The sequence below is a fragment of the Oreochromis aureus genome, linkage group 12, assembly GCF_013358895.1.
Source record: "Oreochromis aureus strain Israel breed Guangdong linkage group 12, ZZ_aureus, whole genome shotgun sequence".
NCBI classification, from domain to species: Eukaryota; Metazoa; Chordata; class Actinopteri; order Cichliformes; family Cichlidae; genus Oreochromis; species Oreochromis aureus.
The window spans coordinates 19,865,244-19,926,191 of record NC_052953.1 but is presented as its reverse complement, the minus strand read 5'-3'; the positions used below and the strand labels follow the sequence as shown (position 1 = coordinate 19,926,191).

Below are 60,948 nucleotides of genomic sequence, written 5' to 3'. Positions count from 1 at the left end.
AGGTTAGATAAGCACATTTTGCTGCCTGCAGCATCTTTTGCAGCTGGCCAGACTTAAGCCCAAGGGCTGCAGTCACCACAGTCACAGACATATATACAACTCATGTCCTAGTTTTTGGTTGCAGTGCCAGGTGTTTACTTTGGAGCAGGACCACAGATTTCCCAGATGCAATGGGCAGTGGGAAATTACACTAACCTCAGTTTTCTCTGACCACTGGGTACTGATGGCTTTGACAGACTACACCTGCTGAAAACAACTCAGGGGCAAACATGGTTGGATAGATAGATAGATAGATAGATAGATAGATAGATAGATAGATAGATAGATAGATAGATAGATAGATATGGTTAATGATGTTATAAATAGGTTTAACTGCGTTATATTTTAAATGAAGATGGTTGCATAGTGTTCAAATGTTTAAAAAAAAAAAAGGTTTATAAAAGAAGTTATTATCCTTAGCTGGGGGTTTAAACTCGTCATATCCAGTATTACCAAAACTTTTCGTTTCTTTTCTTTAAACATTCCGTTTTATTTGGTTTAAAGGGGGGCCTACCTCTCACTAGCACCGCTCCTGTGATTTCAGAGGAGCCTTGAGAATCAGCAGCCCATAATTCATTTAGTGCAAACAGTACAATGCGTAAGTGCCGTCGCTTTGTCCTCTGTGAGAAGTTGAAACGGGGCAGGGTAAAAAGAAACCCAGCAGGCTGTGCTTTTAAAAGACCGGAGGAGACTATAAAACTGGTTTCATGCCCGCTGCTGTAAAGGATCGGCACGATATGAGCGCAGACAGACGGAGGTAGGCAGAGCACACTCAGGGAAGGGAGGACAGCACGCATTTAACACTCAGAGCATTCATGATTCATTTTTGTAAAGTCGGATCTCTGTCACAGACAAACGTGGGTTTATGGGCTAGTTCACACTCAGCTCTATTACACATACATCGGGGTTTTTTGTGTGTAATCTACACAAGTGTGTGTTTTCTACTTTAGTGAAAAGGATGAGCGTCTTCTCCAGCAGACCCGGCGCAGTTTGACACGTTTCCCGAGCTGGAGTCACTAAGCGGTCTGTTTTCCAAGCGGGGCCTCATTAAAACAGTTCTGCTCTTACTTTTGATGCCACGGAAATGGGATCGCACCAACGAGAGAGCGTGTCTGCGCTTTGCAGGAAAAGTTTGCTTTGGACAGTGCTGATACTCTGGCTGAGCACGCTGGTTAACGGGACCTGGAAGACGGGACTTTACAAAACCTATTCAGTCGGGACGCAGCTGAACAGAGACCAGACAGCAGCCTCCCACAGCTCAGTCTACCAGAAAAGGTAAGGAAAGCACGCACAGCTGTCATATTGCACACAGAATACTTATATTAAGTTTTGTTTTCTATGTTCCTGTCACTGCATGCCTCCACGGATGTACTCCCATCTCCATCCATCTACCGGGCGCTATTGTCTTCCTGACAGTTGGTTTCCCTTTTCCTGTGCTGGCAAGCAGCATGTTTTTACTCTGCTGAGTCCCATCCACACTCTTGTCCCAGCTCACACACCTCTGCTGCCCCTGTGGCGTGTTATGTGCTCTCTATCCATGCAGCGCATTTAGCCTCACACACAAAGCCTGCTCTTTTCAGCATCCCAAGGGTGAAGATTTCAAAAAAAGAGTGTTAAACCTTAAGTTTAAGGAGTGATTGATTATTTGTATGTCTGTAATAAAGTGTAAAAAGGTTTATCTTAAAGGATTACTGACTGAAAAGGGGGATAATAAGGCTTCAGAAAATGATGGATCTTCTGTGTAAGGGCAATCGTGTTGACAAGGGTGTTGAAAGAGAGTCACTAGACTAAACACGAAGGCAGGAGGGCTAACCAGCTCTGCTTTCCTCCTGAACAGAGCCAAGTTTAGTTGGAGACTAGCCACTGATTAATGATGAGAGGACGTTTCCCCATCTTGCAAATATTTATGCTGTCAGCTTGTGTGTGTGGGCTGAACGTGGCTGGAGGCTGAAATCCCTTCTCTCTGATGAGGTCTTCTGGGTGTGTTCAGGTGGTTTTCAGCGCCCCTTCGGTCACTCCACCGCCTCACTTCTCTGCTCAGCTCCTCCTGCCACTCAGAGCCAGAGGTTTGTGGACATGTTTGCTAAACACAAGCAGCTGGGACTCCAGCGCAATCTGAGCTTGTTTTTGAGGAAAAAAAAGCAGAGGGGGGATGAGTTTACAGTCAGTTTGCTGCTGTTAGTGTAAGTGGCCGTGCAGGAAAGGCAGGACTGAAAGAGGGAAAGCTGCTGTTGGCGTGAGTCAACCACCTTGTTCAGAGGTCACCGGGTTTGCGGTGACATGAGAGGAGCTGAAAGTCTCAGTCCACCTGCTGGCTGGCTGGCCTGATCGGTGAAAGCAGCAGTTTATTGGGTGTCAACAAACAGTAAAAGCGGCGGTGTGATTTCAGAGATCAACCTCGATGATGAAAGCAACCTGTCATTAGGGTTCAGGTGCTTAAAAGGAAACGCATACGACTGTTAGTGCACTGGAAAAGGGAAACCTTCACTAATACCAGCACTGTCTTCACACAGTGATTAGCACAATCAAAGGGGATTAACATCTTGTGGGTATTTTCTTTGCTGGTGCAGTCACTCTGTGAAAGAGCTGATAAAGCATTCCTTCACCATCTCTCTTAATGACTGCATAAGCTCAGTAAACTGTGGGGTCACTGAGGGAGATGCTTCTTTAGTCCCTGTCTCGCCCACTTCTTTATCCTCCCTCGGAGGACTTGTCATGGTCTGACAGGCAGTCTGAGCCCTGTGGCAGTCCTCATTCCTCGTCCGTCTTGACCATATCCATGTTCACTTTAAGCATGGGAATGAAGACAACTGAGATTCCAGGAAGCTGCATGGCTTCAAGCAGAATGGCTGTGAAACTTCAAATGATGTATATGCACAGGGAACCATTATTTGGATGGATGTCAAGAGGCAGTCACCAATTGCTCAGCTCCGATAATATCCACTGGCCGTTGATTACATTACTCAATTGAATTTGTTGCCTTTTTCTGTATTACATCACTGTCTTATCTTCAGTTTCTGGACGTGTCACTGGACAAAATATGAGATTCTTAAGACAGGATCTTGAACTCTTTTCTTCACGATTTACAGATTTGTGTAATATCAGTCTTAAAACAAAGAACTAATTGTGGCAGCTCAGCCTCCGCAATGAGAAAAAAAATTGTTGGATTCCTGCTTATCAGATTGAATATTTTCTCATTTCTGTGGTTGCAATCTGAGTTGCTTAGGTTTTTGGACAAAACAAGACATTTATGTCATAACTTTGAGCCGATTTTGCTGTTTCCGATGTCTTAGAGATTAAATACTTAGTATGAGCCTAATACCAGACCCCATATTGCATCCTGTGCACTGCAGGTGAGCAGTCCATAAAGTCAGCATCTCATTCACGGTCAGTGGAGCAGCTCAGCTCGACATGACGGTCCATTCACGCTGAGAGGTCAGGATAAGTGGCGCTATAGGTGTGATATGAGTGAATCCTTCATTTGAGTGGAATTCCTTTTTCACTTCCAGGTTCAAACACTTGAAGATGCCACAGACTGAAAGCTCACAGGTGTCCGCACCTGAAAGCTCAAAGCAGACAAAGATAAATGAGAGTTTTCCTTGTTTATTCCACGCTGCTGTAAAGAGTCACTTAGCCCTGACCTTTAAGGCCTTGCATCGGTGCTTTGATGCTCGCCACTGTCCGCTGCGCATGGAAAGCCCACGGCAGTTTTGAACCTGCAATATGATACCCCAGCAGCCGCAGTGCTCTGAATTAATGTATAACAATTGTTCAAATACAAACTTAATACAACCTGGTTCTTTTGTTTGTCATTGAGTCTGCAGGCCATGACTCTAGAGCTGTAAAGTTTTATAATTTCACCTTGACTTGTTCTTTCTGTTTTCCTCTTTGTCATTGGTTGTGGTGCCATATTTATCTTATGTCTCCTCTCAGTCCCACGGGAGCCACACTGCTTCATAATTGCCGTCTCTGTCCCCACCGGAAGCTTCCTTGGATGACCTCTGCGATAAGTTGACCTTTGTCTCCTCTTTTCTCGTCTCCTTCCCGTCCTCTCCTTTGTCTGGCTATTTGCCACATCTGTCTTTTGTCCTTTGTTCTGCTCGAGTATTTTCCCACAGATAGAAATCCAGAGGAATTCCTTTTGCATTTCAAACATATCTCCGAGCGTTCAGCCCTGCTCCTATGATACGTGAATGAATGGGTGGAGGAAAGGGAGTTACTGTGGTGTTTTTAATCAGAGTCCCATCACCGTTTTGCCCACATCAGCCTACTTGTCTGCTCACACGGCTTAACCCCTACCTTCCTCATCCCGGTGCAGTATGCTGAAGTAGGTGAACCGCCTCACTAGTGTGAACATGGAAAATGTGGACTGCGTAGCGCAAAAGGTGAATTGAGGGCACATGCGGTAACGAGAGCGCAGCATATACGCGAGTTCACAAGCTTTCTGTCAGCATTTGCATACATTTAAGGATTCAGCACTTTTTTTGTTCCCCTCCAATATTTTACTGTCTTGGCGTCGGCAGCGTCGAGGAACAGATGGGCCAAAGCTGTGATTTCTCTTAACGGTTGGCTGTGGCTACATGTGACTGTGAGACATGGTTGATGATTTATTTAGCTTGGGCCCAGCATTCAGAGTGTGCCATGTGTGCTTAGAGACCTGATACTCACCGAGGGCCTGCTTGGTGTTTTTGCCAATGAAACAGCATGGTGCTGGTGGGTTTCACACTTCATAGAACAAGGGTGCCTCCAGTAAGAGGAAGGTGTTGACTACAAAGCATTTGAGATCGAAAGACTAAGTGCACTTAGAGCCTGCGTCCCTTATATGTATAGATAATAACACAGTTATTGTTAGGCCTCCCCAAATCTGCTTGCTGCAGTGGAAGTGTTTGTCTTGCTGCATCGTACTTTTTATATATATGAATCGGCTGCTTTAGTTCTTTCACTCATTTAAGGAAGAAGGGTCGGCATTTCCTCCTCCATAATTGCATAAGAGCAATGCAAAGAGACAGGGAGACCATAAAAATCCAGCGCCCCCTTCCCTCCTCGTACCCCCTGGTGAGACTCTTGTCCGTTCCCAGGTGAAGCCTCTTCTCAGCCTGGGAAACTCAGATGTTTATCTGTCGGGTCTGGCAGATAAGTGGTGGGGAGGAGTTGGGTTTACTACCCCCTCATCCCCTCCCCCTTCCTCCCAGCTCTACCTGACCACAGCTTCTTCAGTGTCTGAAATTTTCCACCAGTGATTAGAGCAATTTTTTCTGGGCCAGGGAAAGCAATCATAGGGTAATCATATAGATCCACCGTCAGTCTTGTAGATGTATGGCTGATGGATACGCTATGATACACGAAGGGTGGGCCTGTGTTTGAATACCATGTGGCAGAAGAATTCCTTTCCTTGCTTTACTTATGATTAATTCAAATAATGTCTTACGTTTTGCAGCGTTCCTTTGCTTTTTCCAGATGCGGTAAATAATGCAAAATCCTTTCAGTGTGCAGGCTTAAATACTTGCTACATGAATGGAAACAATCAAGATCGCTCAATAATAAAAGAGACGTTGTCATGTGATAAGGGAAAGTCGCTGCAGCTGTAGACAAACATTTATCAGCGGTGCTCCCGCGCTCTGGCTCAGGTATGTGTGTGTGGCCACCACGACATGTGGGAACGGTTAATGGGAGCCGGTTCAGGGCTGCTTCGCATCCTCTCCCTTTGGCGGTTTTTCTTTAGTGTAAACTGTCTCTCGTGCACACAAACATATGGTCTCCCATATTGACAAACAGACTTTGGTGGGAACACCCACCCACTCTTGCACACGTTGGCAGCAGAACACAAAAAGTGTAGTTTCATGAGCTCCCTTCCTATGCATCTATTGATAATGTTGTAAACACAGGCTGTAGTAATTGTTTCCGTGCTCCTCTTACAGCCACATGAAGGTAATGAGGATGTCTGTACACATCATTCTTAATAAAACCATTCTGATAATGTGGTCGCTCATCAGCCCGAGAGCGTTCTCTTCACATTAAAGCCAACAGTTGTGCGTTTTTTCCTGTTCTGATATGTAGCAGAGAGAGAAGAAAGCTAAAGGCTTTCTCTAAAATGTTTCTCATAGCGCCTGTGCTATCAAGAACAGATCTGCTCCCTTTAAAAGGGACACCAAGCTCTCGGTGAGGATTAAACTAAACCAATTAGCTCACAGTCTCTTCAGATAAATCACACTTCCTTTAATTTTATACAGTCTCACTGAGAGATTGATAAAATGTCGCATTTTGCTTCTGGAGGTCGAACTCCTCTGAATGTAATAGCTGCGGAGCGTTCTCATCCTCACTGTCAGATCTCAACCTCTGACCTTAACTTAAAAACCTTCATCTTGGTATGAGACTTTGTCTTCCTCTTTATCCCCTCCTGAGGGACTTCCTCTCCTCCAAGGTCCTATACAAATGCATGTGTATTGATAGAGGAGAGACCCCTGTGCAAATACAACCCAGTCCTGCAAACTCTGTGGCTGATTAAAACCGAGTGAACACGGTGAGGAAGTTCCCAAACAAAAGAGTTGAGGGGGGATGGAAGGACTGTGGGCAGACCGCAGTGATTTTAGTGTGACAGCACTCGTTTGAAGGTGTTTTGGAAATTCGTTCTTCTGTGTTTAGTTTAAGAATCAGACTTTACTGAGTCTAAAACTAACAAACTGTTGAGATCCTGCTGTTGTTTTATTCTACATTTCTGACTCTGTTTCTTTCGGCAGGAACTGGTGTCCTCATACGGTCACTAAGACTGTGACCTGCCAGGTGCAGAATGGGACAATCCTCCAGCGGGTGTACCGGACGTGCCCCTGGCCACAGGGATGTGCAGGAGGCAGGTGAGAAGACAGAGACATCTTACCAGTACTGCTACTGTTTCACAGTGCTTTTATGAAACCTTTAAAAAACAAAAATCTTTTTCGTTCATGGGCTGCATACAGCACCGTGTGATCTGAACTGGGTAGAAAGACTCTCATCATGAAATTTATTCAAGACGTGCAAGTTCCTGCTCAAAAATGTTCCAGTTCCCCGGAATATAAACACTTTGGAAAGACATTGAGTGGGTCACATGGCTCTTTAGTGAGCCACGTGTTTACAACTTTAAAAAGAAGAAAATAGTTGACTGCTATCAAAGCATATAGCTTGGTGTAATGTTTGTTTTCTGTTTTTTAATTATACTGGGATTAAAATAGCATAATAATTGTTGTTTGAATGCTGTTTGAATCACTTTCGGGGATTAGCTTTATAACTTGTTACTGGTGTGGATGCTATATTAAAATCATATTAAGTTCAATCATATTTGTGGGCAAGTAAGTTAAAAAAGCTTGCCACTTCAGTGTGGGTATGAGGCTAGCAGTGGTATTCATATAGCTCTCCTATAATTAGCATAGTTCAGGATGCCACGCTGCTGCTCCATATGCTGGCTTTTGATTGAGAAAAACCTAAAAGCTTTCATATAATCTGACACTTACTGATGGGGCACATTGCCTAGAAATTGCTTTTTATCATTTAATTGAGACTGTGTGAATACAAAGTCTGAAAACCTCACGATAATATCTAACCTTACCAGAGAGAAGAGATTTCCTTTCATTTTCCTGTAAAATGTTATGTGCGTGTGTGTGCGTGTGTGCGTGTGTGTGTGTGTGTGTGTGTGTGTGTGCGCCCATGTGCGTAACGGCGTTTGATTTTGTGTTTATCGTTCAGCTACAAGACCGTGGTCAGACCTTCCTATAAACTGGTGTACCGCACTGTGACTTCCCTGGAGTGGAAATGCTGCCCGGGATTCAGCGGCGCTGCTTGTGAAGAAGGTGAGTCAAGACAGAGGACGCAGACACACTTCAGTTATACAACAGCTGACGGAAATGAATCCAACAGAATCGCCATCTTGCACTGAAAAATGATCGCAAGTTCGACTCGTGTCAGTCCCCCCCCCCACTCACCTGCCTCCAGTTTCTTCTCTATGACTCTTTGACTCACCACCATTCACGTCTCTCTGTTTTGCATCGCCGTCTTAAAGCCTGCATTTCCAATATGCTTGTATGAGTGATTTCCATTAGGCTTACATAAGGCTACTTCTGTTCTTTGAATGAAATTAAGAAATAAGATCCCCCACCCTCTTCTGCGTGAGCCAGATCCCACAACTTTATTAATCACTTTTTATGTCTTCATTCCAAGAGTCGCAGCACCACGTAAGGCTTCCTTCTTTACTGCGACTTTGACTTTTATTTTGCAGATTGAACTGAGTCTTTTATCCTCTAAAGCGCCATACAAGAGCTGTTTTCATTTTTAGACCACGGTAGCTGCTCACTCTCTTTCTCTCTCACACACACACACACACACAAACACACACAAACTCTCCTAGTTCATAATGACTTCCCCTGGCACCCGTCCTCAGGTTTCTGCAGTCTGGGGAGAAGGGTGGAGTGGTTTGTTTATGCTGGGACCCAGGACTTGAATGGGTGTAACATAAATTAGTGGACCGTGCAGCACAAAGGGCAATAAATGTTTTTAGTGGTTAATGCGATGGCCTTTTGTAGTGCAGAAAATAGAGGCTGTTTTTCTCTCTTATACTTCGAGACAAAAAAGAAGAATTTCTACCTGAAACTCAGTGAACAGGAAAAATGATTCTTTTAGACTGATTATGGTAAACACTTGATCTTGTCCAATAAAGTGGGTTTAAAATAATCTGTTTAATTTATTTACTCAGTAAATGGCTAATATTCCCACTTGAAGTAATTTGGTGATCACAGTATTCAACAGTGTTGTAATGCAGTACGGTTCCTCCATTCAGAAGTCAGAAAACAACACACTTGACCTCAGTTCAGATGGGAAACAAAGCAGCGGCAGGGCAGTCTTCTTTTGAGGAGCATAGATTAGTAAAGGAACATCGCGATGGTAAACTGCAGGCTCTAGTTTATGTTTTTCTCATTAGGAGAGGAATTTGTGCAGCTATGGGGTATAAGCGGGCTGTAATGTTACTTTATTAATTACATGACAATAACCATGTAATATAATGTTGAAGTAATTTAAGAAGTAGGCAGACAAATTATTTTCTACAGGGAGTTAATAAGTAATGCATTTGTCGAAGTAACTAGAGTAACTAATGACTGCTCCCAGGTGCTTTCGGACCTCCAAGTGGCCTCTAGTCTGCTGTAGTGTGGCTTCGGCTGCTTGCTTGCACTTGCACACACCATCCCTCCTTGGATATCACACTTGTTTCACACCTGCCCTACTGTCAAAGTCAAAAAACACATTCACAGTCAGACAACGCAGACTTTACCCAACAAAGGCAGAGGAACACACAGTGAAACGGGGAGGAAATTATCCAATTAAGTTGTTGCTGGAGGAGATTCCCCTCCGGTTGTCATGGCAGTAGGGGGCTGTCGAGCCGGCGGGGATGTCGGGATTAGCCACTTATCTGAGCCTCGTTCCGGGTGGCTCAGATCACAGGCGGCGCTGAGTGGAAGTGACAGGTCCCATTCACAGGGCCTTTACTCTCCGGCACCATGGATCCTATCCAGGGCCACCAGTGCTTTGTTCTGCTCTTGCCGCGTGAGCAGAACCCCTTGCCAGCACAGAACCTGATACCCCGCTGCCGTCTGCCTCGTCCGCCCGCTTTAAGGAGAAATGCAAGCCTGCCACACGGGCAAAGCTGGTGACCGGATTGTGCTTAAATCTGTTGCCACAGTGTTGCCAAGTGAAGTTAAAGCTGCACTAATAATTCAGCGGGTGCACGTTTCAAATCCAGGCTGTTAATACCTGTGTGCGGCTCTGTTTCCAGATGGCTGTGAGCACTTTTTAACTTTTAGTTGGACTGAGTTGAAAGACTCAGGCTTTAAAAAAACAACTCTAGACAAACATACTACTTTTGATCTTATTTGAGTCCCATAAAGAGCAACCAGGATGTATATACCTTTAAGGATCACTTTTGGAATTTTATTATTTGCTATACATCACTCTTACTCCTCTGCTTGTCTGCTTTTCACAGACTGTGGAAAATGTGTGTGATCCGCTCATTTACTGCCCTGCTTTTAACCTGCTTTTCCCACCAGGCCACCCCAAAAAGCCTCTAGCCATGTCTGACTCCCAAGGACGGTCTGCATTACTGCAGATCTCAACAATGTCCAAACCAAAAAGACTCTGGGGCTGGGGCTACGTTTAGGTTGAGATGCAGGAAAGTACAAAAAACACTGAGAGGAATGGGACCGATATGATTGTGCTTTAAATGGGGATGAGAGAGTTGTTTTCTCTTGTGTTCCTCTGTTCTCACCCCTTGGCCTGCCAGCTGATAGGTCAACATGTATAAATCAACGGCTCGGTCCGTAGTGAAGATAACGAATTAAGTTTTGGACTTTGCGTGTTCAAATCTACAGGCGCAAATAAATGAGAGTTCATTAAGGGAAGAGATCATGCATGCTGTCATCGAGTCGTACGCAGGCTTATGAGGATTTTTGGCATGTCGCATTCAGAGGCTCCAAAAGCAAAGCATTACATCACACCCGTACTGATACACAAACTTACCCCATCAGAGTCCAGGCAGGGTAAGATAACACTGCATCAGACAGGCACCTTTCACATTTGCTGTCTTTTTCTTCCTTCCTCACCCCAACCTCAGGACTTGGCTTGAATACCGGTCCAATGGTGTAATTACTGGGTCCTAATTGTTTTCTGTGAGGTTTGGGAGATATTGTCTTACTTCTTGGTCTGGAACACAATGGTCTTTATCTCTGATTGAGTCTGAGAAAGAAAAAAGAAAAAGAAGGCTAAGTATTTACAGATGTAGGCACTTTCATAGGCTGCCAGAAACGGGGATTTAATGTATGCCTGGTTGGCTTTGGCATTCCAAGTAAGTAAATGCTTGTTTTTAGTTGGGATATCCCAACTTATGCTACATCCAGTACAAATATCAAAATTATACCCAATTTAGAGGCAATTATGTGATATTAGAATATCAAATTTACCCCTCAAATGTAATATTATTACATTAGCTCTGGCTCTAATGTAATAATTATCTGCCATGCTAGTGTTGCACTGATATCACGAGGGGTGACTGTGCGCTCAGGAGCCATGGATGTTAAATTCATTGACATTTTGAGCTTTTGGCCTCGATCTGCTAATTTTGATGGAGCCTGAAAAGTGTGGAAATGACACTAAGAGACAGGCGTTGATATACTGACCCTGATTTGATTTATTCAGGAAAGGCCTTAAAAGAAAAATAGCTGTGGCTTATCGCAGGGGGGGGAGGCCGCTGAGGAGGACAGCATATGGGGGAATGTAGACTTGAATTAGCATGGCTGTCAAAGCTCTGCCACGGGAGTCCCCATCAAACGGTATCTCGCAGCCAAGCGGAGGCTGTGGTTTTTGGGTTGCAATTATGAGGTGGCTGGGAGGCAGAAGCCCGCTGTCTTGTAATAAGCCATAGAAATGTAATCTGTGTTTTCACAGCTCAGGGCGGCTTATCACAAGCCTGCACGCTAAACCCCGTGCTTTAAACATCAGTCGGCTGCAGCTTGCCATTAGCAGAGGAAGAGTGGGAGTGCGTGGACGCCGGTGTATGCGTCTATCTGCCTGCCAGAGTCAACGTGTGGGTGGGAGAGCGAGGCGTTGAGGATTTGTATGCAGCTGTTTGCTGTGATTAGCAGCTTTAATGGCAGCAGGCTTTTTGGAGCTGTGAGTGTAGGGACTTCAGCCTGAGGTCAGAGGGGAGGAGCCTGAGCAAGAGCAGGTGACCAAAAGGCCCCCCACCACCAGCACTATCACCCCACACACTCCCACTCCTGCCAGACCACACAGTGGAGCGCTATCAAAGTCATATCAAGCAGAGATCCCCTGCGTTTGCCTTAGCAGGTGTTACACATGTTATCCTTTACTTGCTCCAATTCATTCACAAAAAAAAAGAAAAATCCCAGACTTGATGTCAGATTTAGCTGCACTCACCCCCGCATCAGGAGCGTTTATGCACTCAGCAGATGAGATCTACGAAGACGCATAAATCACTTGAATGCAGCGAGGCAGGCTGCAGTCAACGTGCAGAAAAGGCCACAGCAGCTGATATTCGCTGTTATGTAAATGACCAGCACACAAGTGCTGAGCATAAATTGGAAGCAGCTGACATTAAGGCAAACTGGGCTGAGGCTTCCAGATGAGATTCGGCATGCAGCCCCTTTCAGCCGACGCTGCTCGGCTCTGAGGAATTATCATAAAAGTGATTAAGTAGAAAGAAAAACACAATCATTAACTTGCTTTGTATTATCTGCATGTGATTAATAGTAACAACTCTTTGGTTGCTGTTTTAAGAACTGGCCAGATGAAAATTAGCCCACAAGTATGGCTCATTTACAGTTATTTTTCTGTTGATTAATGAGCATGTATACCTTTTAAGCAAACACATATATACCTGCAAAAATGACCAATCAGCCAACTTAAATAACAAAACCAAACAGAGTAGGAAGGTCTTTTTTCTTTCCTCATGTCCTGCCTGTCTTTCTTTCCATGCTGTCTTCTCCTTATGTAACGGTGTGCTGGTATTTGCTCGAGGTTTGTGGAAAAAAAATCCTCAAATTATAGTTAAATCAGTTGCGGGGTTCGGTAGTTAAACTGGAATACGCACTGATAATTTTGATAATATTATTACAGCATTATTTTTTAAATGTTCCATGAAAACCACCCTCAGAACACACACAGACACACACACACACAACAAAATGCTTTCAGGCTGTAAAAATAATAGTTATGAGAATTATAATTATAAATTCCTATGCTCTTGTTGGGTTTTTTTCCTCTGCGTACAAAAAAAGTTTCGATACAAGGCGAAAAAGACAAGCACACAATGGCAGGATATTATTTTAGGTGGATTTATTGTGCATTATATTAATCATCTAAGTGTTTTATCTATGTGAAAGCCCGTCTGCATGAAGAACCATGTTTGATTTTAATACTTTATGCTGCATTAACGACCCGTGTCTGTTGGTAAGTCTAAAAAAAAAAGATGGCAGTGAACTTCAAGAAATGCAGATGCACAGCGCTTGCACTGAATCTTTCATAGTTACTTAGCCTTGAATCTGAGTTAAGTTTTATGTTTCTGGCTCCTGAACTGGAAATGCCTCTTCTGCTTACTGATTTATTTATTGTTTCCCAAGACTTCCCTCGGGAGTACATTGAAAACAGTTTTTCCTGCAGTCTGAAAGAAATAAAGTGGGCAGAGTCAGCAGTGCAAAGAAAAAAAAACTTTTAAAGCATCAAACTAGACACACACACACACACACACACACACACACACAAGTCGTGGCAGCTGTGATGTTCTTCTGTCGCCGATAAAGTGGAGGCATTTCCCTTCACCTGGTAGTGTAAGTGGACTGGTGTGCTGACTGAGTGACCCACAAACATGCAGGCACTTTACAGCCTGACGAGTCACACAATCAGCAGCGGAGAGAAGAACGACGCTCTCCTCCTTGCGTGGCTGAGATAAGACCAAGTGAACTGGAAGCAGAGCTTTTCTCATGTAGAAAAAAACCCCCCAAACTTTAAAATCCTGCCCTTTTTAAATCCTCTTCACTAGCAGAGGTGTAGGCTCTGCCTCCTTTCGCTCTCATGTCTGATCCTCTTGGCGACTGATGTCATTAAAGCTGCATTAACCCCGTCTGCCACCCCCACACACCCCCACCCCGCCCTTCAACATATCTCCATCTCTCAGCTTGCAGGTATAGAGTGGAATTATGTAGGTACTGTATAACACTGTGCTACTGTGCTTAGGTAGGCTCTGAGGAGGTAATGAAACGTTTGATGTCAGCGCTTAGACAATGGCAGCATTGATGGAGCAGGTACGCTCGGGATCCTGCTGGTTCCATACAGCTGTGACGAGTTCAGGGCCCCAACTGCTGCCTGCAGCACGCTCAAAGCTGATACCCTCACTGACTGTTATGGACTTGCTGTAAATCATCTGTAAACTAATGCGTAAAATCCAGAATATTTGACATCCCTTTTTTATTCAGCTTCATATTTGCCAGATATCGCTTTTAGTTTCTCTTTTTTTAGGAGTTATATTCATTAATTTCCTGGCAGATTTTCCAAGGCATCTGTGTTCCAAGCCGTTTTTTATAATATGCCTGCAAGTTATAATAAAAAAGTCCATCTTTTTAACTCTGTAAGCCCCTAAGCAATATATTTTTAAAATGTCCCCCTGAAGTGAAGAAACACCCACAGTCAGAAATGTGAGGCCAAGAATAAACAATGTTGGTGTCTTGGGAGAGTTTTTAAATGCAGAGAGTCTCTTTGTCTCTGTGTGAGTCAGTAAACATTAATCTTTACTGGACCTATTATAAAAATTTTAAACTCTTAACAAATGTGATGCACCAGAAATTCGCTCATTTTATGTGGTGAGCTTAAATAATAGAAACAGGTCGAGTTTTAATAACAGATCACAGTAACGGGACCTCCAAAATGAAAGGGGATAAGGTGATTTTGAGTATGGGCAGTCTAATATGGATAATATGGGCAATTATTAACTTAAAGGAACATTGTTACATTAGCCAATTCATTAACGAAACAGTTAGAAAGCAATCAAGGAGGCTTAAGATGATGTTTTTAATTACTTTTGCTCTGTGACCGAACACCTATCCCACAGATATTTGATTAATTTTTAGGAAAACAAAAACCCTTCATGTTTAAGAAGCAGGAGCAAGAAAATGTCAACAATAAATTAGCCACACAACTTGGCGCTTTCATTTTCTTGCTGCGCTCAGTGAATCCCTGTAAAACCCAGTTTGTCTCCCTCTCGCTCCTCTCTCATCCCCCTGCATAGCGATATCCAGACCACAGGAACATAAAAGCACGGCATAAAAAAGTCGCTTTTAAGTGATGTATTCGTATTTTATGCTGCATCAGTCTGCGGTTTCCGTACACTCCCAGTAGTCCTTATAATCTAGCTGCTCATTTGTCACCGTTATAAATTCATAAACATTTACAACACCGCCACATAAGAAAGCCTCGAGTGTTGTGGTGCAGACCTTCAAACATTCTCCCACTCCCACGACTGCTAAACCACAAACAGATCACCACATCACTTAGATCCTCCACAGTGACATCATTTATGGCCTCTTGCCCTCCAACCCTCCAACCCTTCTGGTACGAACTCAGTTTCGTAGCCACTAAACGCTGCGCACTCGAATAACACGTAGGATTTAAAAGCCATTGCCCCTGTCTGACTTTTGAGCGCTGCTCTGAACTGGTCGCTGCGTATATTTCCATTTGCTCATGGTGGTTGATACGGTGCTCAGCGGGGATGAGAAGAGCGGTGCTGATGGCTGTGATTAGTCCTGGACTGAAGACGAGGAGAGAGACGAGGTTTGGATGAACTGCACCAGCAGTTGTTCTAATTAGAGACATGCCTGGTTGGCTTTCAGAGGTCAGACCTGACAGAGGAGCAGGCATTCTCCTCGAGGAGCCAGTCATCTTGACCAAAAAGAAATTACCTCACTTCACTGGTTATGAGAGGAAAAAGTAGAGGATAACAGAACTTGCCTCTAGATATCAAATATCAGACATGTAAAGGTGAAACTATAGATGTCTGGCAAGCTGTCTTTACAGCACAGGTCACGTGCCATCCATTATATTCTGAAGAAGGCACACAGCTCTAAAGGCTACAGGCTCATATTTAATGTAGCAGTGATGAGCTGGCCATCCATCCAGTCTGTACCCAGCCTCTCACCCTACGAAAGCTGGGATACGCTTCATTCCCTCCTGCAATGGATAGGTGGATGAGTTTAAAGGCAAAACTGTGGCTTTAATGTTGTTATATTGTGAAGCACCCTGAATAACCTTTGTTTAAAGATGTGTGCTTTTTAATATAAACTTACTTTACATACAGTTTACTAAACCTATAGTTGTCCCTTGCAGCAAAGTTTCCATAAGTCATGCATTCAAAGGTCTGTCTAAACTTTAGAGCATGTCACTTTGCATTGTCTTGTAATGAGGCCACACCTCCTTTACAGTCAGCTGCATATTTTGTTGAGTAAAAACAATGAAAATCTATGTTGACCTTCTCCTTGTTCAATTGACCACACCTACCTTATTGACCTCCTGGGTGCACTTTGTTTAGGAAGTATATTTCGTCCTATTTTTGTGGCTAGCGTAAGAAGTTGTGGCACTGATGATATGGTTGCTGAAGCGGCGTCGGGGGCTCAGAGCCAGAGAGGCCCAGCAGGGTGATCTCATTAACAACAGGACGTATCCCCGAACCTTTAAACCCAGGCCTGCATACCGTCCGCACCACTGCCCCCTGGGACTCATCCAGGGGGGCTTTAACAGCCCCGGTGTTTTCGTTGGACCCCTGCCACGCGCAGAGCGGAGCTGCACATAATGACCCCCCCCCCCCCCGTCTCAATTGGGACCATAAATACAGTTGAGAGAGGATGTCTGTGTGTTCCTGCTTCCTCAGGTGTTTATGGCTCTCTCACTCGCTCACGCTGAGCTCGCAGCCAGGGCCTGGCAGCAAACACACACTCACGCCTTGCACACATGCAGACAGGCATCAAAACCACCTGCTCTCTCCAGCTCAGACACATTTCGAGGCTCGTATGTGCAGACAGGCGCGTGACGTCCACTAAAAATTAATGTGGTCAAGTGCTGCTCAAACAAACATGAAAACAACCCCCCCCCCAAAAAAGGAGCTGAACTTACTGAGTCACTGAATATATTTGGGACAGATGCACGCTGACTGTCTCTCTCTGTTTCCGCAGACATACATTCTGTATATCAGTTGCATGTGTGCCTTATGACAGATAGGCTGACGGGGCTGTAAATCACTGCTGCTGTGTCAGATCTGGAGCTCTATCGGCTGCATTCGCTGACTGTAGGACAAAGGAAATAAGATGATGTCATGGTCCTTTTATTTCTCTTGGCTGCCCTCCATGTTTTCTTCCTAAAGGGCTCCATGTCACCTGATGGTGATCGGATGTGGCCCCGTGAGACCCCGCCCAGTCAGCTTTGTGGAGACAGCTTGGCTGGTAGCCAGACACGACAGTCATCAAATTACTGGGAAATAACCGTAACCACGATTTAACTGTAACAGTAGTAACAGTCTGTGTTAATGTGGATTTAAAAATGGATATATGATTTAACATTCACTAGATGTGTGGTACATTGTGCTTTAATTATAGCAAAGCAAGCAGAGGGCTTGCTTTGCTACGTAGGTGTGTGTTTCAGAAAAGAAGACTGAGCCTTTTGTCACTTTGATTTATGTTATCATTGCTATGGATGATCTTATTTAAGCTTTTTTTTTATGCTTTCACTAGCTTCTTACCACTGCAGGAAAAGGATGTCAGTGATGAGATGCTACAGATGTTTAGAAGAACAGGTGTTATTTTTATTGCAGCCTAGGTTCTATAGACTCTCAATAAAAAAAAATGGGCACAACTTTCAGTTCCTGCTCTCTGGATGTGTGACCTCAATAATTACTTTTCTTATAAGTTTAAGGTGTCAGTCTTTAGTTTTAGGTTTTGTTAAATACAACATGATGATATTTTGTAACTTATAGTCCTCATTAGAGTGAAAAAGGATGATACAGCAGGGTATGCTCCAGGAAAGGCGCTATTGTTTGAGCGCTCATTTTTTTCCATTTTAGAGAAGTCGGATCCAGATGAGAAAAGAATGTATTGATCCCACATCTGTATTTGTGGCCGGTCTAACTGGTTGAGATGGACACCCAGGTATTTGCAGACTAATACAATCTCAATCTCAGTCTCCACTCCTTAAATGTTCACAGCTGTAAACTTCAGTCAGGTCTGTCCCTTGCACGAAATTCCAGTGGCAGCCAAAATATCAAGGACTTTGCAAACAAATAGGCGACATCCATCTTTGTGTACAGTCTATGGTAGATTTGCCTGACTCACTAGACGAAGTTCAGTTTTTGCAATGTGTGTTTGCATAAACAAAGTTACATAAGTATAGATCTGTGAGATCATAGTCATGGTGCTGTTTATTGTTTCCGTGTACAATACCCAGGGGTAGGGTACTGTTATATCTCAGAGAACACGACCCTGGGATATCACACAGGCCGCAGCATGTGCTGTCCTCACCACTGGGGTCAGGGCACTGTTTGAGTGGGGAAATATCTTTTCCTCATCATCTTTAGAGCTTTAAAAGATCTGTAGACCTGTTGGGAGGAACACAAAACACACAAAAAGCTGTTTACATGAACTTCTGACCTACAACAAGCTGCATGCCTTTTAAAACACATGCTTTACTTCCCTACTTGGATGGACAAACTGTTTTCAAGAACAGAAAGTGTGAAAGCAGAATTAGATTCAGTTCTCGAGGTCAGGGTGCAGCCAAAGGTGTAGGCCGCATTAAAACGGCCTGCTTGTTCCTGAAAGTAGAAAACGGTTTCATGTTTCCTGGTGGCAATAAATCCAACATTTTTGCTTTTATTGCTCGGAAAAGAAGAGGAAAATTGTAACAAGCACACGATCAAATATTTTCACTATATTTTAACGTTTTTTAGCGTGAGTAATTAATTAAGTCCCAGATGAATCAGTCATGGACACAATTATTAGCTGCCGCTCATTTTGTACAGTATATATGTTACAAGTTTCTTTATATTCTGTGTTCATAGGCTGTTGCTTTACTGTGTAAGCCCTCTATAAATCTGGCTTTCAGGTTCACGCCTCACAGGGGCCACTAATACTGAAATATGCCTGAGGTCATAATGTAGTTTGGATAAAAATGTCTAGCAAATGGCATATGCTTCTCATTTTACACGTTATACAACTACGAAAATAAGGGAGAACAGTAAAGGTTTAGTGCTGCTGTGAACACTCTTTGGATGCTCATTGTGTTTCTGTGTGTGTTTTTCATTTGTATACATCGTCTGGATACTTCTTTCAGTTCCTATCTGAAATTATGTGCTATCAGATATCAGACACCATGGTTGTCTAGTTCAGAGGATCTGGTACCGAGCCACTTCCAGTACACATATTGGCCTCTCTGAGCCTTTTCAGAGTGGTTACCCTCTTTGGACATCCCCCATCATTACATCGTATTTACAAAAGACCAAAAGGAGTATTCTCAGTTAATGCTTTTTATATGAACCCTTCACTTTGCCTGAGTAAACCGAGCTACTCAAGTAAACAGAGCTCCATTGAAGCGGTGTTACTAAATCTGCAGCCAGATGGGTCCTCGACCCCAAGACAAAGTGGAGAATTACAGTTTGTCCCGAAAGTCTGAGCTGAGCTCTGACCCCCTCCCTCTCCACTGGCCTCGCTCATGGTGGTGGCAGTGGTGGTGGTGGTGGGGGATAATCTATTCCCTCGCTCCATCGTGAAGAAAGAGATGAGTGTGTAAAATGAGAATGACTTTACTGGTGAAAGGATGGCATAGCTCCAGTGGGACACGTTTCCCCGAGTGCTGCCAGGTAGGAAAAAGCAGCGAGAGTGAGAACGGAAAAGAGGATGTGTTTTTCTCCCTCTCTTGTTGACACTTGCAAAAAAATGGGATGGCACTGTTTTTTTTAAGCCAGATGAAGGAAAGCTATTATAAGGGACATTGGGAGAAGAGGGAAAAGAGAGTTTTTCTTAAGTGGAAAGGCCTGTTTGTGGTGCCGTTAAAAGGACAAAGAACAGACTCGAGCAATAACCACGATGAGCAACATTCATGCTCTCTGTACGAGCCATAACCACAATGTTCTTTTGAGGTAATTTATCTTTTCATAATGTTGTTGAACTAAATACAAAAAAGTATAAAATTAGATTTGTGGCTGCCTTGTCTTTGTATGCTCTGTCTGACCCTCTAACAGTCCACAGACCACTACCCCATGGGTGCAGGCGGGTAGCCACAAGGACGCCAAAGGGGTGAAAGGATGGAGAATTGAGGGGTGAAGTGTTTGTGCTCTTCGGTGGAATAATGGCATGTGTTGTTCCTTAAGAGGCAGTGATAGGAACTGTGATAGGAAATTTCTTGACATACTCATTCAGTCTCTGTCTTAGGTTTCTGAGTCACTTCAGAGCTCTATGTAGTTCGCTGGCCATGCTTTGGGAGTACAATGTATCTCTTTCTGTTCCACAGTATCAGTAAATCAAAAGAATGATTAAAGCCAACTAGTGCCTCAACCTTAAGGAGGATGATTGACTGAGATATCCAGGAAGAATTGAGTGTGCTCTTTGTTACTAACAGTCCTTTGTTCCCCTGTTTCCTCTTCATCTACACTGTCAGGCTGAAATCTGCGGCCAGCGTGGATACCTGCCAGAGATACATCAGACCAATACTTTCACTGGGGATGTGTAATTGTAATGGAGGCCTCACACACTCCCCGGGCTGCTCGGGGATGGGAGAGGGCACGCTGGGAGATGAATTACAAACATTGCTGAGGATCTTTCATCCATCAGAGCAGCAGTTTTTTTTTGCCAAGCTGGAATTCCTTTCCTCTGGCTGCACCTGACAGTGCAGCAACCTTAGCCTGAGCTGTTGCCAATTCGCTATTTGTTCCAAAAGCGCAGCTGAGTTTGCTGGAGCTTTTCAAGAGGTTCTTAGTCAAGGCTGAGGCAGCTTCTGTCAGCAGCAAGCAGCTGCCCTCCTCTGTGGAAGTGGCTGAAAATCACTGTCAGGTGCCATGCAGGGTAATCATCAGCATCTTGACTAACGCTGGTCGAATAAAAGTTGGGTGATAAAAAGTGTTGATTTTGCATAATATTGAATGCAAAAATGACATGAGAAATAGACACCCATGATAGAGGACTAGATCCATTGCATAGGATTCAATTCCTTCATTAGATAGAGACTGCACAACTGTTTTCCTGTACTGCAGAAAAGAGAAGTGTTAGGTCAGAAGATTGTACATCATCACCGTTCCTCACAACCTGAGTGTGGAAACAGGACAGCAGTATACACTGACAGAACGAGAACTTGAATAATGGGGAATATTCTCAAACAAGCTCTGAAGACACCAACTTGTTGACGATACTGTTTTGTTGTGTATTGGACATGAAATCAGTGCAGTTTTGCTGTTTCAGTTGCGATGTATCCTGTGATATTGGTGCTGGAAGTTGATCATAGCGAAAAAATACTTCCTGGTTTTAGACTGTAACCCCTCGAGTTGGTGTAAAATTTATTTGGGTTATAGTTGTCAGAAGATATGCTTGTTAGTTTAATTGCTGATTCTAAATTAGCCGTATTCTGTGGATTTGAGATATAGAAAGTCCTTCAAGGGCTGTGCGAAAGGGCGGACGTGTCTTGTTGGGTAGATTAGAAACACACTGCACGAATGCCGGTCCATTCCTTTTCCATATTTGAAAATGTTTGTGATTTTACCCCGTGGGACTGTCCTCACTGGGGAAATAGCAGGACTGGATTGTTTGTTCGAATTGCCCAAAATACTCACATGTATGTTTACGTCTTATAAATTATGACAGCAGCAAAAGCAGAAAAAGCGTGACATTGTTGAAAAAACTATCAAGAGTCAGCTTTTATAGGCCATAACCACAGTCTTACTCTGAGCTTTTAGTACGTGTGCTTAATGTTAGTCACGGTGGCGACAAATTAGAAAACGGTCATGTTAATCGTTTTTCCAGCTGTCGTGTGTAGCTGTGTTAGAGCCACAAAGATCAAGGCAGATCGAAACAAAGTTTATATTTGGTTGTGAAAGCAACATACTTTTTTATTAAGTTTAGACCCTTTAAGGCAGGGGTGTCGAAATAAACTACAGATAGCCTATAAAGAAAAGCTTTTTGTTATTGTAAAGAAATTCAAGTACTTTATGAAAGTGTGCACATTACATGAATTCAGTTTCTAAAACTGAAAAATATCCCTCAGTGTTTTCACATTAGGCCAGGATGTTCTTTATGTAACTGAATAAAAAGCTGACATGTTCTGTTAATTCAAAGAAAATTTCCTTTTAAAAACCATATAAGAACCACATTGAATAAAATATCAAATAATCCACTGATATATTTAGGATGAAAAACCACATGATTTATAGGTTTATAGGTTTTTTACTTATTTTGTAAAGCAGGCCAAAGGTGATGTTTTTGGCAGTAAAAATGATGATGATGGTTCCTCATTTGGGATGTGATCCATTCTTAAGCACTAAATGCAGTGAAAAGTCCTTACTTCTTTATGATTTTCACATTTTGCCAACACATCCAGTCAGCCAGTTTGGAGCTCGGGGCATATATTTGACACCTCGGCTTCAAGGGTTTGCCTAGAAATCTATATACCTGTTACACCAATTCTACCAGTACAGTGCTTTACCATAAATCTCAGTGGTTGCACAAAGGTCCTGGAGACACAGAGCTTTAGTTTTCATGACTCAGGCGGTTCACATAAAGAAAGTTTATCACTAAACTTTTGCCTTTATGAAATCAGCCCTGAATCACCCTCATAACTCTGCAGAAACAGGGATGAGGTCTTGAGTGCAAAAACAGTTTAAAGTGACTTTAATTTTCCACTTGTGTGAAGTCTTGTTATCTCACCGCTCAGTGATGTCATGTGTAATTCTGAAGCTGTCATAAAACCTTAAACTGAAATATTTTTTAATAGTGGTCTGTTGTGTGGTTTGATGTCGATGGGCGTATAATGAGTTCTAAAACCTGCTTTGCCCTTGTGATTTTTATAGGTTTCATAAGTAGTTTAACACTCTCGGTAGATGAAACAGAAACAGCCCACTAAGTCAGCACAATTAGCCCTCATGTATCGTGAGCAGATGGTGGAGCTTAATCTTCAATAGGAGCTTTTATAAATCAATTAAAGATGATAAATTTGCAGAGAATAGAGCGCGAGTAAGAGCTCATAGGAGGTGTCGATGGTTGTGGTCGACCGCTATGTTACTGCAAGACAGCAGCGCTCTGGATTTTAATCCCTCCGTCTTTGCTCTTGTTTTCTTCAGACACACTCTTTCCTTATATTGAAGTCCCACAGGCTTCATGTAAGACAGTGGGACACATTGATCCTTATTCACTGGAGCATCAAGCGTTTTGAGAGATCTGATCATAGTTACACACATTTTCATTCTAGAAACTGAGTGAAAATGTATGTGAGTGGTGCGCACTGGAAACATGCACACACTCACACGGGAGACATATTAGACAAGCCAGATGTTTTATCTCAGTACGTATGTGTCAGAACACTCTGCTCCCTGTGAAGGAGGAGTGTTAAATCTCTGGAGCTGGGAGCTCGGCACGCCGCCACAGCTGCTGTGACCGGGACCGCTCTGACGAATTACACCGCACTGACCACTGAGGGCTTCACCTGTACTTGATTTAGCTGCGAAAGTCACAAAAGACCCCTAATATCATAAGTCTTTTATAGACCCTGTGCGACTTCTCCCTCGCGACTGTCTGGAACTCAGTAATGAAACTTTATCTTCACCCGACTGTCAAAACGTTACCAATTGTCTCTAAATCACGTTTACGCTGGAGCAATGATGTTATAATTACTGAAATAACAAAGCTGCATTCATGATGATTAATACCCTGCTGATGAGTACTGGATGTGATTAAAAATGCCAAACAATATCATGAAATATTTAAATTAATCATTTTATTCAATCCATATGAGTGATGCTGTTACCACCTAAACAGACTGCGCTGGTATACAACGGATTTGTGGCCTGTGCATGTGCCCCCAAATCCCAACACAGCTCTGAGCCTCATTGCAGATTTACTATCTGATCTAGGATCTGACTTATTAATGATTAAATCCATGTAAAATGCAGTAAGTTTACAGCATGTGCATTTGTTCTGAAGTTCTGATTAGCCCATTAACTGAAAGCTTGAACTGAATACATTTATAAATAACCAAGCATTCACCATTTACATTTTTTTTCATAACTGCCGCATTATTCGATAACCTCGTAGGCCCAGGTCATCGAATCAAAACCTTTTAGTGTTCCTCCAAACCCACTGCAGAACTCGAGGAGACCGGTCCTTCCATGCTGTCGCACCCAGACTGTGGACAGACTGCCTCTATTTCTACAGAGTTTGGACTCTTAGGAGACTTTTAAAAAGAGGCTAAAGACTTTTAATTAGACAAGGGCTTAAATGCCTTTACAATGCATTTCTGATTGTATTGTCTGCTTTTTGTTGTATTACTTGTGAAGCACTTTGTGACATTTGTCTGTGAAATGTGCTACATAAATAAACTTATAGTTACTCTATAAGTAAGTAAAGGTACAAAGTACAGTATTTTGGCTTTTTTTAAATTCACTATCCTTCTTATTTATCTTTCTGTTTTTATTTTTCAAATAAAGAGATTGTCTAATAACCTGTTTCTTCCTAAACGGTTGCAGGAGCACTGGAGTATTTCCCAGCTGTCACCAGAGTTCTTATAGTTTTGTATTTTCAAATTGGTTCTTTTTATTTCATTGTTACTTCCTGTTTTTAATTTGGTTTAGTTTCAGTTAGCTTTCATGGTAGATTTGCCCGTATCAGTTTAGCTTTTATTGTTTGAAAATATTTCGTTTTTATTAGTTTCTGTGTTAGTTTTAGTTTAGTTTTTTTTTAAAGTATTTTTTTGTATTTAGGGCATGTGCCAGGTGCAGATTTAGAAAAGTCAGTATAAGTATTACATTGAAAACACAGAACTTGACTCACAGTCTTGTAGACATTCAAAGTCTCAGTAAACATGTGCATGAGGCAAGCTGCAATAACAGATTTGATTAATTTAAGGTTCAGTTAGTGCTAGATTTGATCGAAAGTCTAGGTTTGTGCAGTTCTGATTCTAGTTTGGTCGTATTTATAACCCAAAATAACAAATATGCGCTGATCGGACTTCTCAAATATTAATATCTACTAATTTGGCTTTCTTTTAAAGACTTCTCTAACTTCTTCTTCTTCTTCTCTTGACTGATGATTTGATTAAACTATACTTGTATTAATATCGGCACAGACACAGGAAAACTCTGATGGGTGTTTTCTTTGTTGTTCATGGACTAAAGAATCAGGGCTTTGCAGCCCTAGTTTTTAGAGGCACTGATGTTTCTGAAGCAGTTTGTCATGAAGTTTTTTTCCCTTCTTCGATCAGCAGTTTCTCACAGCGTGGGTGTGAGGGAGTGCAGAAAGGCTGTTGATGAAAAACTTTGTGAATGCCAGCAGGGAGGAGTATGAAGGAGAGCTTGTGTTCCTTTGTAATGCGCTGCTGAGATAAGGGCCGAGTCCACCGCAGTCCCCGCTGGAGTCCCCACGGGGTCAGGCGACCCCTGTTGACCTGAAGCAGTGATCACACGGTGTGATTTATTAGCTGGCAGGAGCAGTGTGACTGATGGCTCGGCGCTGTCGGCTTTGAGTTTGGCCTGTTGTTTCTTAAAGTGCTGTAAAGGCCGAGATGGTTCTCCTACAGTTTGATCTATGATCCTGTAATCTGCTTCCACTCCCTGGCACGACTGCTTTCATCCTGGTGTGTGTGTGTGTCTTCACACAGTCGGCCCTCTCTGTGGGCATGTTGTATTCAAGTGCTTTTCAGAGATAAGACCCTCATTCTAGTGTGATGGCAGATGGGTTGAGGATGAAGGGAGTGAAAACACTGTGAATAGGAGCGGCTCATCTTCTTCCCCCTATTTCCTTTACTCAGCTTCACTCTGATCTTTACACCTTTTTCATGTTTCCCTGCAGTTTTCTCGTGTCTCTGGCACAAACTTCCAGCTGCATCCGTACCACCGTATTTAGCCCGAGAGCGATGGAGGATGGCTGTCACATTAACTTTGAAACACTCCGTCGCATAGCAGCTTTTCTGGCTTGGCAAACCGAGGCACTGAGAGAAAGAGTTGGACAAAAAATAACATTATGTAGGAATACTGAGAGTTTTCCTGGACTGAGTCATCCAGCAGCCCCCACTGCTGTGACGAGGCCAAAAAGTGAGCACAAAACCTTAATCCCTACATCTGCTCCACACCTTGCACCATAGGTCATTCAGCAGTTAATAAATCTGTCTTTGAAGCATGAAATACTCTCAAGTAAAACTGTTAATTTTCATTTTTGGGTGCGTTTCATTTCCCCAAACTAACTTTTACACTGTCCACTGCTGCTGTACTCACTTCATAGTAGAGTAGCTGGGATACTTCATGATAGAAGAATATATACCATTCTCAAACATCCTCGTCCCAATACCTGGATTAAATTGGAACATTTCTTTTTATATCCCCTTTAGATCTGCATCTTCAGGACCTTTCTAGAAACAAAGTATAAAATAAAAGAGATCTCCCCAGCATCTGTCCTTTTGTCCTCTCCACTATCTGCTCTGGATGGCCCTCTTTAGCTTATCATCCCTTTGTAGAGCTCACAGAGCACGCGCACTTATCACCAATGGTGCAAAACACAAACAAACTTGCCCCCATGTGTGCATGAGGGCCCACTTTATTCCCGTGTCTGTCACATCAAGCAGACATGAGACAGGACGTGCTGGTGGAGTAACAATGAGCAGACCTGAGGTGTCGTCAGTGGGTTTTTATGGAAGTGGGTGTGGGGGTTGGTTTTGCTCAGAGCAGAGACAGATTGTGTAGATGCAAAAGAACATCTGTGTGGAGAGTACAGAGGGTGCACGATGGGTTTTAGCCCCTGTCTGTACTGATAGAAAAAGAGAAGGAACACAGCATTGGAATAACTCGTTGCAGCTTAAGTGGCGTGCACACACAATAAACAAATTTCTGTTTGCCAACGCGTGCCTGCAGTGATTATTCTTATCTGTGGGGTTGTAAAATCCTGTGAAGGTCATTTTGTTTATTTCACAGGGAGTTTCCAAAACATGCCGTACGTGTTTGTCGTCAGGAGTGAGATGCTGCAGATAACTTTGGCTATACATAGGTTAGTTTTTGAAATTCCTACACGCAATAATTAGTCTCATCCTTTCACGCACCGTGTGTGTGTTTTCCTCTGTTGTTTGTGCTTCTTTGTCTCTGAGTACTGCACATGCAGCCCTAGTTTCCAGTAATTTCCCTTTAGTAGCTGAGTATACTCAAGGATGTACAGTTTATTTTCAGTCAGCCTAGAGGGCCTCGTCATATTAGCCTTTTAAATTTGTTCTGTTTTATCTCTGGTAGAAGACCAGAACTCTTTACCATCTCTGTGTATTTGTCTTGCTGTGGGCTATGTTGATAGTTCAAATGCTTTGCACATTGTATTGTCACAATAAAGACTTCCTCTTCTTCCTCTGTGTAGTTCCTAAATGGATTGAAGAAAAACCTCCTGACTTTTTTGCAGGGGGCAAAGGTCGTGAGCCGTACAGATCTCGCGGGGTGTTCTGAGGCCGCTGCAGATCAGCCGTCGTGTTTGTTTTGTCTGTCTTCTGTTTTGCTGGATGTAAGTTTAGCCACCGTAAAGCCTGCGCTGCTGCGCGAGAGATCAGGAGAATGAAGTCCAGATTGCTGCGCAGTCTGTCGCATACATGTCTTCCTCATGAAAGGCTCTTTATGCTGCGTAAACTGCAGGAGAAATGGGAAAACGACCGTTCGAATGCATTTGTGTAACCCCGGTGAGCCGCGGTCTGGCATGCCTGCATTATTGCAGGGGTTAAAGTCTTACCTCCTGCGGGCCAGCCATCAATCACCAGAGCGGTGTTTACATCAGTTCCAGATTAGAATAGGTTTGACCCCCCACCAGGTGCGTGCAACCTGTGTCACCGTCTCATGTCTGAGCCGCGGTGTCGTGTTCCCCGGTGCCTCCCTGTGAGTCCACCTGAGCGCAGGCTCACCGTTCCACTGCTATCACCCTGAACCCAAAAAGCTCAGCCAGCTTTGATCCCACCCTGCGGCCCCTGCAAGTAAGTGGGGTCTAATCCCCAGAAAGCCTTGGAAAGACACAGAGGAATGCCTGGCACACAGCACACCATTCACCCAGGGATTAGACTGAGAGGAGCTCAGTCTTCACACAGTCATTTACTCCACTCACTCCGTGGGAGTGTATATACTGTATACAGTTGAGTTTATCTTGTGCATGTGCAAATTATGCATACACTTATGTATAAACAGGTTAGGTCAAATAATCTTACACAATTTCTAATTAACTAGGAAATCATAGTGAAACTAGTAAATAATCCTTTACAAACCATAAAAAAGATAAATAGAAATGTTTAGTAATTATTACTTATGTTATATTGTATTTTTATTGAGGCAATTTGTTGTTGTTTGAGTAAAACTTGTCCATCTTCTCATCAATAATAAGACAATATTAATTCCACTCTGATGATATTAGCACAGTGAGCCTGTTCTACACACATGCTGCCAAATACTGCTGTTTACACCAAACTGCTGATGTCTCAAAACAGAGATGTCGTCTTTTATTAATAGTAATAGTGAGACTGGCCTCATTTCTAACTCTTCCTATTTCGGCCAAAACCACAATCTTTTCCTACGCACTCTGACCGAGTAGTTTTAGTGCCCAAATCTAACAAAAGGACTAAATGAAATGCAAATAAACAACAAGCGAAAATAAAAATAAATAGTGAGTGAAAACAGACAGCTGTTTGATTTATGCCGCTGTCACCACATCTGCCTATTTAAAAGCTCTTTAAATCAAGTATTATGAAAGTCAGTTTTCTTGTTTATAGCAACAATACAAATAAATAAATTTGACAGTTAGAAATTACTTCATAATTTCATTTTTTGTCAGCAATAAATCACTGTTAATTCAAAATAAATTAAAGCACCACAGTTGTCCGGGGTTCGAATCCACTGGCTGGCTGGGATCTTTATGTCTCTTTAGGTTAAATTATCTGTAGGTGGAAATGTGAGCGTGAATGGTTGTGTTGGCTTTAAGTGTTAAGCCCTGCGATAGATTGGCTATATGTGCGGGCTGTACCCTGCACTTGCCCTCTGACAGATGGGATACGCTAAAGCCTCCATGCAACTGAATGAGTGTTTAGGAAAATAAATAAATGATGATGAATGATGAAAAGTTATAATAAGGTGTTACCATGAGCCTTTTCAGACCAATGTGAGTTTCTGAACCATAAAAAGCTCCAAAGAGGCCAAACAATCTGCACCAAGTCCAAAAAATTATATATGTAATAACGGATCCATCTGTATCTTATAAAATAATCAAATTGTTGTTTAGCAGAATCACTCAGTGTTTCATTACATCAGACAAAATACATGTAAACCAAAACCTTCAGTTACTCATTTGTTGTTTTAGGTTTTTAACTTGTGCAATAGAAATGTTTAAAATACTACAATATGTTTACATGTTATTGAGTTATTGCCCATTTTTAAGCAGTGGAAGCCAAATATGACAGGAACAATGTTTTATTGGTGAGATTACTGAGATTTAAGCTAGCTTGTGCTATTTTTCCTGTTTAATTCCTGTTTCCTCGTGAATTAAATAAGTTTGTGTTCTTTTGTCATTTTGGATCCTGAAGCTGTTTCATAAACATCTGTAATCCATGTAAAACTAACAGCAGCTGATCACCATCTGGTTTCATCCCACCACCGTTCTCCTGAAGCTAAAAATGCCATCCTGCTGTCTTTAATTACAGTTTCATTTTTTCGCTTGTATGTTACAAGAAGCGCTCGCTGTAAGCGTCTGATCTGTCAAAACACAGAGAGGACGCTGCAGCATCAGGTGAATAACTGCGGGCCACAGACCCACACTATCGTGGTCAGTCTCTGTCCCGTGGTCAGTCTCTGTCCCGTGGTCAGTCTCTGTCCCGTGCACGTGTGTTTTAACAGGTGCGGAACTGCGCGTAAAGGTGTAGTGAGGTAAAGAGTGATGCTTAGATTTGGCATGAAGAGGAAACAGCGTGCAGTGGACTTATCAGTCTGGAGTGTGGAGGGAGGGATGTTGATCCTGGCTCTGTGCCGCTGCTTCCACATGTGTGACTGCATGTAACGGAGTGATGGCGTATCAGTTGGTGGATTTGATGCGATCTAGTGGAAAGTATGTGTCTGATGTTTTTCCCTTTCTCAGCTGGAACCACGAGATTTTGTGATCATTCTTTGGTTAAAGGGAGATTTCCATTTGAGGAAATGGTGCGAGGTGGCCAAATGAGGTGTTTTGAGATTCTGCTGCTATGCCAGGTTTCTATCTGCAGGACTTGACAGCATGCAACTCAATCAGGTCCACAACACACATCTTCCGACATGCACAACGTGCAGCAGGTTGGACACACGGACACAGCTGGCTTTGCTTTTAAAAGCCAGGCTTCCATGTCTGCTTTACCTTAAATGCTTTACCTTTTATGGCTCTGAATTATTGAAGTGCAGATAAGGTAGAGCAACATTTTATTAAAACACTGCAAGAAAAAAAAAGAGTAATTTGCCTAAAACATAGGTCTTACAACACATTGTCAAAAGTGTTTGTGGCTGTTGGTTGCAGCTGGAGGTTGGGTAAAAGGTTGGCTGTCATAAAACACTGAAACAAAAGCATTATCCAGATGTTTATAGCATTACACGCTTTGTTTCAGTCTCAATCACCAAAGCCCAGTTTATATATACTTAAAGTCTAATTTCTTGCCTTATAAAACATGTCTAAAGTTAATTTGGGGGGATATTTCTGAACTAGCTTGTGGCAAAGTCCGGATTTGATCCACATGCAAGTGAGCATGTGAACATCTAAGTGACAAAACAGGGGCCTAGTCTGAAAATTAAATAGACAGACACTGAAATTTAAAAAACACTCTGCACACAGTTGCTTTCAGAAAGTGACAAACAAAAACTTTTCTAGAACTAAAGCTGAATTGTATTCCCCGTTCAGGTGCTAAAACCATTAAAATTCTCATTATAAACCATAATTTTACCCAACACAATTACTTTGTTTTAATAACAGTTAAAAGTAACAATAAACGGGGGCTGCTATAAACGGCAAGACTCAGACTGTTTTTATCCGACAGTTTGTCTTTCTAAACACTGTTTATATTGGCGGTCGAGCATATTTACGATGAGAAAATGATGCAAAGATGTTCTCAAAGATTCCTCTGCCTCTGTCCTGCTTTAAAGTATGTGGTGAAACAGTGGTATTTAGCTATTTCAGTGTGTTACATCTAGCATTTTTCACCCTGTCAAACCTCAGAGCGGACTCCAATACCTCCACAGTAACATGAGCCAAGCTTATGGAGGCAAAATGGAGATTAGGGTGTTACGTGAGAAATCCCAAAGGAAACTGACAAATCAAATGATTTGTTATGGTGAAGGAAGCGGACAGTGCACTCTGGAAGAAGCTGAATCATGAGGAAAACTGAAACAATTGTGAAGAAAGATTTGGCCCACTTTTTACCACACATGTCTGCTGCTCTCGGTTTGTTTATAGCCCTGCAGACTGAGGCAGCTTTATGGTTTGCTATTGAAGGAGAATATTGTCCTGAGGGAAGCTGGAATATCTACAGTCTGGCAGTCGCGTCTTGGCTCTGGATGGACAAGTGCTGTCACTATCGCACAGTCATTGTGTTCAACTGGACCATTTGTATTTGGTTGTCATGGCTCCTTCTGCATGGTTGTCAGAAGAGACTCAATTGTTTTTATTGTTTACATGGGTGGTTAAGGAAAAATATCGGCTATTGAAACCTCGCTCTTAAGAAGACTTACTCTCATGTGTGCTCACACACAAATCATACCACAGCAGGGAAATTGTACTTGGCTGGTGTGGCAACAGGCCTCTGAGCCATAATAAGTGAGCTTTCAGACTAGCCTTGGACAAATAAACTGTGTGCTGGATGGGACTTGTCCTTCAAACAGAGGGCAAAGGATTTACTCACCAAGCACCGAGTGTGTACAGCAGAAGACGTGAGCCAGGATGTTTGGCTGAAGCGTTGTGGAGTGGCCTATGCTCCTCTTGGCTGCAGCTGTGGGCACAGAGCTTCTGTATTATAATGAGCAGGGTCAGAGTAGAAGGGCCTTGCGGCCAGGAATTCAGCAGTGTGTTTTTGCAGAGAGCTACAGAGTGTAAACTTTACCACTCCTCTGCTGTTATTTTAGCCATTGTTCACTTCAGCGTCTTTTATGTTTAGTCTTAATAGCCTTTGTTTGGATATATCTGCTCCTCCAAGATTTTCTGTGTTTAACATCTCATCTTGCATGAAATTAAAGCTTATTTGGTGCTAGCCACTAAGGCAGTACATGCGAGAAACAGTGTAAAAGTCAGTTAGGTCATTACATTTCATCCAACTAATGCTGCATTGCTTCAACATTTAAGAACTCAGCCTGTATGCTGTTTCTGCAGAATGTGGACCTTAGAAAGTGTAAATGATGAGTGTACTTCTAGGTCTGGAAAGTAAAGCCAGCAGAAATGTCTTAAATCTGCATTCTTTCAGAGGCTCTGGTTTAGCTCACTGGGTTGAGTAGGTAACCCATATGTCATAAGGCTAATGTAGAGGCCCGGGTTTGAATCTGTTACAAAGCTATTTGTGTCTTCCCCCTGGGGTTTCTCCCCGTTTTCCTGTTGCAATAAAGGCTAAAAGCACCCCAAAATCGATTCGCAAAGAGAAAGGCATTCTTCCTAGTGACCAGTAGGGGGAGACTCCTCTGGCTGCAGAAAGACTTCTGGTTTGTGTATAAAACAACCCTCAGCTCCTTCTTCTGTGAGCTCAGGAAACACTTTTCTGATGACTTAATGGGCTCAGTCACTATTTTTAGATCATATTGAGTTCACAACAGCGGCACTCAGTCACAAGGCAGTAGCCAATAAGCATGCAGTATCCTCGGTTTCTCAGTCCGATCCACCCCTTACTTATCAAATCTAGTTTCAAAACACCAAGATGGCAAATGATGAGAAGGGTGCAGCTTTTACTTTGAAAGGTAAGAAAATTAGGGGAAAATTAGCTTTAGTTTAACATTTTTTTTTTTCTGTAGTTAACTGTGTTAAGTTAGGCCTCAGTCACACAGGGTTTGAGACAAGTACGCCTCCGGTCACTAGTGAAAAATGTGTATTACCTGACTGGTTTATGAAGGTTGCTGTCTGTCATTTGGTGAAATCAGCTGGAAAGGCGGTACTGCACCAAAAACCTCCTTGTGATTCTTATGGTTGCTAGCGGGTTGCAGCACACACCCATAGAATAGAAGAGATCACCTTGTCTACAGAAACTTTACAGAATTTCCTTAGATTAATAAAGTATTCTGATTCTGATTGATTGCCATTTATCTCCTAAGCTTTAGTGAAACCAGAAAAAGTGCAGCAAAAACCAGAAACGGAGACCCTGTGCCTTATCACTGCAATCAGCACATTTCAAAAAGGTGCAGCTTTTACTTTGAAAGGCAAACAGTCTCCATTTGTTTTGCACCTTTCACTGTTTCACAACTGCTTGGAGAGTATTTTACAAGTGTTTGCAGACAAGTTGGTGTTTTCTATATAAACTACTGGTGACTGCTGCGACCAAAACAATCATGAGGAAGTTTATGGTGGATTCTTTGTGACCAATTTCATGCCACACAGCCATCTTCTAGTGGCAGCTTGAAGAACTGCAGTTTCTGCCATTTCTGTGTTGACAGCATTTCTAACTGTGAATTAGGGTTTAACGATTATAAATTGAATAAAACGTAAATTAAAAATAATAATAATAATAATGATAATAATAAAACTAACATTAAAAAAAAGCACGCCAATAGTTATTAAAAGCAGAAGATATCACTTTATTTCCTCTCATTGCTTATATTACTTACTCTCCTTTGTAGCCAACCACCACAGTATTTATGAGCTGAACTGTTCCACTGTGAGCTACTGTACTCAACAGTTTAAGCTGTAGACTGGGGATGCACAAGTGTTGGCTTGTTACCCTGTCTACACCCTTCTCATGTTCCCACTGGACTTCATTGTGGCGATGCCTCCGCATTCACACATCCCAGCAGTCACGTGGCTGAGCACCTTGATGTCACAGCGGACAGAATCAGAGCAAAATTGCAGTAGAAGCAAGCTGTTATAGAGCTTACTGTAGCACTGATGATATTTAAAGCTTGTGTAGTCAAAGGCAGTATCTTTGAGTGAATAAGACAGAACTGTGTGTTTGCATGTCTGTGTGGAGGACTAATTCTGTTCTTGAATATTTTCAGAGCTATGGTTTATTGGCCTCCTCTGGCTGAGAGGAGCGGTGGGGTTTAATTGCTGTTGTGTGACAGAAGCGTTTTTTATGGCGAGGTCACACACAAGAGAAGCAGCAGCAGTGGTTTCCTCAAACAGTGCTGGTGTGTAGCCATGCTATCCTGTTTTCACTCGTTTCCCTGGTGACTGCAGAGGAGAAGAGATTGAGAAAGTTTGCACATCACTGAAAGGGAGAACGTCGCCAAGCCAAAGTTTACTAAGCAGCTTTTTTTTGGGTCAACAAGGATCAGGAGGGAGGAGCTGAGCTTCTTCGGACTTCTGCGTTATTGTGTCTCTCTTAATAAAGCTGGAGGGTGTGAGCTGGATTGTCAGCCTGTGCCACATGCTTTTATTAGACATCTGCTGCTTTCAAGTGGAAATGTTTAAAGACTGCGGGGCAGATTTGTAGTGCACCCTGTCCCAACCACATACTGTCTTAGGTCAGCATGCTGCAGTTTGACAAATGCACCCAGCACTAATTTTAGCCTCTTTACACAAACCGCAGCATTGTTTGCTTTCATGGCACAGAGAAAATTGTTTCCATTGTGCCATATGGTGATGCTTTGTTTTCCTTGTGTGTGTGTGTGTGTGTGTGCATGCTACTTTTACTGCAACAAATAATGTTTATTCCTTTTCTAAATTCATTTGAATTTTTGAGGCTTTACATAAACACCAGATCCTTTGTCTTTTTGTGGCTCTCTCTTTAAACACAGACTGCCTCTCCTGCTGTTGTGGACATTCAGGCAGCGTCTTGCAATGAGACAGCCAAGACACACTCACCCTTAAACAAGCAGTTAACAAACTGTGGAACAAGAGCTGCTCTGCTTAGTAATTAGAGGTGAACTTGGTGAGTGACTGGGAAACAAAGCTCAATTTTCCTCTAACTGGTATTTAGAAGTGCCTTGCAGGTATTCTCCAGTATCCAGTGTAAGCTGATGTGGGGCAGATAGCTGCAGGTCTCTCATGATGGAACTTACTGGAAAATGCAAGAAGCAGGAAGCTTGATGAGAGGGAGGGAGGGGAAGTTATGCCACATCCTGTGCAGAGAGGTCTACCTCACAGCTGTCCGTGCCAAGTGTGACCAATCTCCTGTCCCCGAATGCCAATGGGAGCACATGTCTTTAGGCCAGACAAACACCTCTGTCAGCAGACCGCAGTCACCCCACCAGTCAGACCATTCAGCCCAGCACTGCTCTGTAATTACACACCTCCGCCTGCTGGGGAGGGGGGTGAGAGGGACGGCCAGACTGAGATGCAGACCCCGTCACTGACATCAGCATCACTACAGGCATGTGCTGTAAAAACAGAGAGCGATAGGGAGAGTGAGTGAGAGGGACAGTGAGGTAAAGACAGCCCTGTGTGGGACAGAGAAGTTGGCGGAGAGGCGGGAGACCCTCCTCCTTCCTGTGAAAGATTAGAGGTTTTGTGTGAAAGCACATCTGGATGGGCTGGAGGAGCTGAAAGGACTGATGTGAGAATTGGCAGAATCACAGCCCAACTAAAGAAAAAGAAAACTTCTGGTCAAACTGAGCTGCATCTGCAGTATATGTATGTGTTTGCTCACAATGCAGGACTGTTACAGAGATATCAGTGTAGCCATGCTTCTTTTGGGCAACTCCAAATCACATAAAGCACAATAATGGCCTTCCCAAGTGAAAATGTGGTGATTTATGTATTGACTTATATAAGCAGGCATCAGAGAGTCTTTCAACTGCTCCCTTTCTTGTAAGGGATTGATTTGAATTGGCAAACTCCCCCAAAACAAATTAAATAAACTAGAATAAAATAAATTAGAATAAACTGTTTCCACAGCAGTATAGACTAGAAAAACTGCTGGAACTGGACTACCTTTTGCAAGACAGTGAGCTAAACATTTCACAATGCAGTCTAATTTATTCTCTGTGCACAATACGACTTTTAAGTTTCTTTTCCCCAACTCTAAAACAGGATAAAGTTCAAACTGCTTTAGTTTGACATTCAGTGTGGAGCTGCATCCTCCTACCTCTATGCAGTAAAAGTAATTACACAAACATCACCATGCCTCACTGATTGCTTTCTTTTATTAGACTGTAATTCTGATCCTGAATGCTGAGTTTCTGTCTGGAGCATCAGAACATTTTCTTTACGCTTTTCATGGCACACAATTCAAACTCATTTCTGTTTCTACAGTTGCAGCCCTCTTCATTCTGGCAAACCTACACTACAAGTGCACCAGTGTAGAAATCTCACATCAGAGAACAGGTTTAAATCTCTAGTACACTGTAAATTACAGAGATTTAACTCTCTAAATTTGTTTGGTAACAGGTTGAACATGCAGGATGATTTATGTGTCCATTACTCCAATTTTAAACAACTATTTAAAAACTAAACTAACTGTTGAGAGCAAAATGAAGCATTACATATTAAATAAGGCATTTCATTTCTTTGGAAATTCATTAAAAACACATATGACTAATAGAAACAGAAAGTATGTCAGACTAAATGTGATCGATTATTTTCATCTTGATGGAGGTCCAGCTCTGTGGAGGGTGCGGTTAGATGCTGGGGTTGTGGTGTGCTGCCTTCCACTGCTCTGGGTTTTTGTGTCTGCACTGATTGATGAGGTGAGATGTGTTTGCATGAGGCTAAAACCTCTGACCCTTTACACTCTCACCTCAGGGTCCCCGAGGCTGTAGCATGGTTTCATTTGCAGCGGGCCTTTCGATCACCTCAGCTAGATGTGTAAAGAGAGACCAGATGTGGGCTGGCTGCCTCCGTGTTTTCAAACTTTGCAATGTAAAAGTTTAGATCCAGTCTTGCTCTGTTTACCTCTTTTTTTGTTTTTTTCCCTCTGTGACCTGACCATTGTTAGAGGCAAGGCTGCACTTCCTTCTTACCTGCAATTATGACTCAGACTTGGAGGTAGAAGACACAGAGTGGCAATTCTGAAGTAAGGAAATGACGGTGTGCATCCCACCTTTAAGTCAATCACCTAATAAAAGAAACCTGCCACCCTGGGAAAGCAGAGTAAACACTGGTGCTCAGACACCAGACTGGGACCTGCCAGCCTTAAGGGATATAGAAGCTGCAGGGAGGGTCTCCTTTAATAGACTTAAACACAAGTTAAGACTGATTTGAGCCAAGCATCAAAAATGGATTGGGATATTTTGCTACTATGATCCTGTTACCAGTGCAGTGCAATCCCAGCTGGCGAGAGATAGATAGACCCCAGACTACAAGGAACTCACTGGAACTCATTGGAATAATTTGAAGGGAGCACTGGTTTCTGTGGTACTAGACCGCAGACCACTGTGACTGAATGACTGTAGCTAAGTGTAAAAATACAGCATTTAATATTGGCACCGACAACAAAAGTGTATTTAATGTGGATTTGTCTCCTTACAGAAAGATTAATATTAAGATTTGGATCAAATGTTTGTCTCTACTTAAAGTTCATATCTCTTGTTCAGTTTATGATTTCGCATTTTTTTGTCTTTTGTATATTTTTTGATGTTCACAAATACAGAACATTTTGGGGGGGGAAAGGAGCATTAGAGGTAGTGGAAGTGGAAGAAGAACATGAATGAATCCATATCAGATTAATGTCTAAGAATAGACAAAAGAAACTGCTTGCTCAACAAACATATGTTCTGAGCAGCCACCTTGTTCAGCTTGACTTATTTGTAGGAGTCGGTGTTCTCTGCGGGTCAATGGTGTGTGAGTGTGTTTATCTGAAGGCGGCAGTCTTCAGTCTGTCCGGGGTCAGAGACAGAGACAAACGCCTCCCCCGGCCGGCTGTCAGCGCCTAGTCACTAATGATGCTGCAGCGCTGAGCTCAGCTAATTGACCAGACAGAGATGGATCGGATCAGGACCTTGTACTCTGCTGTGTCTGCTCGCTTCAGCGTGAGCACGTGTTTGTGTGTGTGTTTTGATGTTTTTGTTCACGGCTGCCTCCACACCGTGGACTGTATCTCCTAACAGGAACGTCCAACTTTGATGCATCACAGCAGGATTCAGGGAAGCAGTACGGACAACCCTTTAAAGGCTGCTCAGGCATATCTTCGTATATTCATCCACCATCTGCTGACAAAACTTCGAATGGTTCACCCGTACGTTCATAGAGGTAGTCAGTCCGCAAACTGTGGAGAACAAATAAACCTCGGGAGGTTATGAGCTTCCAGGATCAGGCAGTCAGTGCAGCTGGGTGTGAGATGTGTGTTTAAAGGCTCTGGTTGGCAGGGCTAACTGGCCTCTTAGCATCAAGTTTATTTTCACAGGGAGAGTATCACTAAAGGAATGACCTTGGTCCATTAATAACAGAGCCCTGTGTGTGTGTGTGTGTGTGTGTGTGTGCGTCTCTTTCACACTCACACAGACAAAATGCTACATAAGAGCTCTCACCCACACACACACACACCTTAGATCATAGAGATTCACCTAGAGCTCTGTTCATTGTGCATTTGGCGCCGACTCAGTTTCAAGTAATAAAAATAACTTTTTAATAAAAAGCTGTGACCACAAAAAAAAGGTGTTACAGAAAACAAGTTTTTAATGGTTTTCTGGGATCCAAATTGAAAAGCTGCATTCTCTTAACTTTTCAATTTTACTGAAAAAACAGTTCAGTTTCAGGTCTTTCCCCTTTTGGCCCCGTTTGCACTTGGCATACAGTAAGCGTGTCTCTAGTGTTGGCTCACAAAGCAGTCTGTTACCCTGGCAAGTTACCACTCACTCTCCTTCTGTCTGCTTCAATGTGTCTTACTTTTGTTTTAGACTATTTTAAACATACTTTCTGTCAGTAAAATCTAAATGCAGTGACCGCCATATTTAAAGCACATGCATAACTAAATGTGAGTGCGTTTTGTCTCTGCTGGAGAGTTTGAATATGAGATGCAAAGAACACAACACGATTTGTTCAGCTTCAGCGTTGTTCTTTGTTTTGTTTGTGGTGGCGTGAGGCAGAGGAAATACAAGAGGGAAAGAAAGTCTGTTAGGGTTTCAACCGATGTTTACAAGGTTACATGTGCGGCTTGGCAGACTTATTGCCCGGATTTCGGCATGCAGTTTCATTGGTCTAGCCTTAGCGACTGGCCATGTGCTTAAATGTGTGCGTAGAATCTCCCTTTGACTTTTGGATAACTTCAGAACTCCATAATAAATGTCAGATTAGGTCGAATAACTGATTTGTTTTTCAGAACCCTCATTAAAAGTTGTAACACCTCTGCCTCGATCCTTTTGCTCGTTCTTCATAACTGGCTGAAAATGCACCCTCACTTTGAAATGGGAAAAGATAACCTTCTCTTTGTGACCTTTGCTCATCTCTCCCTCGTGTTCCTATGAGATTATTGCACCAGAAGCATCAAAGAAAATCCAGAAAGGGTTTGTAAACTCACTCAACTCTGTGTGAGATTTCTGTGCAAAAGAGAGAAAAGCTTAACAAGTGCTGGCTGATGTCAGCACAGCCTCTGGCCTGCTGAATTCTCTGCAGGGGTATTTCTCTAATGAAGATCTCTGAGTCTGTCACTGATTGGAACCCAGTGCAACACGGGGTAAAAAGATCAGATGCATTCACACATTTTTTGATCCCCCTCTCACTGGGGCAATTAGCCCAGTAAGCTCAAACAAATAGGGGATACGATGAACCGTGTCCATCAGGGGCCACTCATTAACTGTGATGAAGTTATTGTTGGCCAGCAGACCGATGGAGGCACTCTTGGGGCATCCCAGTCATCCTCACTCTTCAGGTCCGCATGCGTGCACGCCACAGGCTCTGTAGTAAAGTGATACTGTCTGAGGAGATGCTAAAGAAAAAAGGGGGTCTTGAAGGATTTCAATATTTGTTGTTGCAAGACTGAGAGACAGAGAAAGTGTGCAAGAGGTGTGTGGGAGGCTATAGTTCTTGTGCCAAAGCCGGCATAATGCTTCATACAATAGCTCGAGTGTGGGTGAGGGGATCTTGGCGCTTGAATGTTCTTTACTTTAGAGGGAAAAGACGTGCTGTCAGGAGGGGAGGAGGGAGAGCTAGATTTCTTATCCCGAGTCCCCCCACACCCCCCACCCCCTACCTTTGTAATTGAATGCAGCCATCTATACGAACTGGGCTTCACAGAGAAAAGCCTGCAGGATGTGCATGCACATAGACACGTCTCTTTGTCTCCTCGGCCTTCCTCCGTGTAGACTGAAGTATGCTGCAGAAGAGTGAAGCAGACATCGAAATGTCCTCATCTCTGTGCAAGGTTTATGTTGTTACTGAAGCATGGAGGAGTTTTCTACAATCCGGAGGTCATGCCATAACATTACATGGTTTGAATCCATCTACACTTGTAATCCTCTGAGAAATACCCAGAACCCAAAACAGTGAAATCATGAGCACAGAGGTCGAGGAGAGGCGGGGTGGGGGTATTATTGGAGCAGTCTCACTTTACCCTAAACCATGTGCTCTGTGTACTTTTCATGCTCTTCTTTTGCCCTTTCACTCTCCCCTCTTTGGGTAATATCTGAACTCATTATGCTTTTACGTCTCAGGTTTCAAAACGTTCATTCTTCCTTCATGACAGTAAGCTTTCTATTTTCCTTTTCCGGGCCTGCAGTGCATAGAGACAGATTATGACATCTCGATGCTACAAAACGTGAAGCTGTTTAAGAAAAATGCCGTTGTCCTGCTTCACCTCTGTGCCGCAGGTGCTATTTCATGGCTTCGTTTTGTGTAGCACTTGGCGTCGACTGTGGCCGCTGTCCACTGAATGGAAAGGCATGCTTCCTGGTGGCTAATGAGGTGCTGAACCCAGCCTCTTGTTTGTATCATGAGCACCTGGGCCAACCACAGCCAACCCAGGCCAGACAATGGAGTCAGTCTAGCATTTCCACAAAGGTCTGCCCATTCAAATCATCTACAACCCTGGGACACAAACTCCCACACTTCATAAAATGAAGGCAAAACAGAATGCGGACCGAGACTGCCCCATTCTTTTTCAACAAGGAAACTATTGTTTGTCTTCACACGCCCTCTTTCCCAGGCCTTACGATGCTATCCTCCTTTAAGGAACGAGGCAAAAGCAATTTGGCTGAAATGCAGCACAGTGTTTGTTCTTTGGAAATGTAACACATACAAGCGCTACAACTGTCACTGCTAATTTCCCTTTCTGAGCTCTGTCTGGCTCACCTAGAGGACAGAAACAGCACAGAGGTCATTTTCAATTTCATGTATAGTGAAACGTCTTGATAGAACCCACAACACAATCTGTAACTGAATTCTTGGAGTGATGACATTAGGTTAAACACAAAATTGTATACTGAATCCTACAGCTTGGCAGTGAGAATCAGAGACAAGTGTTGTCCTAGTCCAAGGTTAGGCTACTCCAGGCCTCATGCGCCAGTGTCCTGCAGGTTTTAGATCTCACCCTGGGTCAACATACCTGAATCAAATGATTAGTTCATTACCAGGCCTCTGGATAGCTTCAAGAGATGGTGAGTAGGTAATTTAGCAATTTGAATCAGCCGTGTTGGATCAAGGACACATCTAAAACCTGCAGGACACCGGCACTTGAGGCCTGGAGTTGCCTAACCCTTTCTTAGTCTCTTTACTTAAACCAGATGATGATGTATGCTTTCCTTTTCTTTCCCAAGCAGTCATTTTAGCTCTAATGCCACTGGTAAACTAGAAAATACACTCACTGACCACCTTTGTGCAAAGGTACTGCTTATAAGGTTGGGGAAACCTGCGGTCAGCTGAGACTGAAGAAGTCACTGAGATGAGTGGCGAAACATTTCTCCCACTGAAAACGCTACGTCCAGATGAACAGAATCAACCTTTTGGGATCTAAATATTATGTTGTCAAGCTAAGGAAATTATAAAAACTTCAAATGCAAAACACTGAACTGACATTTATTCCACTTTGTCTTTTGGTTTTAACAGATGCAGGAAACCGGCTTGTAGCTCAAGAGGCATTAAGAAAACCATCTACTCTACGCCGGCCACCTGCACGCACAGGAGAAGCAATCTCCAGTAAGTAACTGTAAATACGATATTATTTTGACTAGACAGCAATTTTCATTTCAGTTTTATTCTTTTAATGCCAACCCGCAACAAAATTAATCTCAGGATGCATAACACAGTGAGGAAAAGATCTTTTAGGTACAAAGGTAGGGAGATGGTTTAAGTAAGAAGTAATTTAGTTGGTAACAGAGGGAAGACAACAGCTCCCGTTTAGGAGGTAAAAACCTCACAACCAGGCCCAGGGTGGAAGGCGAAGATATAACAATAACAATCAATAGCAGGGTGATGGGGTCAGCACATTGCACATGATACCTATGGAGGACAAAGAACAAACCGCAGGAGAAAGAAGGCACAAAGCTAATGACATTTCATCCCACGGGGAGTGAAAAGAGTAAAAGAGCGGTGCTCAGTGGATCATGTGAGGTCAACCAGCAGCTTGAGCCTTTGGAAGCATAATTGGGGATGATTCAGGGTCACCTGATCCAGCTCTCACTATACGCTTTATCAAAGGAAAAGTTTAAGCCTAATCCCAAAAGTAGGTATGCCACATCTTTACATGTCTGATTCCTCCAACTAAAATCTGTTTTTCAGATTGTCTCAACTGCAGTCGAATCACTGCTATGAGCGACAGGCTGAACACGCTGGAGGAGAAGGTGAAGACTTTTATTCGTTCAGACGCAGCATGTGAAACATTGAGGAACATGACTGGCCTGCATTAAACAATATTGTTTTAATTACCTGCGCTTGCTTTATGTTTTCCTGCACCAGGTCCAATTACTCACAGCTCCGGCCTCCATATCACATCGCCACCTTCAGGGTAAAGTGGGAATTGCTCCAGAGACCTCGTTACTGATGGGGGCTGTGCCCGCTCAGGGAGCTCCTGGTGAGCAGGGACCTGCAGGTAGGTGTGTCCCGCTGTCACGTGTCAAGTTTAGGCATTTTCATTTAGTTCCGTTGACATTTACGTTTAATAATTAAGTGAGAAATCACTCCTTGCAGCTTTTCCTGCTCGCTACCTTCACACCTCTGCTCGTATCCTATTTCACCCAATGCACACGCACTCATTTCCTTTACCAAAAGTCAGAGTGCAGCTCACTTTCAGCTCTGTGAGCGTCCTCTCCTTTCCTGGAGTTGAGCCCAGCACTGGCTGCAGCTAAAGACACAGTCATCAGTGTTTTTATACCATCAGCAGGAGAAAGATTTGATTTACTGGACTTTCAAATTAAAGACTTTTATTTGTCTTAAATGAGACAAACCTGGAGAAAACGAGTGCAGTTTGGTCTACCGCTCTGGCTGAATTACTCCCCAAAGCTCATCCACTGCTCCCTGTGTAAAAGAAAAGGCTCCCTGATCCATTTGTAAATCAGAAATATAAAACATTTTTCTGAACCAGTTCCTTCTCCCCACAGGATAAACCATTTCTAAACGAGCACCCTGTGAGTTTTCCTCTGGTGCCACCTTCAGGCCAAAGTGCACTCTTATGTAATGCATAGTGATGGCTTGGTTTAGATTTTCCTCAGCCTGCCTGTTCTTCAGCACCACTACGTGTGGGGTGTTGCTTAACTGTTCTGGTGGGGGTTCTGCTGAATAAATCCTTAATTGATTCTGATTTAAATGAAATCATTTAATGTCTTTACGCAGTTCCCTGCAGGTTTTATAGTACTGTTTCCAATAATGGAAGAGCTGCAAATGAAATCTGATGTGTAAAATTGCTTAAGTATTCCCAAAATCACTACATCCAGAGCTTTACATAAACCCCAAGAGTGGCCTAGGTAAGGGAAATCAGTTTCCTGAGTTAGAATTAACTGGCCCTTTAAAATTTATATAAAAATGGCACTTTAAAAATGTTGTATTTTCTAGCTAAAACATTTAATGAGCCTTAATACTGACCCATAAACACAATGACATATTCTTCCTGTGACTGTAATTGCACCTCATCCTTTGGTGGATTTTACTCGGATTGTTTTTATCAAACCCCTCCTTCTGTTTTAATTTCAGGTCCTCAGGGTGAAAAGGGAAGAGATGGGCTTCCTGGCAGAGATGGTAAATTGTAACAATAGTTGCCTTTCAGTTGACGTAAAACCGCTTAAGATGTAAACCAGTTAGGGCTTTGTGATTACTCATGGCTGTTTCCTTCTCTTAGGGAAGCCAGGGTCTCGAGGGCTGCCAGGTCCTATTGGGCCTCGAGGGGAGGCCGGGGCAAGGGGCCCATCTGGAGCCCCTGGATCAAAAGGATCCCCTGGACCGGCAGGTAACGGTGGACTCAAGGAAAAGGTCTTTGTTAGCAGAGATAAGAGCAACAAATAAACCTTGTCCTGTTGTAAAGTTGCATGTGTGTCACTAAGAGAGAGGGTATGTCAGATCAGCTGTTTAGTTATTGCCTATCTAGTCACTATTGTCTGTGGAACAATGGCTAACAAGAGGCCAAAGGGCTATGAAAACAACAGGGGGAGTATCTCCTCCTGACCTGTGATGTCCATATCCAGAGTGTTTGTCTTTCCCTCAAACCTCTCAGTCGGCCTACAGACCCTCCAGCACTAATCGCCCTTCAGACCTGCTGGTAACTTACTGGAATTTGAGTATTTTGCTGGTTGGCTTTGAAAATCATAGGTTTCTAAAAAGTGCATGCTCCAGAAGCAAAGTAGCAAAGTATTTCTTTTCTGACTGTATATAAACTCCCCAACATGTGTTGCTTTTCATGGTCGGCAGCCAGAACAGACACGGGATCATAAATCTGTTCCACGGATTCAGAGTTCAGTTGTTATGTACAAATAATAAATGACCTGCTGGGAAAAACGTAAATCCGGAGTCAGCTGTGACTTGAATAATGAATAAAGTAAATGGCGGTCTATAAGTGTGTCACAACATCTGCTCTTGCTATAAGCTGTTATTCCTCTGCTCTGGATCGTGAAGGGAGTGCCTCTCCTCTCAGGCTAACATGTGACCCCTGCTCTCTGCCTGCTGCTGGGTAAAGATGAGATTTGGAGCAAACGCTGAACTACAAACCCACCATGTGACTTCAATTGAAATGAACACGAGCGATACGTATACGGAATCCCAGAGCCTTATGATTTCCATATGCCCCTTTGGTGTTATTGTTTTTCTATCTCCATTACTTCATAGGTATCCAAAAGCAGCGCTGTGTTTTTCTTATTTTGCTGATTTTTGTTTTTGTTTTTCTTACACTCAAAGAGAAAGATAAACACAGGCCTGGAATGCATCCAGTGTCATGCTAAATGTAGATAAATATGTTTCTTAAGCCAGAGGTTGTGGGAAAAATCAAAAGTGAACAGCTGTAGTTAGGAGAAGTGATGTTGTATGATATGATACAAGCCTTGATAACTTACAGGAGAGTCGTATTAAAATGTTGACTAATATTCTGCCATATCATCCCATAGTTGCTCTGGGGAACCATTATCCTAGAAGAAAAACTGAAATTGTTTTCCCTAATATGTCACAAAGGCTTTAAAGAGCTGCTTTTTCTGGCCTGCTGAACACTGTGCTGCAGCTTGCAGCTTGCGATCTTCATGAAGTAGCCAAAGCAGCTGGTTTTGCTGCTGTTTCTTTACTGCGATCAGTAAAAATGTCAAATCAGATGCAATATATTATGTTGAAAATCTGTAAATAATGAAATGTCATTTAGTATATAAACAACAAAGGTGATGGAGGGCAAGAGGTTGTGTTCAGCATACAGCCTGACCTCAGAAGAATCCAAACAATGAGGTCAGATGTCACTGTGGTGCTTTTTTCCATCTTCAAAATAACACTTGGGGATGACGAGGGTCCCTTTTGCTTATGAGCAGTTACAGATATACCATTTTTGTGTATGTAGAGAGCATTTAATTTACTGTGAACCAGTCCCAGCAACACTTTGCAGAGTTTATTGTGTTTATTTGAGTTTCCCGTTGTAAAGTTCCCAGCACCGGTCTATTAAAGACCTCTTCTAGTTAACTACAGATAAAAGAAAGTTTATACACTTCTCCTGTTCAGTCTAGCTCCTGATCTTACTCCACATGTAGACACAGACACACACTCACTCCTAAGAGACACTATGTTGTATCACTCAACACTTTATCTAATCTTTTTCCTCTCTGTTGTTTGTCTTCTTGTCGTCACATAAGCCACAGTCATTTATCAGTCTGCCATGAGCTGTGCCTCTTCAGAGGAAACTCAGGTCTTATTTTGCTGTCACACATCTCTGCTGTACAGAATGTCTGTCACCATGGTGATTTTTCTGTCATCCCTACTCCCAGGCCCCCGTGGTCCAACAGGACTGCCAGGAGGGAGAGGTCTTCCAGGCCCGCCTGGCCCACCGGGGCCTCCAGGCCCTCCAGGTTCCCCAGCACCAGCCAGTGCCCGCATCCCAGAACCGGACCACAGTAAGACCCTGCGCAACTAAGAGACCTCATATAGTTATTATGACGCTAATTAATTACAGACAGTACCCATTTAGGTTTTTGATAAATCGAATCATTTCACGCTGTTAAAGAGCAAAGTTCAAATTCAGTTTAGTAGAACTAGATACTGTTTATAAAAATTATTTTTTTATTCTAAACTTTTTTTACACCTTTTCGCTTAATTTACTTAGGATTCATTAGGCCATCATTTTGTCTGTGATTCGGCTGTGCTGTGCTACTACCAGGTAATGTAGCCATCAGCTGTCAGCCTCAAGCAAAGATGGGGATTTGGGGTACAACACTTCTATTTAACTCCATAAACCCCAATTTATTTTTTATTGTCAAACCAAAGCATCTCCATCTCAAAGGACATCAGCTGTTAGGACTTTTTAAAAACGGCCCACTTCCACTTGATTTGCTGTATATTCCATTTAAATGTGACTTTATTCCTTTTGTTTATAAAAATGGGTTCTGCTCTTTTACTTTGGTTCCGGTTATGACTTTTCATAACCTATTTTTAACGGACCTAGATGTCCAAATGGTAAATAGGTCCATGTCAGATGTCACCACCTTCTCGCATGAATTGGTGTCTTTTTGAGCCAAACCAGACACTGTTACTCCATGTCCAAACAAAATCAGCTTGTGTACGCACACAGATTCAGGCAGGGTGACATCAATTTTAAAGACTTCCAGCTTGACTCTTTAAACTAATGTTCACGTGTCTATAGCAGCGTTACAAAAGAAACAAAGAGAATAGGAAACAGGCAAGATGACGTTAATCCTTTAACTGCTACTTGCTCCTTGTTGTCTAAAAGCCAAGTAGGACAGAATCAAAGAGTGTTAAATGGAGTCAGAGACAGAGAGATTGACACAGACTTCACATGCTGGGATGAGAACCTGTCCACCCCTGATGTCACTCAACAGCTTCCAGATGTAGGTCGCTCAGACAGCTGAGGGAAGAGGTGGGGGTGGAGGGGGTGACAGACAGATGGGGGCCCACACCAGCTCTTCCAAGGTCAGCACACAGGCGGGTTTTATACATGGGTTCAGTGGTAAAAACCAAATATGCAGCACACCCGTTTGCAGGCTCTGGGTTCCTGTGTGGAGACGCAGGCTTGAGGTTGGCATGATTATTTCCGAAACTGTGGGTCATTTCTTTCACATCAAAGTAACAGCAGGGAACATAAGACGGGGGTTCTGTGCAGAGCTTCCTTTGGAAAACACTGGATTATTTGGCTTCTACATCTGCATCAGGATGTTGGAATTCCCGTCTGCAGGACTGGAGAGGGTTCCTAAACCAGCGGCCAACATGTAGTACTTAAGAGCAGGACTCTTTAAAAGCATGACCTCAGTGTTTGTTAGTGGTCGAGCAGATTTTCATATCACGTCAAGCCACAGATTCCAGTTTGTTGCAAGCAGGAAATGAAGAGTATCAGATACAAGAAAGCAGCCCTGATTTTTTTTGTGGTGTGCAACAAGAATCTGGCAGCTGAAGGATGTTTCTGGGTTCTCCTCCTCCACCTTCTCTCTAATTCTCCTGAAGCCTCATGCTGTGATTGGATCTGTGTTTCCTGACAGTATAAAATGACCCAACAAACGTACATTTCCTCTAACATTCACACATTCACCACCCTCTTCAACTGGCCCTTCCTCTTCGGACACATGTGGTTGTGCACGCACAGTCAGTGCTGTTCAACAGTGGAACATTTTTTTGTTATGTCATGTTGAACTTTTAATATGTATCAAACTACAGTTTAGTATATTTTACTGCCCTGGCGAAGTCGTGAGATTGAGTTTGACTGTTTATTGGAGTACACTGCCCTCTAGAGGTAAGGCTGATTTGTCACACAAAAACTTAACCATCCACTAAGGTGACTAACAGGGTGCATGTAGTTGGATCAAGAAGTTCATGTTTCTTATTATGAGATATTTTGCCACAGGCTTCTTTATGAAATGTTAATGAAGGACCAATTTCTTATCTGGCACATGCAAAATATGGCTCGCTTATCGAGCTTGGCCTACCAAATTAGAACCTTATCAAAAACAACACCATATGGAAATGTAACCAAAATATAATTTGTTCTGTGGAGCTCATCAAGAGGACAGATGATGTTACAGCATACTCATATCACAAGTCTCCTTTTATAGAATGAAACACATGACAAATAAATTCAACTCAGTATTCTAACTGAGGAAAGTAAATTAATGGTATTTTAAGAGTTTGTTTTGATGGTCAGGTTCTACAAGAGTGGATTTTTTTTTCTGCTTAAAGCAACTTATTTTAACTCTACCAATAGCTTATGCTTTCCTTTAAACACACATGCATTTTCTGTTTCAACTTCCAGATCGTGGAAAAGACCCTTTCTTCACCAACACCTTCCACGACTCTCGAGGGATACCTGTTCCAGGACCTCAGGGGCCTCCCGGGCCTATTGGTGAGCATTAAACACTCTTAACAGCTTTATTAAAAAATATTAAACTACAGGACTGAATTCAAAGACACCACAAAACTCAAAGTGAAAAATTATGCAGCAGGTTAGTAGATTTTGCCAAAATATCAACAATAGTAGTTTGTATGACCCCCCACGTGCTTGTAAGCATGCCTGACAACACTGGGGCAAACACTTGGGCTGCTAATGAGAAGACAGACGAGGTCCTGGGGGATCTCCCCCCTCTTCTTGACCAGGGGATCACTGAGGTCCTGGAGAGTCTGAGGTGCAGCGTGGGACAAAAAACATTTAGGTTTAGGTCAGGCCAGTGTGCAGGGCTCAGTCAATGGTATCAATTCTTTTATTCTGCATACTCCCCGTACATAACGTCATTGTAGTACACCAGGAGGAACCCAGGAATCACTGTATCACTGTAGGGTCTGACAGTGGGTCATAGGAATTTCATCCTGATACCTAATGGCATTCAGGGTGTCGTTGCCTAGCCTGTAGAGGTCTGTACATCCCTCCATGGATATACCTCCTCAGATCATCACTGACCCACTACCAAACTGGTACAATGTTACAGGCAGTAAATATTTTTTATTCCTAACCATGTGTCCAGAAAAAAATAAATATCCTTCAAAAGCAAGTCCACACACTGATGACTACACTTAGGTGTGGTCACAACTCTGTATACACTCTAAAATATGCAAAATGAAAACAGCCCCTTTGCATGTCTTACAGTTTGAATGAACAAACATCTTGTGCAGTATCTCACTGTGTTATGATCTTTTTCTGTGTTATTATATTTTTATTGTGTACAGTTAGGTATATTTGGACACTGACACAAGTTTTGGTTTTCCACCTGTTTTCTGAAACATATTCTAATTATACTTATATATATGGACATGGACAAAATGTGTAGACGCTTTCATTTTAGTTTTCTTTTAAGGCTATATGCGGTCAAAGCTCTCCATGCAGGCCGCAAAACCATCCTTAAGCTGTGAAAACAGAAAAATCTATCAGAGAAACTGCCACAATGGGAGGAGAGGCAAAATCTATAGTTTGGTACCTCCTGAGAAAGAGAGAAAGCACTGGTGAACTCAGCAATGCAAAAAGACCTGGACGTCCACAGAAGACAACAGTGGTGGATGATCGCAGAATCATTTGCATGGTGATGAGAAACTCCTTCACAACAGCAAACCAAGTGAACAACGCTATCCAGGAAATAGACGTATCGATATCCAAGTCTACCATGAAGAGAAGACTGCATGAAGACGGCGTGAAATCCAAAGCAACCCAGGAGTTTATTAAAGCAAAGAAGTGGAATATTGTTGAATGCCCAAGTCAGTCACCTGATCTTAAAAAAATTAGGCATGCATTTCATTTTTTGAAGACTAAACTTCGGACAGAAAGGCCCACAAATAAAACAAACTTAAAACTACTGCAGTAAAGGCCTGGCAGGACATGAAAAAGGAGGAATCCCAGCATCTGGTGATGCCCATGAGTTCAAGACTCCAGGCTGTCACTGATGAATGATTGAGCTTTCAGTTCTTAAATATGTTCAATTACTTTGAGCCCCTAAAATGAAGGGATTGAGTTAAAAATGCTTTAGTTCCTCACATTTTTATGCAGTCTTTTTATTCAACAAACTGAATTAAAGCTGGAAGTCTGCACTTATACTGCATCTGAGTTGTTTCATTTAAAATTCAATGTGCTAATATAGAGAACCAAAAATTGTCTCTGTCCATATTTTTATGGACCTAACTGTATATGCTGATGCCTGTCAGTGATGCTTTTTATATTTATTGCTTTTAATATGCATTTCATAATCTCCACTGATCTTTCTTGTCCATTTTGAAGATAAAGGCTTTGATAATATAAACTTATGAACACCTACAGGTTCTGTGTTACTATGTCAGGTTGAAAAGGTGTAAAACACAAAACTCTTGTGCTAATGTAAATCTTTTAATCTGTTTTTCAGGTCCCCCAGGTCCTAAAGGCCCGGCAGGACCTCCTGGTCCAGCAGGACAAAATGTAAGTTTGCTCACAGCACAGCAGTGCACGATAGTCACTGCATTAGATTTGTTTTTGTACAAATTTATCTGTGTCATTTTCAATTTCCTTTCTACCTCAAAACAGGGAAAACCTGGAGTGCATGGAACGCAGGGCCCCGTGGGGCCAAAGGGAGAACGTGGGGAGAGAGTGAGTAAACTTTGGCTTAGATTATTGATTTGTTGGATGGAGGCACAGCGCATGTTAATTACATTTTTGAAAATATTAAAAGCTTAGCTAAAAGACAAGTTTGTAGACATATACAGAGAAAAGTAAAAAAGCACATACAGTGCAGTGTGGTACAGTAAGACAATATTAGATTATTATTAATATTTATTAACATGTTCTCAATGCAGTTAAAGAGCATAATATAATATATAAGACAATCAGATGGTTCAATAAGCAAGTACATGTTTATTTAGATTTATATGTGCAGTGCTTCATGTCTTTTATATCTCATACAATGATCAACCCATAAATTTGTCACTTTGTGCGTTCTTCTCTTGCAAAATAATAACAACATAAATATTCAAAATTTAAAAAAAATAACATTTTATATTGATGGGGCTCTATTCTTCATCAAGTTCTTCATCATAATCCCCATGATTCAGTAACTACTCAAACCACCTAATAACTTGAAGCAACTGTAATCAGTGTGAAGAATTTTGGCTCACTGTTATTTTGTTGATGCACAGCTCTCTTAAGGTCCCGTCACAGCATCTGAATCAGGTTTTTGACTTTGTCTGGTTCATTGCAACACCACGATTCTTTTCTCTTCCAGCCATTCTGTTTCAGATTTTCTCCGCTTCTCGGTTTCGTCTCGCTTCTGAATTTGGATTTGTTTTTGTTACATAAATGGTGATAGAATATAATCAGAATTATATAATGATGATTTTTTTTCTGCTATGCTCTGATATGTAAAACCTTAGCGGTAAGAGAGGATGTACTTTCTTTTTCACATCATAATGTTAATGAGAACTATTGAAGGAAAAAAAGCTTTAATTTTTTTTATTTTATTTTTTTTAAAGGGACTCTTTCGAAACATCTAGCTGTTTTTTCTTTGTTTGACAACTTAATGAGACAAGTCTTTGATTTTTCAGGGACCTTCAGGTTACCCGGGAGAGAGGGGCTTGAGAGGCGAGCCGGTAAGCCACCACTGCATGTGGAAAAGGGGAGAATATCAACACCCTGTCATATTGGGTTATTTTAGTATAAACTACATTCACCAGCAGCACTGCAAACCACACTGACCAACAAAGCTGCAATCAGAGAGAGAATGTGCCCTTTCTTTTGATGTGAACCGCTGCATCACACCAATTTTTCTGTTAACATTTCTTCACAGGGAGCACCGGGACCAAAAGGAGAACCGGGAGAGAAGGGATTGCCGGTAAGATACCAGCTGCTGGTAGTTCACAGTTCAAATGGTGACACACAGCCTGAAAAAGAAGATTGTAGTCAGGTTTCAAGTTTTAATATTTGGCATGAAACGTCTGCTTAATCCTTACATTTCTTTCACTTGTTTCTCATTTTACAAGAGCAATCCAAATGTAAGATATTTTTATTCATGTCATCATCTGTTCACTGTGTAGCCAAGTTCTCAGTTTATGCTTTGATCTGTTTACAGTCACCATATTTGTGGTGGTGATTGGCCACAAAGTGGTGATTGAGCAGCATCTTTTTTTCTCTCAGGCTCAGACTTTTCAGACTGTTGATTGTCACATGGTCTCTGCTTTACTTTGTTTATGTTTGATCATATATGACTGTAGCTTCTGATCTGTGTGTGTTTGTACGTTAACGTGTTTTTGTTTGGTCCTCGGGGTGTGCTCTGGACTGCTGTCCTCTTGACCCTAAAGCTCCCTCTGCAAGCTGCTGTCCCCATGGCTACCTTTCACAGTCATCTTTTCAGCATCTGACTTTGGCATATACATATAAAAATACAAAAACATACCAAGAGAACAGCTCGATGCGGTCACGTCCTTTTAAAGGCAAAATTCGTAATTATTCCATGTGAATTAAACAGACGTTCGAATATTCACAGAGGAAATGTGCGAAATGTATATGCCAAATCACTCCATATGTGTCAGTGGTGGGTGGTGTTGGTTTAGAGGTGTTGATGTGGTGTGAGTGGAGTGGATACAGCTATCCCCTTTTCTCCCCCAATGCAACCTTGCATGAGTTTGTCCTAAATTGCCATACTGAATAATCTGTTCCCTTATCTGGATGTGTTAATCAACTAAAAATATATTTGAATGACTAATAACAGAGTAGAGTTAAAAACAGAAAAAAGGCAAAGTTGATGTAAACTTCCAAAGAGTGTCTGTGAGGCTGTATTGAAGCCAACAAGCATAATATGTTTACTGATTTTTAGGAGGTGCGGTTTATTGATAGATTAAACTTTTGATGTGGATGTGATGCAGGATGAAGAGTCAGAGGATTATGACTCATCCTGAGGGGATTTTGAAATCCTGTATCGAGCATCATGGCGATTAACCAATAATGCTAAGATATTTTACTAAAAACGACAAATGCTCGCCTCCAGCTCCTTCAGGAGATGATTTACAAACTAGAATTCGTTCTCTGGAGACCATCAATGTCTTAATAAATATGTCCTTTGTCCCAAAGCTGACATAGTTTAATCTGAATCAGAAATGCTGCTGCCATCTCTAAAGTTACATTGTTTATAATAACTTTGCCTTTTTTCTTTAAACATAAGGTTGTATTAATCGCCGCATTTCTTAGTGGGAATCACCCAAATCATCAGCTATTGTCTGCACGCTCTCTTTTGTGATGTCGACCCTTTTAGCTGTCTCTGTATGCCCTATATTTGTTTTTCATCTACTTGTGTTCTGTTTGAAGGTATGACTCATGAGTTGCTAGCTCATCCTTTAACAAAAGACAACAGACTTCAGAGTAAATCTAGTCTGGCTTCATTCTGTCAGGTGATGGTGGGTTACTGTTGTAACCACAGTGCTAAGAATGAAACTGTAGCACTAAACCAAACATATTTTCCTGGCTGAACTGCTGCCTGACAAAAAGATGCAGATGGCATGATCAAATGCATATCCTGGAACAGTGTTATGTCACCAGCATGATGCAGGTCCATAATGTGCATGCTGATGTTGCCCAGCCCAGCATGGCAGAGACTGACTACATATGGAAGCATGCTCCGAGAATGAGGGCGGCGTAGAGAAATACAGGGAATGGATAATGTCTGACAGTGCTGGGCAGATGTGTGGACTGTTTTAACCTTCTAACTGCTGGACTGTGTTGAGAAAAATGACTTGCATCTTGGCGAGCAGTTCTTTAGCTTGTGCTCCTTACCTTGACGGCTGTATCTATCTTCACAGGGGGACGGAATACATCAGATCAGAGAGGCGCTGAAGATCTTAGCCGAGAGGGTTTTAATCCTCGAGACTATGATCGGTATTCATGGTGAGTAGGAGGCCTGCGGCAGGGTCAGCTTTAGGCAGGGGTCGAAGGTGGGCGACTCAAACCCCCACTCTACCTACCGGGGGGTGGGAACAGTCACGAGCAGCCCCAGGACTCGGGCTCGCGTTTCCACACCCTCACACAGTCCCCCCCTGTCACTGCTCTCTGATAGGACATTAGCTTGCAGATGTTCCACAACTTGCAGGCAGACCTTGAGCTTCTGACTCGCAGGGTGACACTGCTGGAGGCTATCATCTGGCCAGGTAACGCTGAGACATCCTCACCCGCAGAACTGCTGGCCCCCACTTACCTTCTTGACAAGATCTAAAGTGATAGAAGCTAAAAGTAAATTCTGATAATCACAAACTGAACTACGAAATGTTGCTGCAGATGTATTTTAAGAAATTCAATCCTTTAAATAAGCTGTTTTGGTACTATGACACATGTGATCCTACAATCTTCTGTTAAGGTTTTACTTATTGATGGATGTTTACTTATGGATGTTTGTGGATTTTTCTCTTCCCACAAGTTTGTCTCACTTGGTACACTTCTGAGCACCAATAATAATTAAATAATATAAATATTTACCTAATATTACAGAATTATCAGATTGTTTCATAGCGAAGTAGACCGACTCAGAGGTCTACACCCTGACAATAAAATGATTGAAAATAAATCTGTCATTTAGCAAGAAAATGTGCCAAACTGTCACTGGTTTTGGCTTTTCCAATGTGATGAATTGGTGCTCTTCTTTTCTAAATTAGCTTATCTTTTGAACTCATTCTGGACAATTTGAAGGGTGCTGGAAAATTAAGATGGACATTTTTCCAACAAACTTATAAGAAACACACAAAACATATTAGTCAACAACATATTAGTCAGCTGCAGCTTGCCTAAAACAAGTTAGGAATCCACTTATAGGTTTGGATTAGGACTACAAAGTGCACACATACTGGTGGAGACAGAAGTGCCGTTCCAACTGCTGTCTTTCTTCAACAGAGCCTGATCTAGGGTCTGGGGATGGACCGTTTGGCACATCCTCCCCTAGTTTCTACAGAGATAAGCGATCAGGTTCAATTCCACATCGACTTGCTTCTCCTCTGTCCTCCGACACCAAGGTTCGAGGAAAGTAGACACCCCCTGGCTCACCCTGAGGATCACAGGCGGGGGGAGGGGCTTGACTTCCCCTCCTATAAGTCTCATCAACACTCAACAGAGTTAGACGTTAACTGACACCCTCTCTGGGCTGTACCATCTAATATAGGATGGGGGACACCTCAGGGAAACTCCACTGGTACTCAACAATGCCCTGCTCCATCGGGAACCTGAGAACTAGTTTGAACCCCATCCATCGCCATAACCAAACAATTTACCTTTACACAATACTTCCAGCTGCTCTTTCTGTTTTTCATTTGTTTGGCTGCAGAACCACAAGCCTCACAATTAGGATGATGAAAAAAATCTGAATCTTCTGTGGTGCTCCTCGAGCTACAAACGGTCCTGGAGAATAAAGGTCATTTAGAGTAATCATGTGAAAGAGAAGTCAGATGTGAGAAAAGAGACTGGATTTGAGTTTCTGTTGCTTTCACGATGTAACTGCAACCTAAACAGAATTCATTATTTAAGCACATGGAGTCTGTACAGTTTGCGGGACATGACTACACAAACAAAACTCCTCCTATAGTATGTAATTTGTTATGCTTCTATCATATTGTTTAACTCAATGTTATGTAGTGCACTAAAAAGATTAAGTGATCCGTTCACTAACTGAGATAAGTGTTGATAACGGTGATTTGTACTTTTCTGGTCGCTCCCCTCCTCCTCTAAAGTATGTACTGATAAAGCATTTCGACATTTAAACTGGGTAAACGTGCACAAACATTTGCATCTTGTTTTAGCCTCCACATATTTAGAAACGGCCATAAATGATGTTGCAATCTGGAAACATGTTGAAAGGAAAACAGACCTCACAGGATATTTCATGATCTTTAGCACACACACACACACAAATGGAGAAAATGGCAAAACTGTTACATTAACTTGAATATACTTTTACCACTGTTTTGCTGGTAAACTGCTTAAACTGTTATGATGAAAAGACTTTTTTTTCTGCATTTATTGTGAAACTATTTAAAATGAACTGTAGTTTATTTTGTATGCTGTTGTGTAACCATTTCATACTTTTAACTTTTTTCTTGCAAAATGTGTTACTGTGTTAATATAATCCTGTCAAGATGATCGGTGTAATAAAATAATGTCCACTGTTTTTGTTTTTTTGTTTTTTTTTGTTTTTTCTCTTTTTTACATGACACCAGTATTCATTAAACACTTTTATAAATAAAATGACATCCACTCTTTCCACCATACATTTATCTTTGCATATACAGAAAATCTAAAGTCTGCATCTACACTCACGGCTGTAGTTGTTATCATTAAAATAGTTTTACAATTAACCCACGGGGAACATACTGAAGCTCAGCAAAACCCAAGCATAACTTCGGTCCAGACTTGTGAGGCGGGTTAGGTGTTTTGTGGTGGCAGCGGGCTCTTCCCCTTAGATACCACCACAGCTTGTTCTCCGATGCTGTCTTCTATAAGCAGGGAGATGGCGCCATCTAGCTGTTTTGATGCTGCTAGAGCCACAACAGCTTTTTCTGTGGGGAAGCCCATCTTCTCCAACTGCTGGAGACTGAGGGGAAACTTTGTGTAAGTATGTATAAAGTACTTTGCAAAAAGTCTTGAGCCACCACTCACAACACTGCGCACCGTCCCGAGATATGCTAAGTTTTGAGCTAATAGCTTTTGGGAATCACCTTGTTGGTGCAAAACTACTTTATATTTGTCAAACTGTGTTTTCGTAGGGAGTTTTCACAAATTCAAGCAAAAACATTTGAGCAAATTACAAATAATGTATTTTTGTGACAGGCTGCTAGTAACAAAGTGCCTAAACACAACTTTTTATATGCTTGAATGATTGATAGGTCGGTTTTAAATGGTTTAAAAAAAAAAAAACAAGAAAAAAGAAAAAGCATTCCCGGATTAAATTGAAAACACAGGAAAAAGCAGCCAGTGTCAGAAGACCTTCAAACATTGCTCAAGACAACTTTAAAAAAGTCTGGAAGCACACTGTAAAAAAAAAAACGAGGGATGTCTCAAGACTTTTCCATAGTACTGAATGAGAAAAATAAGTAGTACTAGGTTTAAACACACACACACATCTGCATACTGACATAAAATTCAAGATATTAAGTTATTACGAACCGCAAAGAGGAAACCGATGATTTAGGAACCTCCACTTTTGCACCAGGATCATCAGGAGCATCCTGTAATGAGGCCAGTATCCCTGCCCTAAGCATCTGCTCCTCCAGCACCTCTGCCTCAGCAGTCACAGTAGACTCCTCTATTATCCAGGCAGGCAAAGGTTCAATCCATGAGCGGTGGTTTGAAGCAGAAGGTTGGTTCATTGGGACAGCAGCTGACTGATCTACAGGCATCGTCTGAGAAACTGGTCTAGATCTGTGACAACACATGAGGTTAAAATGTTCAGAATAAACACAGTTTAAAACCAATGAAAGTTCATTGAGACTTGTGATGTGAACGAAATGAGTCACACCTGTGTGAAGTAGCGTAGCTAGGCAACCTTAACCTGGCTGTGGTGGAAACATACATCCAGTCAGGGACGAAATCCAAGACTCTGGACTCCTCCAGCTCCTGTAACATCCCAATAAAGGACTGACGATCTGATCCGATACATTAAGTATTATATAGAAAGACTTATGAATATGGAAATGAACATCATCAAAGATTTCATCGCTTTAAACCTGAAGAAACAAATTGAGAGTTCAAGAAAAATAAGAGAAAAGTGAGCTAATAGTAAAAGTCCTAATAAGTCAAAATACAGAAAACACAAGTAAAATTGTTCCTCTATAAATCACAATATATTGCTTTTAGTTTCAAACAATTGCAAAATTGGGGTAGGATACAGTTGTGCCCTATGCATATTGCACAGAAGTGAAGCAGAGCTGGTGTCCCGGGCAGCAGCAGCAGACCAATCAGCAGAAAAAGCCATGGGAGAAACCAGACAGGCAGACATCTCAGCACCCTCCTCTGTGTCACCTGTCGACACTGTGCTGTAAATAAAGCAAGCTGGACGCCAGAGAAGCCAAAGATCCGGCTCGCCTCACCCCCACCAATAAAGAGGAGCAGGGTGTAAAGAAAAGGTAGTGCGATGATTGTCAGGGTGGAGAGGACAAGTAAGGCGACTGTCCCCCAGCGGCGCTCCTGACAAGATCCAAGCAGCAGCACCAGAGCTACACTGACCAGCAGAGAGGGCAGCTCATCATGGCTGAGAGCGTACAGGAACACATCTGAGGAGGAGAAAAGGTCATGCATATGTTTTGATTTTCACCAAGTTTTGTCTGTGAGATCTGAACTCAAAAAAAGAGTTACCTGTGAACCTCGGGAAGTCTCCTCCTGGACCAACACTGAGACTTGCCTGGATGCCCCCAGCATACATCAGTAGCATGAGTGTTACCAATAAAGAGGTCCCCAGGCAGAAGCCAGGACGACCTGATCCAAACCAGAACCACACTGACGACATACAGTCCAGCATTATTCACGATCAGCTGTAGTTTCTCTACTCACTTTTTTTGTTTTGTTTTTTGCTATAGTGGCATAATCTTGGTAAACAAACATATGCTGGTTTGCATAACACGAAAAATAGTTTGTGGCGTTAAACTGAACCCATTATAGTCCTCACAGCATTAAGACAACCCGTCAAAGATCCTTCAAACTGAGGTTAGTGCCTGCAGAAATACCACCAAAACACATGAAATATCTAACTAGTACGACAACCTCTAAGTTCTTCTGGTCCTATATAAAATAGCCATGTCCTCAAAGCGTATGTGATGAAAACTTTTAAGGAAAAAAAAGAATCATCAAAGCATAACTACTAAAGTCCTACAATTATAAACAAATCTCTAGTGTGAAAATATTCAGAAAATGAAAGCAAACTTCCGCGTTACGTCTTTTTCTTCGCAGTAAAACAATAGCATAAAGATGCACTACCCCCACCTGCTGGACATACTGCTAGCAACACGTCAACCACCAGCAGGTTTTAGATTATTTGAATGAACTGTTTTCAAAGAAGTTTCACCTCACATGCAAGACGAAAGTCAGCCATAACAAAAAATCGAGTTAATATAATATAATATAATGATATTTCGATGCTGAATAAACTCAAACAGCTGGATGGAAACACAACTTCTACTAATGTTTACGTTTTGTCAGACCAGGATTCACCGTGGTTCACTGGTGTGTCTCATTGTTAACATCTTAGATTTGATCTTGGTTGAAATCACACATGAAAACTGTATTTGGTGTTTTGTTTGGCTAGTGTGAGAGAATGAAGAAGGAAGAATGAGGGAAAAGATGATATTACACAATCAGTGGGATTGTTTTTCCCTTTTGCTGCCAATGGTGGGAAAAATGCCCTCCATAAGTCAAAATATGGGGTTATTATCTTATTATCTGACTCTTAATAGCTTGAATTTTTACCCTATTTACTCTGAAGTTTAAATTATTAAGTCAAAATTTGGAAATAGTAAAGAAGGGATTTGCAATAATAACCGGGCATTTTTAGTTATGGATGGCATTTTCTAATTTCATTTTCAATTTTCATTTTTTATTTCAGTCATACCAAAATACTCCATCAGTAGTAAAATTAATTCAAAATGTAGTACAGTTCACAGATTGGGATGACTTGTTATTTGATGTATGCTTTACATCATGTTAATTCACCAGAATTAAACTTTACATCAGTCTAATTAATTGTTTGTGTAACAAAGATGTAATCAAAATAGATGAAAAAAATGTAGCTGAAACATTGAGCTGGTGAAATAATTTTATTCATGATAAAAATGCATCAGTATTATCAGTACGTTTACATTTATACTTTAATCAAATATTGCTGCAAAATTTGTAGTGTTTTTATATTGCTGTATTGGCACACTAACCAATGTCTTGCTAAAAAGTGATCCAGTCCTATTTGTCAGAAATGATTGCTGGTTTAAACTGCTGTAAATAACTTTTTGTCCAATAATCTGAACAGCGTGACAGAATGAAGAAGGAAGAATATATTTCGAACATATCTCTCACAAATGATATCAAGTCATTTTGAACCGGAAAGAACATTCCCATCACAAGATAGAAGCTGCAATCATGTTTTTTTGTCAGTGACTTTTATTTTTATTTTGTTTATTCGTTCTCATCCTACTAGGGATGCTAACATACTGGACCACTGTTGTACTGCTTTTTCAAGCTGGAACTACCACACTTAATTAGACTCACTGACAATGTCACATCATACATCAGTTTTTGTATGTATGAAAGGTCATGCAGACCATGACCTTTCATACATACAATAATAACAAACTGTGGTTTACTCCAAATCTGAGGAAGCTGGCCCTGTACAGGACCTGTACAAGCAGGCCAGAAACAAGCTGTGCAAAGAGATTAGGGTAGCTAAGAGGAGCTAATGTTAGAAGGTAAAAAAAAAGCTTGTCAGCCAACGACCCTGCATCAGTTTGGAGAGGCCTGCAGCACATCAGCAGTTACAGGAGTCCATTCCCCCACCCT

The 60,948-nt window shown here is 42.2% G+C and overlaps 2 protein-coding genes across 5 annotated transcripts; one reads left to right on the top strand and one right to left on the bottom strand.

Moving 5' to 3' along the window:
• The first annotated feature begins 620 nt into the window (after positions 1–620).
• On the top strand, positions 621–56,578 carry emid1 (EMI domain containing 1). 4 transcript variants are annotated; one of them, XM_039620982.1, is made up of 17 exons: positions 621–796; positions 990–1,314; positions 6,777–6,890; positions 7,756–7,859; positions 41,922–42,011; positions 42,594–42,655; positions 42,771–42,903; positions 44,001–44,045; positions 44,146–44,253; positions 46,256–46,381; positions 48,745–48,834; positions 50,813–50,865; positions 50,971–51,033; positions 51,984–52,028; positions 52,226–52,270; positions 54,485–54,575; positions 55,312–56,578. In XM_039620982.1, exons 2-17 carry the CDS (start codon positions 1,124–1,126, stop codon positions 55,443–55,445), a joined length of 1,494 nt encoding a protein of 497 aa, XP_039476916.1. In that variant the 5' UTR covers positions 621–796; positions 990–1,123; the 3' UTR covers positions 55,446–56,578. The 4 variants fall into 4 exon arrangements, with proteins under 4 accessions (XP_039476916.1, XP_031611138.1, XP_039476917.1 ...); XM_031755278.2 differs by lacking the exon at positions 54,485–54,575 and adding an exon at positions 54,231–54,315; XM_039620984.1 differs by lacking the exon at positions 621–796 and adding an exon at positions 806–896.
• A 4-nt stretch (positions 56,579–56,582) lies between these two features.
• On the bottom strand, positions 56,583–59,902 carry rhbdd3 (rhomboid domain containing 3). The gene is made up of 5 exons (XM_031755445.2): positions 58,762–59,902; positions 58,296–58,679; positions 57,926–58,052; positions 57,574–57,828; positions 56,583–57,001 (listed from the first exon to the last, which is right to left on the bottom strand). Exons 1-5 carry the CDS (start codon positions 58,922–58,924, stop codon positions 56,833–56,835), a joined length of 1,098 nt encoding a protein of 365 aa, XP_031611305.1. The 5' UTR covers positions 58,925–59,902; the 3' UTR covers positions 56,583–56,832.
• Positions 59,903–60,948: the final 1,046 nt, after the last annotated feature.

What these genes read in the sequence shown, in the direction of transcription:
- emid1 (XM_039620982.1), top strand. Translation starts at nt 1,124, where the DNA reads ATGGGATCGCACCAACGAGAGAGCGTGTCTGCGCTTTGCAGGAAAAGT. An exon ending in TGAACACGCTGGAGGAGAAG is followed by an intron (nt 42,656 to 42,770) that starts GTGAAGACTTTT and finishes TTCCTGCACCAG; the next exon opens with GTCCAATTACTCACAGCTCC. An exon ending in GGAGGCTATCATCTGGCCAG is followed by an intron (nt 54,576 to 55,311) that starts GTAACGCTGAGA and finishes TTTCTTCAACAG; the next exon opens with AGCCTGATCTAGGGTCTGGG.
- rhbdd3 (XM_031755445.2), bottom strand. Translation starts at nt 58,924, where the DNA reads ATGCTGGACTGTATGTCGTCAGTGTGGTTCTGGTTTGGATCAGGTCGT. An exon ending in AGACTTCCCGAGGTTCACAG is followed by an intron (nt 58,680 to 58,761) that starts GTAACTCTTTTT and finishes TCTCCTCCTCAG; the next exon opens with ATGTGTTCCTGTACGCTCTC. An exon ending in TCATCGGTTTCCTCTTTGCG is followed by an intron (nt 57,002 to 57,573) that starts GTTCGTAATAAC and finishes GTTTCCCCTCAG; the next exon opens with TCTCCAGCAGTTGGAGAAGA.